The sequence below is a fragment of the Hyperoodon ampullatus genome (genome assembly GCF_949752795.1).
Source record: "Hyperoodon ampullatus genome assembly, chromosome: 6".
Lineage (NCBI taxonomy): Eukaryota > Metazoa > Chordata > Mammalia > Artiodactyla > Ziphiidae > Hyperoodon > Hyperoodon ampullatus.
The window spans coordinates 25,903,223-25,975,311 of record NC_136919.1 but is presented as its reverse complement, the minus strand read 5'-3'; the positions used below and the strand labels follow the sequence as shown (position 1 = coordinate 25,975,311).

The 72,089-nt window shown below is 43.0% G+C and overlaps 2 protein-coding genes across 2 annotated transcripts; one reads left to right on the top strand and one right to left on the bottom strand.

Moving 5' to 3' along the window:
- Window positions 1-38,589: 38,589 nt before the first annotated feature.
- On the bottom strand, window positions 38,590-47,254 carry SEC61B (SEC61 translocon subunit beta). The gene is made up of 4 exons (XM_079706656.1): window positions 47,189-47,254; window positions 46,894-46,991; window positions 41,824-41,925; window positions 38,590-38,873 (listed from the first exon to the last, which is right to left on the bottom strand). Exons 1-4 carry the CDS (start codon window positions 47,189-47,191, stop codon window positions 38,786-38,788), a joined length of 291 nt encoding a protein of 96 aa, XP_079562782.1. The 5' UTR covers window positions 47,192-47,254; the 3' UTR covers window positions 38,590-38,785.
- Window positions 47,255-47,652: 398 nt separating this feature from the next.
- On the top strand, window positions 47,653-51,348 carry ALG2 (ALG2 alpha-1,3/1,6-mannosyltransferase; the record flags this gene model as incomplete). The annotated part of the gene is made up of 2 exons (XM_079707108.1): window positions 47,653-48,000; window positions 50,446-51,348. 2 exons carry the CDS (start codon window positions 47,653-47,655, stop codon window positions 51,346-51,348), a joined length of 1,251 nt encoding a protein of 416 aa, XP_079563234.1.
- Window positions 51,349-72,089: the final 20,741 nt, after the last annotated feature.

Below are 72,089 nucleotides of genomic sequence, written 5' to 3'. Positions count from 1 at the left end.
TTCATTCCCTCTCAACTGCACTGCTCCAAGCTGAGCCCTCCCAACTCCAGGCCTGGGATGTTGTCACTGCTCCTTACCGAGTGCAATGGCTCTACCCCATGCTCCCGCATCCACCTTACACAGTCTACTGCAGTGGTCCTTACACATCCTACCTCAGACCCTTCCAATGTCTCCTCTTTGCCCTCTAGAAACAATTTACATCAATTCAATAAATACTTACTGAACAGGATAAGTATTCTTATCAATCTAGCAGAGATTGGGGTTAGCCAATTAAAACCCCTGGACCAAGTCAGGCCTACCAACTGGTTTTGCAAATAAAATTTTATTGGAACACAGCCCCACTCACTCATTTACATGTTGTCTATGGCAGCTTTTGTGCTAAGAAGGCAGAGTCAAGTAGCTGTAACAGAGGGAGTATGGCCCAAAACACCTCAAATATTCACTACCAGGCCCTTTACAGAAAATGTTTACTGACCCAAGTGCTAGATGCTGAGGATTCCACAGTGGATGAAATACACATGGTCCCCTGCTGCTTATAGATGAGGGTGTTCCACCCCAGGCCCTTGCCTACCACTTCTGCCCTGTCTCCCACCGCCCTCTCTCCAAGTCCTCTGAGAGTACACCAGTTCCTAGATTTTGGAATTCACAGATCAATAAAAAACAATTTTTTTAATCACAGAGGATTGACATAGGATTATCAGATAGGTACATTTTTAAAAACCAACTACTATCTAATATTACCATCATTTTATAAGGAAAAAACATTTTAACATTAAAAAGCAGCAAGGATATCGCTAAAAATAAAGAAGAATTCCACAAGCTACATTAGTTTTACAAAATTCATCCTGTGGACTTTATTTTCCCCATTGCTGTGAATGATGACCCTTCTTCACTAATCATCACAGGTCTGTGGGCAGTCACATGGGACCTTTGATCTAGTCTAGGCAAACTGGTTTACTTTGTATTACCCAGATTTGCTATGGCTCTTCCCATGCAATTTTGCATCGGCAAAGCTCTTCCTCCTATTCTTCTGCTCATTGTTCAAAGCCCAGCTCATTAGCAGCAGAAGCTTAAGCTTCCCTCCAGCAGCAATCTAAAGACCCAGCTGCTCAGAGTTGCACGCAGGCTGTCGGCAGCGCGGATGAGTGATATGGCTGGGGTAGCTCTGTCGGCCACGGAGCAGGCTGACAGGAGGGCCACCTGGAGTGTGGCCCTTCCACTGGCACAAGCAGGTGAAGCCCTTTGACACAAGCATGCTGACAGCTCCACAGTGAAGGCTCGCAAATGCCCGAGAGGTGGACACCAGCTTCCTGACAAGTCTCTCATGAGGGCACCAGGCAGCAGCCAGCTCCCAATCAGCAGGTGGTGGCAGCAGACACTGAGAGAGGTCGCCTTACTGGCAGGCAGCCCCAGGATACTGGGTACTCACTGCTCACGTGAAGCTTCTGGAATCCCCTTATACAATCCTAAGGTCTGTGGAAAAACAAATTATGGCTCTGTGATGAAGATAATCCCAGCAAGGCCTGGTGCCAAGCATACTTTCCTGCCTGACTTTGCTTCAGGGACAAACATTCTCCAGGCTTCCCTGCTGACCCAGCACCTCCTCCCTCCCCTGATGTGTCTGTGTGTGATCACTTTTGCAAACCCTCCACTGTGGGTGAGATATGAACAGTGAGCACTCCATCTCTTTTTACCAGCGGGAGTGGGGCTGCATTTCTCTAACTGCTCTCCACATTAGGGTGAGAGGTCTCCTTGTCCTTCTGAGACGGTTTATAGCCAAGTTGTTTTGCTTCTCAGTCATTTAATCCCTGTTGACTGTCTCAGTCATTTGAGACAGACAGGGAAAAAAAGGTTAAATTTCCAAGGGGAAATTAGAGACCCTGAGGCAAAACTGGAAAGAAGTCTTGGGATCACCTGGCTCAAACACCTCCCACTACAAAGAAGGAAACTGAGGCCCAGACAGGGAAGAGAATTGCTCAAGACCTCACAGGGAGAGCTGGAACTAGAAATAAAACCTCCTTGGTCAGCCCAAACCTCTTCAACTAGACACTGAAATGTCTAGATTGTCATTCCCTATAATCCAGAATTAAGGTAGTATTCCTTCTAGAAAACAGGAGAATATGTACCAGCTCAGATTAGGACGTGGTAAGAAAAGGGGAGTCTGGGTGAAGAGGGAGAATGTCCCAGGCAGCACATAATGACATATCAGACACTCACCCTTCGTAGTAGCATTTCTGCTAAAGGCTGGAGGAACAGGGTCCCCAAATTTTAAGTAAAGACACCACAAAATTTGTTCTCTTAAGACCTTCATATTCAGCCCAGATGAGGAAGCCGAGGTCCGAAGAAGGGGGCAGGAATCAAGTGAAGGTCATGCACCATCAGGTGGAGGGTGGAATTAGGAGCTTGGCCTCCGAGGGTCTGGTCCAGCTCTCTCCTTGGCAGTTGGTCAGACTATCAGCCATCCCTGTCCTGGGGCTACCGGCCAGTCTTGAACTTGGGACTTCGTCTCAGCTTTCCCTACAGAGAGTCAGCTGTTCTTTTGGGCCAGTTGGTGCCAGGCTGATATTGCATTCCTCTCCTTGGCCCCCGAGCCAGGGACACGCTTTCCTGCAGCCCGATGCCATCCCCCATGGCGTGATTTCTGTGTGGTGGCCCAGGGAACAGCTGGTTGGAGGGTGGCAGGCTGAAGCTCTGAGTCAGGCCTGGCTAGTTCTATGAAGATCACCTGCCCACCAGGAGGGCTTGGGTTTTACTGCCTTCTGGCCATGTGTCACAGCAAGACATGCTAAACTCTCCCTGTGACTTGAGGACATGGCTTGGGCTGTCTGGGGCAGGTAGGGCAAGGACACTGAAAGCAATCCAGGCAGCACCCCTTTCCTGGGTCAGCCAATGCAGCAAGGAGGCACTGGTCCTGGCGCCTGCCCTCATGCAAGGGAAGCAGTCTTGACCTCAGAACCCCCATTCCAGACCCGTGTCCAGCATTGCCGGACCAGTCTAGGAAACCAGCAGACCAGCTCGGCAAAGGGGAGAGCAGAGAGAGGTTCCTTTCCCTAAAGAAAGAGTCCAGAGCATCAGAAAGTAGCACCCTGGCCCATGGCCCAGATCCCCCAGCTTCTGTGGGCCAAAGGACCTCAAAGATCTTCTAGCTCAAGTCCTTCATGGAACAGGAAAGAAAACAGAGGCCCAGAGAGGGGAAGGAGTTTTCCCTGGGTCACACAGCAACTTACAGCCAGGACTAAAATCCAGCCCTGCTGTTCATCCAGTTCTCAACCCACAAATGCTTTCAGAGCGTGGAGGTGACAGATGTCACTCTGGCCCCCAAAGGGTCATGAGGGAAACATTGCTAAGAGCCACCAGGTGCCCTCACGGGGTGAGTACTAAGTGTAGTTGCCCTGTACAGAGTTAGGATTGCACAAAGCATATATATGCATTGCCTTTTTTAATATGTTCAGCAATCCTATAAGGTAAGTGTAATTATTATCATCATCTACTTGAAAATTAACCAGGAGGCCTTCACTGGACCCTCTCTAGTCATCCCTTGTCCTTGTTATCCCCTCACTGTCACATCCAGTCAATGGACCAGTAAAACCAGACATCTCTAGAGCACCCTGGGAACAGAAAGGAAGGGAGCTATAAACAGAATTCCAGCTGCCCGAGGTCTCAAGGACCACAATACGGACTCTCTGCTAAACATCATTCCGAACCCTGCTCCGACCACTGAAGCAGAACAGCCTGGGAGCATCCAGCACTCCCCCCCGGGGGGCTCACCCTACAGCCAGCACAGGACCTGGTGGGCTCACCTGAACCAGTCTCCCTGCAAACATGTGCTGGGAAGAAGCTTGGCCCACAGTAACCCCAGCCCCTCTATTTTTGTTCCATCACACACGCCAGGGCTCTCTTTGCCTCTCCTCCCCACACCCCCGCTCTCTGCCTGACAGCCAGCTGCCTGTCTATTTGAGGAAGCTGCAGTTAGAGCCTCTGCAGTCTTTCTCCCTGCCAGCCCAGTGATGCCCTGTTATGGGTGTGCTCTCCGTGTGACTCAGACCCAGCCAATAGACAAACTGGAGGGAGGGAGGTGGCCTGGAGAGGGAGGTCTCTAGAAAAGCAGTGGAGGAACTTGAAGGCACTGGTGCCATACAGCCTGAGGAAAAAGACTCAGGGAAACACATGCACATCCCTGGAAGGGTGTTAGGAGCAGAGAAAGCAGATTCACTCTGAAGGGCTCCAGAGGCCAGAGTGGGAGGGTGGACACACTGGACCTATTTTAGCTCAAAACATGAAAAAGCTTCTTGACTATCCTAAGACTGCCCAGGATACATTAGATCAAATGGCAAGCACATCAAACTTGGAGTCAGGGAAGCCCAGATTGGAGCCTCCACTCCCCGCTGTGCCTCAGCGAGCAAGATACTCAGCATTCACTATCTCTAAAATAATCTCATGAGGTGTATCTCAGAGATGCTCAGAACTCCTCGTAACACATCCAAAGGCAAACTTCAAATTCCCCAAGAGAAAAGAGGCTCAGCCTCCACACACAGAGGCTGTGATCCCATCCAGGGCCGCCACAAAGAGCCAAGCCCAGCAGGGCGGTGGGCACAGAGAAAGGGGTCCTGGTCAGAAGCCAGACTGACCTGGGCTCAAGTCCTAGCTCTGTCTCTTACCATCTTGACCTCTAGCAAGATACTCAGCCTGAGTCTCTGAGTCTCAGTTTTCTTACCTGTAGAGTGGAGCTGTAAACCCCACCCTACCTCCCTTATAGGGTTGGGGTGCGGATCAAATGAGGGAGAAGAACACGCACCTTGGAGGCTATACGTTACTGATACAAAAAGCAATGGTGTGTTGAGAATTTCTGACTACAGTTATTTTTATCCCAGGAAGAACATGGATGACACAACAATTGCATTCGATGACAAATGTCCGTTCAACAAACATTCACTGGGCACCTACTGTGCCAGATTCTGAAGATGCAAACGTAAAGTAGACAAAACTCTATGACCTCCAAGACAAACTAAATGAGACAAGAAACATGTAAATTACTCAGGATAGCAGAATGTGGGACGCAGAGGTGTATCCAAGTTATGGTGAGAGCACAGAGGAGAGTGACCCTGCCCAGGATAGAGGGAGGCAGGGGTGAGGGCACCCGAGGAGGGAGTGTTTGGATAGAGCCTTAAGAATGAGGAAGAATATTTACACACCCAATAACAGACCATCAAGGTGTATGAGGCAAAAACTGACAAAGAATTGAAGGGAGAAATAGACAATTCTACAATAAAAGTTGGAGACTTCAATGCCCCACTCTTGATAGAATGGATAGAATAACCAGACAGAAGACAAGTAAGGAACTAGAGGACTGGGACAACGGAATAAACCAACTAGATCTAACAGACATAACTCAGAACACTCTGCCCAACAACAGTGGCATATACATTCTTCTTGAATACACGTGGGATACTCTCCAGGACAGACCATATGTTAGGCCACAAATTATGTCTCAATAGCCAAAAGATGGAATCAACCCAGTGTCCGTCAACAGATGGATGGATAAACAAAATGTGATGTATACATACAATGGAATACTATTCAGCCTTAAAAAAGAAGGAAATTCTGACACATGCAATAGCATGGATGAATCTTGAAGACATTATGCTAGGTGCAATGTCAGTCACAAAAGGACAAACACTGTATGATTCCACCCCTATGAGTTACCTAAAGTAGTCAAATTCATAGAGATAGAAAGTAGAACAGTGGTTGCCAGGGGCTGGGGGAAGGAATGGGGAATTATTAAGTGATGCAAGAGTTTCAGTTCTGGAGATGGATGGTGGTGATGGTTGCACAACCACGTGAATGTTCTTAATGCCACTGAACCATCACTAACCAAAAAAAATGGTTAAAATGTTAAACTTCATGTTATGTATATTTTACCCAATTTTTAAAGATAAATAATTGTAAAAAATAAAAGAATGAGGAGGGAGTGTTCTAAGCAGTCCAGGTTGGAGAGAGAAGTCTAGACAGAAGAAACATCTTGTACTAAAGCACAGACGTACGAAAGCAACTGGTGTTCTCTGGAAATAGCGAAAGTGCCCCCAACATGTGAGACACACAGAGGTAGCCTCAGTGGGCTGGAGAGGTTCCTGAAGAATGTCCTGCAACATTTGCATGCCACTCCGTGGGCTCCAGGGAAGATAGGGTCGCAGCGTGGCTGAGAGCAGTCAGACTGGGAGGAGGCTGGGAAGGGCAGACAGGACCACCTCTAGAGAGACATTAAAAGAGAAACTGCTTTCCAGACAGCCCCAGCTCCCCAGACCTGTGGTCACCCTCTGTGGTCACCAGCCCAGTGCTGCGGCCAGAGTGACTCAAGACCTTTGCCTCCCGGGGCCACCAGCTGAAGGCAGGAGGGATTCCCCTGAAAAACGCAACGGGGAGGCACTGGTGGGGGCCCTGTGTGGGAAGCTCCTCTCTGCCATGTCATTCTCCCTGCACTGTGCAGTCTGTTTGGGTGGCAGCCTAGTGATGATGGGGAGCTTATCTCCCTGCAGGCTCACCCTGTGGTTTTCACCAGCTCACAGAGAGGCAAGTTCTGTAGCTCAAATGTGCATTTGGGCATGAGGAGTGGGAGGGGGCCTCTGTGAAGTCTGAATCAAGTGAATCTGGGAAATCCCAAGTCTGCAACTTATGAACAGTGACCTTGAGCAGCACTGTGTCTATATGGGTCTCAGCTTGTCCATCTATAAAATAAAGGAGTTAGACCTATAAATCCATTGTTATGCCTTTAACATTAAGAAAGACAGGACATTACTGAACATGTTTTAGTAATTCAGCAATCAAGTATGCACACACACACACACACACACACACACACGGACGGGGCAAAATGTTCTTTCCTTTTCCCCTTGAGTCTCTCTCATCTACGTTAGTCTAGGTTTGACAACACTGAGTGAGTTTCCTCTGTGATTTCCATCTCTCTCTTCCTCTCTCTAGTTCCCTTGGTTTCTTCCTCTAAGTTGTCTTCCTTGTAAGAGTAGGGGGAGCATGAGAGGGGGCTTGGCATCCTGTGAATGGAAGGAAAAGAATGGAGGCAAGTCCTTCCTCATCTAACCACAGGGCAAAAAAATCTATAAAATATCTAAATCTATGAGTAAAATCAGCTCTTAGCTAAAACTGGTGTGTTATTCTACTCAAAACACCACTTGGTCTTTCCAAAGGAAGCAAGTCAAAGTTATTCACATATATATATATATATATACCCTCAAGGAAGAATTTGCTGGAAATTGGATTGTCAAAGGTCAATTTACCAAATGATCAAGTCACTTCATTACTGAAAATGTTCTTAACATAACGTTGTAGTTTCACCAACATGATAGCAAAAATTGTTCATGCCCTAGTTAGGTGGGCTAGTCCCGAGATATTGCAGGCTCTGCCATTGTCACCTACTGTCTCCAGGGGTCTCCATTCCAACCAGCTGGAAGGGGAGAAGCATGTGGATGAACCTGTGTGGGAGATGAACATCACTGGCGCTCACATTCTGTGGCCTGCCTCTAAGCCGCATGTCCACCTACAAAGCGGACTGGGAATGTAGTCCCTAAGCAGGCAGCCTCTCCACAGTGACCTTCCTGGGAGCCCTGCAAAGGAATGTAAGTGTTGCAAACACCAAGTTCTTCTCCAGTGCTCAACATCCTGCGTAGACACACGTGGGCCTTTTCTTATACATGACTGCCTCCTCTATTCTGTGCCTGCCCCTGCCCAGACATGGAGTATGTGAATGAATGGACTTTTCCTTAGACATGGCTCTCATGTGGCCTTGCGTTTGGCCCCAGGTTTGGCATCTTCATCTCTCGGGCCTTGGCCTCTGCCTCCACCTCACCTCTGCATCTGCCCTGGCATCTCCCTCAGTCCTGCCATTTCACAAATGGTGTCCCCTTCAACACAATCTTTTGTTTCTCTATTTTTAAAAACCTGCGCCCTGTCCACCTTGGAATGTAAAGCCTGTAAATCTCTAGGAAACACTGTCTGCGGGCAGAAAGCTTAGCTCTGAGAGACTAAGTAGCTACACAGAGAGGCCGCATTTTGAGTTCTTTGTGGTAACAATGGAAGAGGGAGCCACTGAGCTTTGAAACTGGGATAGCTGTCCTGGCCCCTCTTTGCTCTCACCACAGAAACCTCCCTAAACACACTGTTTAAATGAGGGAACAAAAAAAGAATGTGGGACTTCTGCTTCCAGCCAAGATGGAGTAACAGGGACCAATTTACCTCTTTTATGAAACAATAAAGAAAGAAAGAAAGAAAGAAAAGAAAGAAAGAGAAAAGAAAGCGAGAAAGAGATAAAGGGGGAGGGAGGGAGAGAGAGAGACAGAGAGAGAAAAGAAAGAAAGGAAGGATGGAAGGAAGAAAGAGAGTACATAAAACAGTGATTTTCAAGACATAGAAGTCACAAAACAGAAGACAACCATGCCTGAGAGAGCAAAAGCAAATTGGCCCAATGTACTGCCTATGACAGTTCTCTGGCTGTGGCACTTGAGGGGGAATTGAGGCAGAGCCTGCAGACTCCCTGAGTAGAGGAGATGGAGCTGAGAGTCCAGGGGACCAAAGCAACCAGAGTTCGTAATACAGAGCACCAGAGAGGAGAGAACGCACAGTGAGAGGACCTCAGAAATCTGCATAGAACCCTCCATGCATGCATCAACGACACATCATGTGAAGAAACTACCTGAAGTGGAGGAAAGAACCACCTGAAAGAACTGGAAGAAAAAAGGCCTAGCGCTCACACAGGACTGGGAACAGTGCCTACAGCCACCAGTCAGACTAAAAAAGCTCATAATTCACGGCATATGGGGTGAAGTGCTCAGGAGGGTCTTGCCTCAGCAGTGAGGAATGACTAGTCATAAACTGTGCTGCTCTAGACCCACCTAGCGAATTGTAAAAGTTAGACCTGAAAGAATCACAAAGTTTCCAATACTTAACTATATCCCAGAACAAAACTGGAGATATATAGGGATACAACATATCCAACACCAACAAGGTAAAATTCACAATGTCTGATATCCAATCAGAGATTACCAGACATGCAAAAAATCAGGAAAACATGACCCATAGTGAGGCCATCCAATCAAAACCAACTCAGAAGTAACACAGATGTTAGAATCAGCAGAGAAAGACCTTAGCAGGTATTAGAACTGTACTCCCAACATTCAAAAAGTTAAGTAGACACGGAGAATATTCAAAAGACCCAAATAAGACTTCTAGAGATGAAAACTATGAGATTTTAAAATACACTGATTGGATTAACAGTGGATTAGACAGTGCAGAAAAAAAAGATTAGTGAACTTGAGAAGATAGAACTTTTTTTTTTTTTGCGGTACACAGGCCTCTCACTGTTGTGGCCTCTCCCGTTGCGGAGCACAGGCTTCGGACGCGCAGGCTCAGCGGCCATGGCTCACGGGCCCAGCCGCTCCGCAGCATGTGGGATCTTCCCAGACCGGGGCACGAACCCGCGTCCCCTGCATCGGCAGGCGGACTCTCAACCACTGCGCCACCAGGGAAGCCCAAATAGAACTTTTAAAAATAAAAAGAGCATCAGTGAACTGTGGGACAACTTCAAGTGAAGCTGGACCAGCTTGCCTTGAGCTTTCACTCTTCCAAGCATCCCCTTTCAGAACCTCAAAGCCGGAGGATTACAACCAAGGGTGGTTTTGTCTTCCCACCGGTGCTTCGACTGAAAGGGTTTTTAAGGGGTATGAGAGTGTGTGTGTGTGTGCATGTGTGTTTTACATTTTTTTTTTTTGCGGTACGTGGGCCTCTCACTGGTGTGGCCTCTCCCGTTGCGGAGCACAGGCTCCGGATGCGCAGGCTCAGCAGCCATGGTTCACGGGCCTAGCCGCTCCACAGATGTGGGATCTTCCCGGACCGGGGCACGAACCCGTGTCCCCTGCATCAGCAGGCGGACTCTCAACCACTGTGCCACCAGGGAAGCCCCTGTTTTACATTTTTTAAATGTTTCATTTAAAGTGAAATACACCTATAGATAATTACACATATCATGAGTGTCCAGCTCACTTATTATCAAAAATATTTATAAAAACCTCTTATTTTGGAATAATGTTAGATTTGCAGAAAAGTTCCAGCAATAGTACAATAATGTTAGATTTGCAGAAAAGTTCCAGCAATAGTACAATAATGTTAGATTTCCAGAAAAGTTTCCTGTACTCCCTTCATCCAGTTTCTACTCATGTTAATGTCTTAAGTAACTGCAGTACAATTAACATGGGTACATCGCTATTAACAAAACTACATTCAGATTTTGCCAGGCTTTTTCCATTATTGTCCTTATTCTTTTCCAAGATCCAATCCAAGATACTATGTTGCATCTTGTCCTGAAAGGTTTAAAGTTGAAACCCTGAACCAAAGGGTTGCCTTATGAGGAGTTAGCAATCAGGAGTGATCAATAGTGGCCCTGTGGTTACACTATCCACTACCCACACTTTATATTCACAGGGACAGATGGAGACTAGAACTCTCTGTTGGAAATCCCCCAATATACATTACCAGAGTAGCATGAGCTCACTGGGAAAAAAAAATAAGACATCTGAAAAGAAAGACTACAAAACAAAATTACAATAAAAATGGCAAATGGAACACTGTGGACTATATGAAACAGAAGAATAGACCAAGAATTTAAAATAAACATAATAAATATTTGGATAATGAGACAAGGACAACAAATTATTTTAAAACCAAGTGGAAATATTCACATTAGATCAGATAAATGCAGATAAATGATAGGACAGGTTTAGCTGAAGAATATATTAGTGAACTGAAAGATCAAAATGAGGAATTCTTCCAGATGTCAACAGAAAAAAAAATTTTTTTAAAGAAACACAAAAGAAAAAAATCTAAGAAATAAAGAGATAGATGTAAAATTTTCAACATCCAAATAATAGGAGTTCTAACGAGCAAGGAAAACAAAAACAGAAAGGTGAAAATATTTGAACAAATAAATGGACATTAATTTTCTAGAATCAAGGAAAGATGAAAGACGTCACATTGAAAGTAGACAGAGAATGAAAACCCTTACTTAGATTGTAGTAATATTTTTTAATTGTCCCAAAGATAAAATTTGAAAAGATGTCCAAGGGTAGAGAATACCTACCTAGACAAAGCAGAGAAATACCTAGAGAAAGAGTAGACTATCTACAGAGAAGCATTAGTCTTTGCAGAAGTGTTGGATAAAGAAGATGAAAGTAATTTTTTTTAATTGAAAGAAAATAATCTGGAAGGTAGAACTTTATATCCAAAAATTGGCATTAACATATGAGGGGTAGTAAAAAACATTCTCAGGCATACAAGGTACCAAAAGGGTTACCACACACTGAAAATAATTTTGGAAAAAGTACTCAAAATTTTAGACACATAAATCTAGGAAGGTAATAAAAAAAATCTAGCATGATTGAAAAAGAAAAAAAAATCATTTTCATATAATGATGGCATAGGAAGGGGGTGGGGAAGAAACTGAAGGATATGAGAGCAGACTAGAGTATTTGTCTTTTTAGGGGAAAGATAAATACTGACAAGTTTAACAGATTAATAGGGGAAATTTTTAAAATATATATTAGTCTTAAGTTTAAAGCAATCATCAGATGCACAAAATAGAGTATAACTTTTAAACCAGCAGAAAAAAATTCAATACATCCAGTGATAAGTCAGAATAAAAAGAAATAAAAGAAGACATATAAATGGAAAATATGAAAAAAGATGGCAACTAAGTTTAAATATATAAAATAAATATAAATGGGCTAACTGTCCCAATTAAAAGAGAAAAAGAGTCAGACTGGGCTTTAAAAAAATAAAATCCAACAATATGTTATCTACAAAAGACAATGGTACAAAAAGTTGAAAATAGAAGAATGAAACCCTCCACAGTAATAAATTTGAAAACCTACATGAAACTGATAAATTGTAAAATATAGAAAATGCAATATTGATACAAAAAGAACTTGAATAGACCAAAGAATGTTACAGAAATGGAAATGGTAGCCAAAGACTTTCTCTCTACTTTTCTCCCAAATACACCAGGCATATTGTATATGTACTGTCTTATTTGTCTATTGTCTGAGTCTCCATCTTTGAATGTAAGCCTCATGAGGGCATGGAATTGTTTGTTCATTGCTATATCCCCAGTGCTTTAGAATAATGTTGAGAATGTAGACACCCAGTAAATAGTCACTGAATGGAAGGATGGATGGATGAGTAAATGGTTGGATGAAGTGAGTTGAAAATTCAATTCTTAAACTCTTCATCTATACTGAGAATAGAAAAGCTCTGAGATTCAAGGAGATAGAGGATAGGTACTGGGGATTGATTAGGGGAGCACAGCCTAATCAGCCATAGACAATATATAAATGAATTGCATGGCTGTATTCCAATAAAACTTTATTTACGGGGGGCCGGAGGAAGATGGCGGAAGAGTAAGACGCGGAGATCACCTTCCTCCCCACAGATACATCAGAAATTCATCTACACGTGGAACAACTCCAACAGAACACCTACTGAACGCTGACAGAAGACCTCAGACCCCCCCAAAAGGCAAGAAACTCCCCACATACCTGGGTAGGTCAAAAGAAAAAAAGAATAAACAGAGACAATAGGATATGGACGGGACCTGCACCAGCGGGAGGGAGCCGTGAAGGAGGGAAGGTTTCTACACACTACAAGCCCCTTCGAGGGCGGAGACTGCAGGTGGCGGAGGGGGAAAGCTTCGGAGTAGCGGAGGAGAGCACAGCAACAGGGGTGTGGAGGGCAAAGCAGAGAGATTTTGGCACAGAGGATCGGTGCCCTCAGGCACACACCAGCCCGAGAGACTTGTCTGCTCGGCCGCCAGGGAGGGCGGGGCTGGGAGCTGAGGCTCGGGTATCGGCTTTCAGTCGGAGCGCAGGGAGAGGTCTGGGGCTGGCGGCAGGAAGAGACCCTGAAGGGGTTAGTGCTAGCCCGGAGGGAGTCCGGGGAAAGGGTCTGGAGCTACCGGAGAGGCAAGAGACTTTTTTCCCTTTTGTTGCCTGGTGCGCGAGGAGAGGGCATTCCCCTCCCTCCCCTCTGCCTGAGTGAGCCAGAGCCCCCGAATCAGCGGCTCCTTTAAACCCGTCCTGTCTGAGCGAAGAACGGATGCCCTCCGGCGACCTACGCGCAGAGGCGGGGCCAGGTCCAAGGCTGAGACCCGGGAGCTGTGAGAGCAGAGACAGGGAAATCTCTCTGTGCAGCCTCCGAGGCAGCGGACTAAAGCTCCACAGTCCATTTGATGTGCCCTGCGTCTGTGGAGTGCATGAATGGACAGCGAATCATCCCAAATTGAGGAAGTGGACCTTGAGGACAAGATTTAAGACTTTCCCCCCTTTTTTTCCCCTCTTTTTACAACGAATTATCTCAAATTAAGGAGGTGGACTTAGCAAGATTTCAGACTTTTCGCCCTTTTCCTCTTTTTTACAACGAATTATCCCAAATCGAGGAGGTGGACTTGGAGAGCAAGATTTTTGATTTTTCCCCCTGCTCTCTTTTTGTGAATGTGTATGTGTAATCTTCTGCGTAAGATTCTCTCTGTATAGCTTTGCTTCCACCATATGTCCCAGGGTTCTTTCGGTCCGTGTTTTTTTTTTCAATAATTACTCTTTAATTTTAATAACGCTACTATATTTCATACTTTATTCTATTTTACTTTACCTGCTCTTTCTTTTTTTCCTCCCTTCCCTTCCTCCTTCCCTCCCTCTGCTCCTCCTTTCCTTCTTTCTTTTTCTTTCCTCCATCCCTCCCTCCCTCCCACCCTTCTTCTTTCCACTTTCTTTTTCTTTCCTTCCTCCCTCCCTCCCTCCCTCCTGTCTTTCTTTCTTTCTTTCTTTCCTTCCTCCCTCCCTCCCTCCCTCCTGTCTTTCTTTCTTTCTTTCTTTCCTTCCTCCCTCCCTCCCTCTCTTCTTCCATTCACTCTTCCTTTTGCTTTCATTCCTCCCTCCCTCCCTCCTTTCTTTCCTTTCTTTCCATCCTTCCTCCCTCCCTCCTTTCTTTCTTTCTTCCTTCCTTCCTTCCTTACTTCCCTTCTTCCTTTCTTTCAATCTCTCTTTCTTTCTTCTACTAATTATTTCTTTCTACTTTTTCTCACTGTTATTCTGAGCCGGGTGGATGAAAGGCTCTTGGTGCTGCAGCCAGGAGTTAGTGCTGTGCCTCTGAAGTGGGAGAGCCAACTTCAGGACACGGGTCCACAAGAGACCTCCCAGCTCCACATAATATCAAGCAGCGAAAATCTCCCAGGGATCTCCAACTCAACACCAGCACCCAGCTTCAGTCAACGACCAGCAAGCTACAGTGCTGGTCACCCTATGCCAAGCAAATAGCAAGGCAGGAACACAACCCCACCCATTAGCAGAGAGGATACCTAAAAACATAATAAGGCCACAGGCACCCCAAAACACACCACCAGACGTGGACCTGTCCACCAGAAAGACAAGATCGAGCTTCAACCACCAGAACACAGGCATTAGTCCCCCCCACCAGGAAGCCTACACAACCTACTGAAACAACCTTAGCCACGGGGGACAGACACCAAAAACAACGGGAACTACGAATCTGCAGCCTGCAAAAAGGAGACCCCAAACACAGTAACATAAGCAAAATGAGAAAGCAGAAAAACACACAGCAGGTGAAGGAGCAAGATAAAAACCTACCAGACCTAACAAATGAAGAGGTAATAGGCAGTCTACCTGAAAAAGAATTCAGAATAATGATAGTAAAGCTGATCCAAGATTCTATTTCCCAGATCCAAAATCTTGGAAATAGAATAGACAATATGCAAGAAACAGTTAACAAGGACCTAGAAGAACTAAAGATGAATCAAGCATCAATTAAAAACACAATAAATGAAATGAAAAATACTCTAGATGGGATCAATAGCAGAATAACTGAGGCAGAAGAACGGATAAGTGAGGTGGAAGATAAAATAGTGGAAATAAGTGATGCAGAGCAAAATAAAGAAAAAAGAATGAAAAGAACAGAGGACAGTCTCAGAGACCTCTGGGACAACATTAAACGCACCAACATTCGAATTATAGGGGTTCCAGAAGAAGAAGAGAAAAAGAAAGGGACTGAGAAAATATTTGAAGAGATTATAGTTGAAAACTTCCCTAATATGGGAAAGGAAATAGTTAATCAAGTCCAGGAGGCACAGAGAGTCCCATACAGAATAAATCCAAGAAGAAATACGCCAAGACACATATTAATCAAACTGTCAAAAATTAAACACAAAGAAATCATATTAAAAGCAGCAAGGGAAAAACAACAAATAACACACAAGGGAATCCCCATCAGGTTAACAGCTGATCTCTCAGCAGAAACTCTACAAGCCAGAAGGGAGTGGCAGGACATAATTAAAGTGATGAAGGAGAGAAACCTGCAACCAAGATTACTCTACCCAGCAAGGATCTCATTCAGATTTGATGGAGAAATTAAAACGTTTACAGACAAGCAAAAGCTGAGAGAGTTCAGCACCACCAAACCAGCTTTACAACAAATGCTAAAGGAACTTCTCTAGGCAAGAAACACAACAGAAGGACTATACCTACAATAACGAACCCAAAGCCATTAAGGAAATGGGAATAGGAACATACATATCAATAATTACCTTAAATGTAAATGGACTAAATGCTCCCACCAAAAGACACAGAGTGGCTGAATGGATACAAAAACAAGACCCATATATATGCTGTCTACAAGAGACCCACTTCAGACCTAGAGATACATACAGATTGAAAGTAAGGGGATGGAAAAAGATATTCCATGCAAATGGAAATCAAAAGAAAGCTGGAGTAGCAATTCTTATATCAGACAAAATAGACTTTAAAATAAAGACTATTAGAAGAGACAAAGAAGGACACTACATAACGATAAAGGGATCGATCCAAGAAGAAGATATAACAATTGTAAATATTTATGCACCCAACATAGGAGCACCTCAATACATAAGGCAAATACTAACAGCCATAAAAGGGGAAATCGACAGTAACACAATCATAGTAGGGGACTTTAACACCCCACTTTCACCAATGGACAGATCATCCAAAATGAAAATAAATAAGGAAACACAAGCTTTAAATGATACATTAAACAAGATGGACTTAATTGATATTTATAGGACATTCCACCCAAAAACAACAGAATACACATTTTTCTCAAGTGCTCATGGAACATTCTCCAGGATAGATCATATCTTGGGTCACAAATCAAGCCTTGGTAAATTTAAGAAAATTGAAATTGTATCAAGTATCTTTTCCGACCACAATGCTATGAGACTAGACATCAATTACAGGAAAAGATCTGTAAAAAATACAAACACATGGAGGCTAAACAATACACTACTCAATAACGAAGTGATCACTGAAGAAATCAAAGAGGAAATTAAGAAATACTTAGAAACAAATGACAATGGAGACACGACGACCCAAAACCTATGGGACGCAGCAAAAGCAGTTCTAAGGGGGAAGTTTATAGCAATACAATCCCACCTTAAGAAACAGGAAACATTTCGAGTAAACAACCTGACCCTGCACCTAAAGCAATTAGAGAAAGAAGAACAAAAAACCCCCAAAGTTAGCAGAAGGAAAGAAATCATAAAGATCAGATCAGAAATAAATGAAAAAGAAATGAAGGAAACGATAGCAAAGATCAACCAAACTAAAAGCTGGTTCTTTGAGAAGATAAACAAAATTGACAAACCATTAGCCAGACTCATCAAGAAAAGAAGGGAGAAGACTCAAATCAGTAGAATTAGAAATGAAAAAGGAGAAGTAACAACTGACACTGCAGAAATACAAAAGATCATGAGAGATTACTATAAGCAACTCTATGCCAATAAAATGGACAACCTGGAAGAAATGGACAAATTCTTAGAAATGCACAACCTACCAAGACTGACTCAGGAAGAAATAGAAAATATGAATAGACCAATCACAAGCACTGAAATTGAAACTGTGATTAAAAATCTTCCATCAAACAAAAGCCCAGGACCAGATGGCTTCACAGGCGAATTCTATCAAACATTTAGAGAAGAGCTAACACCCATCCTTCTCAAACTCTTCCAAACAATATCAGAGGAAGGAACACTCCCAAACTCATTCTACGAGGCCACCATCACCTTGATACCAAAACCAGGCAAGGATGTCACAAAGAAAGAAAACTACAGGCCAATATCACTGATGAACATAGATGCAAAAATCCTCAACAAAATACTAGCAAACAGAATCCAACAGCACATTAAAAGGATCATACACCATGATCAAGTGGGGTTTATTCCAGGAATGCAAGGATTCTTCAATATACGCAAATCAATCAATGTGATACACCATATTAACAAGTTGAAGGAGAAAAACCATATGATCATCTCAATAGATGCAGAGAAAGCTTTCGACAAAATTCAACACCCATTTATGATAAAAACCCTGCAGAAAGTAGGCATAGAGGGAACTTTCCTCAACATAATAAAGGCCATATATGACAAACCCACAGCCAACATTGTCCTCAATGGTGAAAAACTGAAACCATTTCCACTAAGATCAGGAACAAGACAAGGCTGCCCACTCTCACCACTCTTATTCAACATAGTTTTGGAAGTTTTAGCCACAGCAATCAGAGAAGAAAAGGAAATAAAAGGAATCCAAATTGGAAAAGAAGAAGTAAAGCTGTCACTGTTTGCAGATGACATGATACTATACATAGAGAATCCTAAAGATGCTACCGAAAAACTACTAGAGCTAATCAATGAATTTGGTAAAGTAGCAGGATACAAAATTAATGCACAGAAATCTCTGGCATTCCTGTACACTAATGATGAAAAATCTGAAAATGAAATCAAGAAAACACTCCCATTTACCATTGCAACAAAAAGAATAAAATATCTAGGAATAAACCTACCTAAGGAGACAAAAGACCTGTATGCAGAAAATTATAAGACACTGATGAAAGAAATTAAAGATGATACAAATAGATGGAGAGATATACCATGCTCCTGGATTGGAAGAATCAATATTGTGAAAATGACTCTACTACCCAAAGCAATCTACAGATTCAATGCAATCCCTATCAAACTACCACTGGCATTTTTCACAGAAGTAGAACAAAAAATTTCAAAATTTGTTTGGAAAAACAAAAGACCCCGAATAGCCAAAGCAATCTTGAGAACGAAAAACGGAGCTGGAGGAATCAGGCTCCCTGACTTCAGACTATACTACAAAGCTACAGTAATTAAGACAGTGTGGTACTGGCATAAAAACAGAAAGATAGATCAGTGGATCAGGATAGAAAGCCCAGAGATAAACCCACGCACATATGGCCAACTTATCTTTGATAAAGGAGGCAGGAATGTACAGTGGAGAAAGGACAGCCTCTTCAATAAGTGGTGCTGGGAAAACTGGACAGGGACATGTAAAAGTATCAGATTAGATCATTCCCTAACACCATACACAAAAATAAGCTCAAAATGGATTAAAGACCTAAATGTAAGGCCAGAAACTATCAAGCTCTTAGAGGAAAACATAGGTAGAACACTCTATGACATAAATCACAGCAAGATCCTTTTGGACCCACCTCCTAGAGAAATGGAACTAAAAACAAAGATAAACAAATGGGACCTAATGAAACTTCAAAGCTTTTGCACAGCAAAGGAAACCATAAACAAGACCAAAAGACAACCCTCAGAATGGGAGAAAATATTTGCAAATGAAGCAACTGACAAAGGATTAATCTCCAAAATTTATAAACAGCTCATGCAGCTCAATAGCAAAAAAACAAACAACCCAATCCAAAAATGGGCAGAAGACTTAAATAGGCATTTCTCCAAAGAAGATATACAGACTGCCAACAAACACATGAAAGAATGCTCAACATCATTAATCATTAGAGAAATGCAAATCAAAACTACAATGAGATATCATCTCACACCAGTCAGAATGGCCATCATCAAGAAATCTAGAAACAATAAATGCTGGAGAGGGTGTGGAGAAAAGGGAACACTCTTGCACTGCTGGTGGGAATGTGAATTGGTACAGCCACTATGGAGAACAGTATGGAGGTTCCTTAAAAAACTAAAAATAGAACTACCATATGACCCAGCAATCCCACTACTAGGCATATACCCTGAGAAAACCATAATTCAAAAAGAGACATGTACCAAAATGTTCATTGCAGCTCTATTCACAATAGCCCGGAGCTGGAAACAACCTAAGTGTCCATCATCGGATGAATGGATAAAGAAGATGTGGCACATATATACAATGGAATATTACTCAGCCATAAAAAGAAACGAAACTGAGCTATTTGTAATGAGGTGGATAGACCTAGAGTCTGTCATACAGAGTGAAGTAAGTCAGAAAGAGAAAGACAAATACCGTATGCTAACACATATATATGGAATTTAAAAAAAAAAAAATGTCAGGAAGAACCTAGGGGTAAAACGGGAATAAAGACACAGACCTACTTGAGAATGGATTTGAGGATATGGGGAAGGGGAAGGGTAAGCTGTGACAAAGGGAAAGAGAGGCATGGACATATATATATACACTACCAAATGTAAGGTAGATAGATAGTGGGAAGCAGCCGCAGAGCACAGGGAGATCAGCTCGGTGCTTTGTGACCGCCTGGAGGGGTGGGATGGGGAGGGTGGGAGGGAGGGAGATGCATGAGGGAGGGGATGTGGGAACAGATGTATATGTATGACTGATTCACTTTGTTATAAAGCAGAAACTAATAAAAAAAAAAAAAAAAAACTTTATTTACAAAAACAAAAAGCTGCTGCATTTGGCTCACAGGCCATAGTTTGTCTGCCCCAATGTAAAGTACCATATTTGCCATTACTAACTTGAGAAGAAATGGAAAACCCAATTGTTTTTATAACAAAATAAGAACTTGAATTAATAGATTTTCAATTTTCCCACAAAGAAATTATAGGTTACAGATGGCTCTCCAGGTGGATCCTCTAAACTTTCATAGAACAGACAATTCCAATTATATATAAATTCTTCCAGATAGTAAATAAAGATAAAACTCCTCAACTTATTTTATGAAGCCAATATAGTCTAGATAACAAACCAGACAGGGGGGAAATATGTACAGGCCCCCCACTTCAAACATGTACCCAAATACAAGAATTTTTTAAATACATACATAGATAGCAGACAGACAGCTGGATAGCAAACTTAATTGAGCAATGTATAAAAAGAAATACATCGTGATCAAATAGAGGATGGTCCTCTATCTTATCTTTTCCTTAAAAATATAGAATACTTTAACATTAGGAAATCTACTGATGTAATTTACTAAATTGGGAAATTAGAAGGAGAAAATTATATAATCATGTCAATAGGTTCAGAAAAAGAAACATAATGAAGTCAGTAATGAATGGACTTTGGGAAAAAACACCTTGGGCAAAATAGTACTAGGAGCGGGCTTCCCTGGTGGCGCAGTGGTTGAGAGTCCGCTTGCCGATGCAGGGAACACGGGTTCGTGCCCCCATCCGGGAAGATCCCACATGCCACGGAGCGGCTGGGCCCATGAGCCATGGCCGCTGAGCCTGCGTGTCCGGAGCCTGTGCTCCACAACGGGAGAGGCCACAACAGTGAAAGGCCCGCGTACAGCAAAAAAAAAAAAAAAATAGTACTAGGAGGTAGGTTCCTTAACCTGGTAAAAAGGTAACTACCAAAAACCTACCACAAGCATCATACCTAAAAATGCAAATCGTAAAATCTCTTTTAAATCAGAAAAAGAACAAGAAAATAATCCCCACTTGAACTCCTAGCCAACATTATACTAAAAATAGAAATAAGATTTAGGGATAGAAAGTAAGAAACAAAACGGTCATTATTCCAGGTGAGTTTATTATCTTCAAAGAAAATCCAATACACAAAGCATTAGGAATATTAAGAGTAACATCATATATCATTATAGAAATGTCATACAACAAAATACTGTCTTAACAGATAAAATGAATGAACTAGATCTACATTATTAATATCAATAAATCTCGCTGTTAGGCGAAAATCAAAAGCCAGTTGAAAACGGATATAAGCAGTATGGTAATGTTACTGAATTAGTCGTGAGACCCCGCACTCTTGGTGCCCTAGCTGAACCTAAGCTCTCCCTTCCCCCACTCCCCTATCAGACAGGGAGTTCTTTCCCACTCAGTTTCGAGCTCCCAATAATGAAATTGAGTTTGGTGCAAGCAAAACAGGCTTTTACCCAAAGGCCAGAGAATGGAGAAGGGAAGCTCAAGCTTTAAAAGCACCTTCTGGGCCTCCCTGGTGGTGCAGTGGTTGAGAGTCCGCCTGCCGATGCAGGGGATACGGGTTCGTGCCCCGGTCCGGGAGGATCCCATATGCCGCGGAGTGGCTGGGCCCGTGAGCCATGGCCGCTGAGCCTGTGCATCCGGAGCCTGTGCTCCGCAACGGGAGAGGCCACAACAGTGAGAGGCCCGCATACCGCAAAAAAAAAAAAAAAAAAAGCACCTTCTCCCCAAAGAGAGGGGAGTAAGGGAATTTTAGGGTTAAGAGGGAGAGGGTCATCAGGGCTCTAGGAAACGGGCGGAGATTTCCAGGGGCAGCCAGGTCATGCGCAGTTTTCCACGCTCCTTTGCACGTGGAACAAATTGTGCCTAGCGGAGCGCAAATCCCCGCTTTGGGCGGAGATGTTAGCAAGGTAATGAAGCGAAGGTAATGCTGGGACAGCCCGTTCGTTTCGTCTGCGCAGGCGTGTTCCCGTGGTCGTCAGAGCTGGTTTGGGATGGTTGACCACTGTGTATCTCTCAAAGTACAGCCCGCGAAGCATCTCTGCCAAACACCAGGTACTTTTGAAACAAACACAGAGATAAGTATCTTTCAGCTTTCAGGGGTTGGTATGGAAACACAGAGATAAATCAAGGCAAGGAAAGCAGTGACCTTTAGCCTACTTTGCCCGCCATCTTGGACCTAGCTGGTTCAGTCTGGTTTTGTCTCTGGCCTTCGTGGCTTCCTGTTGATAAAAAAACAACTAACCTGTATGATTGAAAAAAAACAAACAAACAGTTTCCGCGCCTGGAGCCTTGGCTGCATAGCGTGGGTAACAATACTGCTTGTGAAATGTTTTAAGTACACAAGGCAATACTATATATTGGTGTTTACCCACGTGAAAACAAAGTAATAGTGAGCACCGAGAAGCTGCGTACTAACTTGAGAGTTACCTCTGGAGAGAGAGGGAGAGCAATTGGGTTTCAACTTTATCTGTAGTTTTACTTTCTTTCTAAAAGGATTTAAGGCTAATGTTAACATTTCCTCCGTCTGGTGATGGGTACACTGGTGCTTATGACATTTTTATCTGTAACTTTCTGTAAGCTTAAAGTCTTTCCTAATTGAAATTATTTTTAATGGAAAGGAAAACGAGCCATGATCAAACCTGTCTTATCTCCGTACCTGTGAGTGTAGAAAGGACACCCCACCCACCCCCGTGTCCCCAGGACAGAGGCTTATCTTTCACCATCTGGGAGTTCAGAGTGACACGGTCCTCTGTACCCTGAGGCTTCCTGCTCGCTGCCGGCTCTGCAGGCTCCTTGGGAGGACAGGCTTGTGTGGGTCGGGGTCACCGTTAGTAAGGGCGGCAGTCCGTTCCATATTGATCTCCCGTTACCCCATCCCACAGATTTGAATTCCCGTTTCCCACCTAGTGTCGTCTGAGGCTCAGTTTGAAATTCTCTTCCATGAAATGGAAATCATGAGAAACTTAAGACAGTAGATTTGTTTATCCTTGGGATGAATTACAAGCACATGGGGGCAATCCTCTTAATCCTTTCATCTGAAGGTCAAGAAGGGTCATAATTTGAGGAGAAATCACTGTCTCCTCTGGCTCCTACAGTGGTTCAAGACTTAAATTTTTAACACTGGGTGGTATCCACCAGTTCTCAAAATACAGTGAGTTTAAGGCTGGGGCAGTGAAAATATGAGAAAAATGTGGAACACCTTTTTGTGCCAAGTAAGGATAGGCTCATGGACTTATGGGAACATGTCAAGAGGACCCAGGAGCCAGAATGAAGGGGTTCCCACTGAACAAGCACAGTCTGGTCATCGAAACCCGTGGAATAAAACAAAAACTCATTGAATAAAATAAGAATCCATGAGACTATAGTGATATAAATTAATAAATGAGTACACAAATAGATGGAGAAGAGAGGAAAGTCTTTGTAGTAGAACAACAACTACTAAATACAGATGGAATGAAAAAAAATGCTTGTGGGTAAGCTTTAAAAGCATGAAAAGCAAAGGGTAAGAAGGATCTAGTGAGCATGCCGATTGAAAAACAAAACGTACACCCTGCTATCAGAAGAAAGAAGATGACTGCTTCCCCATCTCTGCCTCACCGAGAAAGTCCATTTTCTTATTGACTGCCCTGAGTCATCATAGTGTTTTCAGCTGTTCCCCCTCCCAGTGACTGGCACCACTGCACCCCAATTGAAACAAAAAGTGGTGGATGGACCGCCACTTTGGGGAGAGAAGGCAACATGGAACTGTAGAATTCATATTACCTAGACTGAGAAATGGAAGCTGGCTTTGTGCCTTCCTTGCTGTGTGACCTTGAAAATCCCACATTCTTTATGCTCCAGTTATCTCATCTGTACAACAGGGATTCAAATGATTTCTGTACTTCACTGGGTGGTGATTAGGACCTAATTATTCACCACGTGAGAAGGTGCTTGTAAACCACCATGCCAGCAGACACTTTAGGGTATCACAGACTAAAGGGAACTTCTTAAGAAAGGGCAGGGGACGGGCAGCGTTGTCCATCTGCTGGAGACAGGCTAAGGTCCAAATTATTATTTTTTTCAACTTGAATGATGCACTGAACCCTTTTTAGAAAAGTCTCAGACTGCAAGCACCGACTTCAGTGACTCTTACTATTTCTTATACACAAAGAAACGTAAAACTAGGTTTTGATGTCTTATGTTTCCTATGGAATTTATAGTTGAGAGCATCATTTAGGAGCAGTGAGCTAGGACGTTGTGGATTGAAGGCCTGAGGAAAAGAGTAAAAGGGGAAGAGCAGGCTGTAGAAGGAGAGTGTCTGACCTCATCCTTGTTTTTCTTTCTCCCACGAAGAATATAACTAGCTGTATTAAGATCAGTGCAACTGCTATGGGCTGTATTAAGATCAATGCAACTGCTATGGGCTGAAATTCATGTTTTGAAGTCCTAACCCCTAGTACCTCAGACCATGAGCATATTTGGAAACAGGGCCTTGAAACAGGTGATTAAGGTAATCTGTGGCCATTGGGATGGGTTCTAATCTAATCTGACTGGGGTCTTTAAAGAGAAGATTAGGAAACAGAGAAGGAAAGAGGGAATACAGTGAGAAGGCAGAGGAGACGGAAACATGAGGAAACAGGGAGAAGGCAGCCCTTTGTAAGCCAGAGAGAGGCTTCAGTGGAAACCAAACCTACTGACTCCTTGATCCTGGACTTCCAACCTCCAGATCTATGAGAAAAAATACATTTCTGTTGTTTAAGCCACCCAGTCTGTGGTACTTTTTTATTAGCCTGGGCTGACTAATGAAATTACATAAAGTTCATGGTTTTTTTTTTTTAGAAGCTGCTTTGTGCTTTGCTTCTTCAGAAAGAATACTATGTCAGGACAGAAGATATTGTTGTAAATATTTATGATTTGCATATGTGACTATTAATAGGTTAACTTTCTCTGGACACAGGGTGGGGGTCAGGGGACTGGCAGCAGGAGTTGGGGTGTTTCAGTTGTTTCTATCCTATGACAACTGTCTGACGGGTATAAGGCTTGGGTGCCAACACAGGCCAAACAGTGATGATCACATCTGAAAGGTTTCTTTCTAGTGTGGGCTATGCCACGCTGCAGTATATTCATAAAATCGAATATTCTACAGCCATTAAAATGAACAAACCACAGCCACGTGACACAACATGGCTAATGTCCCAAACATAACGGTAAAAAAAATACAAGTCACAGGGCTTCCCTGGTGGCGTAGTTGTTGAGAGTCTGCCTGCCGATGCAGGGGACACGGGTTTGTGCCCCGGTCCGGGAAGATCCCACATGCCGCGGAGTGGCTGGGCCCGTGAGCCATGGCCACTGAGCCTGCGCTTCCGGTGCCTGTGCTCCGCAACGGGAGAGGCCACCACAGTGAGAGGCCCGCGTACCGCAAAAAAAAAAAAAAAACAAGTCACAGAAGACAAACAATATGATTTCATTCATATAAAATTCACAAAGAGGTGGCTCGACTCTACCATACTGGGACGGATACCTAGGTCATAAAACCAGAAAAGCAAGCAAGAAAGTGAGTCTCCCAAAAGTGGGGATAGTGATGACCTGGAATTGGGGGGGAAGACATAGGTGTCAGGGAGGGGACACGAAGATAACAAGGTGCTTACAGCATTCACTTGTTGCCCACAGGGGTTTGCTTTGTAATTATTCATTGAATTATGCAAATTTTTACAATTTTTTTCTTGTATAAATCACATTAAAAAAACGAGGAGAGCTGATGCGAATATGGCTAATTGTTCTCAATCCTGGTGGATCTGTGTTATGTCATTAATTATACTTCTCTGTAAGTTGTGAGGTTTGTTGGTGTTTTTGTTTTGTTTTGTTTTCATATTATTATTCCAAGTGAATGAAGCTAAACAAAAAAGAGTACATACATTGTACATGTTTTTATGGAATTTTATATTCCATTTGTATAAAATTCAAGAAAATGCAAAGGAATCTAGAGTGGCAGAAAGCAGCTGAGTTGATTCCTGGCAGGAAGGGGGTTGGCCAGGAAGGGGCAGGAGGGAGGGAGCACGAGGAAACTTCTGGGGTGACGGATGTGTTCGTTATGTTGAGGGTAGTGATGGATTCATGGGTGTACACTTATGTCAAAATATATAAAATTACACACTTGAAATGTGCACAGTTTATGATATGTCAGTTATATATCAGTGAAGCAGGCTTTTAAGAAAAACTTCCTTGTGCCTTTTCATATGGTTCAAATAGTCTTCAATATACATATATTGCTTAAAAATGAGGGAGATATTTTTTACATAATCAGAGAGCCCTGAGCAAAGAACTTTGATGCTGTCTCCCAGGTAGTTGTATATGTGTTTGGGTCAGACATAGGATTCAATTATGTCAATATATTTTTGTTTTGCCTTTGATAGAAAAGGGGCGTCCACTCTTCTCTCTCCCCATTTCCCTTCTCCCTTCACCCCTCCCCCTCACTCTTTCTCTCCTTTTCTCTTTGGCTCTCACTCTTGCTCTCTCTCAGAAAATCCTTTTCTTCAGCTGAGCACATGGCTTTAGAAGACGTGACAACACTCATAATAACGAACGATAAACGATCATTTCTGTTGCTGAATAGTGTTTTATAGTTTATAACATGCTGTCTCATATCTGCCTTTTGATTCTCACAACAATCCTTGGGTGTAGCAATAGGAAAATAAAAGGCAACTGTAACCGCTTCTGCCTTCTAAGGAGGGTGGTAAATTTCGTATCAGTGGGCAAATAAATCTCTTTGTTGCCTTCCACTTTCAGAGACTGTCAGTGAAGACAGCAGATGAAAGATTCAGCCATTTCTTTTACTCCAGCTCCCTCCCTTCAGCCCTGTGATGGCCTCAGGTTTAATAGAATAATGAGTCATTGGGATGCAAAGATAGGTCCAGACCTGAGTTGGGGGTTGTGGCAGACATTCTGTTTGCCTACCCAAAATTTATTCTTCTCTTCTTACTTACACAGGGCCCTGATTTTGTTGGAGGTAGCAATGTACCAACTGAAAAATTAGATTTCCCAGGCTCCCCTCCAGAGAAGAGTGCCCATGAGAGTAACTTCTGGCCAATTGAATGAAAGAATAGCTATAGTATGAGGCTTCTGGGAATGCTCCCTGAAAAGGGCACTGACTCTGTTGGCAGGCCCCTTATTGGCCTTCCCTCTTCCTCTACCTGAAACATGGATGTAATGACTTGTGCTGCAGCAGTCATTTTGCAGTCCTGAGGTGATCTTTTTGAGGACTGTAGGCTTGTGCTAAGGATGGCAAAATGGAAAGATGAGTGGAGGTTAGGACATTGATGAGATTGTGGCACTACCTTACCAGCCCTAGAATGCCTACCTCCAGACTTACATGAGAGAAAAATTGTAAACCTTATTTAAGGCATTGTTTTACAGGTCTCTGTTGCAGCAAACACAGTCCTGAGTGAAAGGGAATTGATGAGCTATGTTATTCTGTGTTTTGAAGTGGGGGAATTTCTGGGATGAATCCTACAGAAGCGTGCTCTAAAAAGAAGGGGAAACGAGCAACAACATGGTTACACAAACCTCTGTTTCCTCAAGTTTCATATAAAGCCTGCTGTACATATGTAGATGCTATGCGTGCAGCATGTGAGGGGAGGTCAGGGAGAGGGGGTTGTGGTGCCTCTTCAATGTGGCATGAGAGGGACAGCAGCCGTGAGCAGGCAAGTTGATCCTTCCACCAAGCTAATTCCAAATAAACAGGATCTCGGAGCTAGAGGATGAGGAAACATTAACACTTCCCTTTTATGCCAGAGAGACTGCTAAAGAAGCTTATCTCACAGCACGTGGGGTGAGTTTTGAACCAATACCATCTGAATTTTTAAAATCTAGACTTGAATCCCAGCCCTACACTTACTACTACCTGTGTGATTTGGGGAAAAACCTTTAACCTCTCTGGGCCTCAATTTTTTCATCTGTAACAGGAGGGATTGGTCAGATTAAGTTCTAAGGTCCAATCCAAACCTTCTAGGAGTCCATTTAAAATATATTATTGGGGCTTCCCTGGTGGCGTAGTGGTTAAGAATCCGCCTGCCAATGCAGGGGACACGGGTTTGAGCCCTGGTCCGGGAAGATCCCACGTGCCATGGAGCAACTAAGCCCATGCACCACAACTACTGAGCCTGTACCCTAGAGCCTGCGAGCCACAACTACTGAAGCCCGCACGCCTAGAGCCCGTACTCCTCAACGAGAAGCCACCACAACAAGAGAAGCCACCGCAATGAGAAGCCCACGCACCGCAACGAAGAGTAGCCCCCGCTCACCCCAACTAGAGAAAGCCCGCACACAGCAACGAAGACCCAACGCAGCCAAAAATAAATAAATTTATACCAAAAAAGAAATGAAATATATATCATTAAGGTAAAATTAAATCTATTAAGCACTAAATGAAAATTAATTCAGGTTTATACAAATATGTACTTCCTAACAATGAGAATCCACCGTCTCACAAGCCACAGTTCACAGTAGAACAGGACCTCCAGCTAGATGAGCCATGAATGCCTCATACAGTTCCTATACTGTAACCCTTCCCTTACTTCTGGCTCCTCACACCTAGCTGCATAGGTGCATTTACATTAGAAAATCTGCTTTAAACCTTGAAATTCATTTCCTTTAAATAAAAATGAAATAGACACAATGGGATATTTAAATACATTCTGGCACCATCCCAATAGCACAAGCATGTGCAACATGAAGCTGGTAACATCAGTAGGACTGTGGGAGGACTTTATTAAGCAAATCGGGTAGTTTGTTAAACACCCCAGGGCCTTCTCATCATAAATGCGGCTAAGCGGCCCTGGAGTAATGGGGATGGAGCCCCTCCTGAGCTCTAAGCTCTTTATTCTGATGTTTAATGAGCATGAATAACCAGGGATGGATAGTATTGTTTATGAGTCCTCGTGAACCCAGGAAAAGGGTGACTTCAAAGGTTCCTTTGGACCATTGTAAAGCAATTATACTCCAATAAAGATGTAAAAAAAAAAAGAAAGTTCCTTTGGGATTTTTGAGGCCTGGTCTATAAAACGTGTCGGAATTAACTGGGTTCTACCTCATTCTCAGGACCTTATCTTCAGCTGGACTGGACCCCCCCAGGAACTGGGTAAGCAGAGAGTCTAGAGCCTGAATCCTTCACCTGTGAGTATGTCATTGAGTTTTTTGCTGAATTATCCTCCAAATGATCGTTTGTGTCCTGTTCTCTGGCAGCCTACATTATTGTAGTTGAATAGGGGACAGCTTCCTGTTCCCTGCAACTGGAAAGCAGTTTAAATACATCATACCTGTAAACAGAGCTAATTGACATCTATAGAGTAACCCAAAGAAGGCAGGGATTCACCAAGAGCAGTGCTCCCCATCCCAGGAGGTATCCAAGCAGAGTCAGAGACCAAATAGAAATTTCATAATCAAATGGGTGGGGAGATGAGAGGGCTTAAAGGACTTCAGTTTTCTTTTCAGTCCTAAAAGTTGGGGATTCTGTGACATATAGGAGCAAATGCTACTCAGTGTGAGTAATACTACTTGTTTAAGGCTAATTACACACCAAGCATGTGCTGAATTCTTTACTTCAGTTGTTTCATTTAATCCTGACATACAGTAAAAGGCAGCCCTGTACCCCTTTCACATGGTACTATATCCAAATATCTGCAGACGAGGGAACTGAGGTTCGGGGCATTGGAGAAACAAGATCCCACAGCCTGTACGTGCCAGGCTGGGTCTGAGGGCCCCAGAGCCTGTGCTTTGTACCTCTGCGGGGTGCTTCACCCACACAGGGGCAGAGGGTGCAGCAACTAGCTCCTACAGGAAGCTTACTGGGTCCCACCCGGAACCATGCATCCTCCTCTAGCCACCGTTTTTCAGGGGTCTGTGCACAAAGACAGAGGAGAGTCTGGGGTGACAGAGCTGGGAAAACAGGAGTTTGAGGCTGAAAGGTCGAAAGGCTGCTGTACTGAGACCGTGAGAAAGGGGATCAGAGGGTGGAGCACTGGAGCTCTGGTTTCCTAAGAGGGGCGTTCGAGGGGGGAAGGTCTAGCCGGAAGTGCTTCCGTTCCTCTGAGACACCTTGGCTGGGTGCGATGCTTGAGGCCAGAGCCAGCCCCTCTTCCCCTCCGCACCATCCCAAACCCCTCCTGGCAGGGAGCCATCATCTCTGAAAACTGAGCTGTGCCCCTGGTGCCCCTCCCCACCCCCCCACCCCCCGCCAGGCTGTTCGAGAGTGCGCCTGAGTCACCTGGGGCTCTCTGACTACTTACAGACCCTGAGATTAGACTCAGTAGAAGGTGGGAGAAAAATTCAAGAGACTTGGCATCCCCCCCCCCGCCCCGCCCCCGCCGCCGGCCCCACCTTCCCTCCCTCTCTCCCTCCCTCCCTCTCTCTCTCCCTCCCTCTCTGCCTCTCTCTCTCTCTCCCTCCCTCTCTCTCTCTCTCCCTCCCTCTCTCCCTCCCTCCCTCCCTCCCTCCCTCTCTCCCTCCCTCTCTCTCTCTCTCTCTCTCTCTCTCTCTCTCTCTCTCTCTCTCTCTCTCTCAAGGCAGCCCCCAGCGGTGTTTGTTCTCAGAGAGGCCCTGGGAAGAAGGATGGTCACTTTCCTTTTTCCCACAGATAATTGAAGGGAAGTAAGAAAGTACCTGTGTTTGAAGGCAAAATGACGACAATTAATCTCTAAGCACAGGGCCTCACTGTTAAATTTGTTGGAAAAACAACTTCAGGAGTTTAAGGACAATCAAGAGAATGAAATTTAATTAAGAGAAATAGTAATTAAATCGGGAAAGAAGTTTTTGCAAAGGGGATGGTGCAGGAAATTAAAACCAGTAATGCTGAAAAATGTGGTGGACAGAGATGGGGGGTGCACTTGGTGGAGAAAAGGAAAGAGCAGACCGAGCGCGGCGGCTTGGGAGGGGCGGAGTGTTTGGCACTAAGGCAAGGTCTTTGGAAATTGGTCTCCTTGAGAGACCAGGTGTCTGGCTCTTCCAATTTGGGTCTAAATAGGCCACGTCCTAATGGGGACAAGCTCTCCCTCAGGAAAATAGAAGTATCTAGTTGGATAAAGTATAAAAAAAGCTGTGGGCTTGAAGTAGGGTGACCAGGTGTCCTGATTTTGCCCAGGACCGTCGCAGTTTTAGTACTCAGAGTGCCATGCTCTAGGAAACCCTCAGTCGAAGGCAAACTGGGACTGCTGGTCACACTAACATAGAGGCAGATAGCCCTGGTTCCCAGCTCTGCTGTGCAGTCAGGAGCTCCATGATGCTGGGTGAGTCACTCCATCTCTGTGGGCCTCAGCTTTCTCACCTATAAAATGAGCTGTCCTGGGCACCCCAAAACATTAAAGAAGTTGCTATATGTCAATGTCTAGAACAATGTGCATGAAGAAAAGCTTGATAAATGGTAGTTGAACTGAACAATATCAATAAAGAAAACATAAAATATTAGCAAACACAACCCAACAACACGTTAAAAAGTAAAACACCGTGACTCTTTCAGGGATTCCCCAAGACCACCCACATGTTCGTTGATTTTCTAGAATGACTCACAGGACTCAGCACATAGTTGTACTCACAGCATGGCTAAGGTTTATTACAGTGAAAGGATACAAAATAGGATCATGGAAGGAAAAGGACACAGGTGAGTTCTGGAGAAATCCATGCAGGCTTCCTATACTCTTTCCTTCCTGTGAGGGACACATCAAGCATGATCCTTTCTCTAGCAGTGAAGAATGCAACCATGTGTGCGATGTTTCTGCCCAGAAAGTCCATTAAAGACTCAGTGCCCAAAGATTTTATTGGCAGTGGTTGCCTAGGCACAACTACCAAAATTCCAGACTCTCAGAAGGAAAGCTCGTGTACAGGAGAAATCTCATCATCAATCAGCCTTAAATGCCAAGTCTGCAGACCACCAGCCAGGGGCCAACCTTAAAAACTGACCTCTCTAAAAATAGCAGTGTTCAGCCTGCTATGTTAACTCTTTTTATTACAGTGACAGAGTGGAGCTCATTCTAGGAATGCAAGGATAATCCACATAAGTGAAAACTTGAATCTGGACACCCAAGCTGCTGTATATACCCTCAAATCCTGGCTGGGTGTGCCAGGCCTTCACTGGTCCAGGCTTATGGTTACTGTATGAATGCCATCCACTCTGCTAAACAAGCTCTGGTCAGTACCAAATTCCCTGCCAAGAATTTACCACCAACCAAGGTCTTCTTGGTCTTGAGTCAGAACACTGGGGTTTTTTCAGTTCACCATGACATGAACAAGTCTCTGGACTAAACAATCCAAATAGAAATCGTGCTCACCTTGTGCATGAAATAGGCCATATTTACATTTACATTAAGGCTATCCACTTCCAGTGACCCAAAATGCTTGTGTTTCCAATTTGGGGCACCACCTTTCTCAAGGTTAAGTTACCAGAGCAATGAATCAAAGTTTGCTGATTTCTTGCTCCGCAGGAGAGGTGTTAGAAAAATAGAAGTCATTCAAGCTAGTGGTGGGGAAGGGTTTCTGGAGTTTAGAGATCAAGAGGTTCCACAGCTGCTGCAGATGTGAGAGAACTAGGAAGACAGGAGGGAGGGTGGTGGTTAAAAACATCGCTGAGAATTACGGACTGGCTTCCCCTTTAGTATGTATTGGTTTGCTAGGGCTGCCATAACAAATACCACAAACGGGGCGGCTTAAATGATAGAAACATATTGTCTCACAGTTCTGGAGGCTAGAAGTCCAAAGTCAAGGTGCTGACAGGTTTGGTTCCGTCCGAAGGCTGTGAGGGAAAGAGCCTGTTCCAGGCCTCTCTCCTTGGCTTGTAGATGGATGTCTTCAAGTTCACAAGGTGTTCTCCCTGTATGGCTGCCTGTGTCCAGACTTCTCCTTCTTAGAAGGATGCAGTTCATATCAGATTAGGGACCATGCTCATGTCTCAGTTTAACTTAATTACCTCTGTAAAGACCTCATCTCCAAATAAGGTCACATCCTGAGGTATTAGGGGTTAGGACTTCAATATATAAATTTTGGAGCACACAATTCAACCCATAGTAACTTGGGAAAATGTAAGTGAAAATCAGGATTACTTTTAAATAACTTTCATTGGAGGATTGTGTTTCTTTGCACAGTTTATTGTATTTGTACAAACAATAGCCCAGGAATATTCGAGCTGTGTAGAACAGAAGAGAGTAATGGGAGGGTAGCAGGGAGGGGGAGGGTCAAGAGAAGAGGGGAAAGAAGAAAACGAAAAGAAAAGGAGGAGGAGGGGAATGGGAAGGAGGAAAAGAGGAAGAGCAGTGAGCAAGGTCAGACCATCAAGCCTGCACCAGGTTGAGATCGGTGAGAATGACAGCTCACCACTCACCTAAATTTGCTTTAATTTCGGTTTACTAAACGCACCAACAAGAAGTGCAAAGGATATGCACACATCACTACAAATGTTTGCTGGCCCCTCCCACCATCACTTGTGTCTCATAGAAGTGTTCGCAAGTCTGGTGGACCCGACAGCTCTCCCACGGTGGGACGTGTGCCGGCTAGAGCCTTTTACACCATCCGGACGGACAGACGTGGGGGAGTGCCAAGCCAGTATCTAATGGCCCACCCAGTAAGGGAATCCCTGCCAGCACAGTCGTGAAAGACTTGCAGCACCTTTCATGTTTTTATTGCCTCCTGGAGCTGACTGAAGATTTCAGTGCAGCAAGGCTACCACAAAAGGAAGTCTGACAAGAGTTTGTTTTGCTCATTCAGGCAGCACATGCTCTCTGAAAAGAGGCACTGCCTTGAGTCAAAGAGAACTGAAGGGAGAACCAGGACTCTGCAGGCTCTCAGGGCCTTCCACTCCACTGCCAGCTGACCGTGTGTACCACCAGGTCACAAATACACAAAATGCAAAGCCACCCAAGGCAGGTGGATTTCCCCAGATGCAGTGCAGAGACTGCAGAACAAATAGCACCATAGTTAAAGCTTCAAAGAGAAAGGGGGACAACATTAACACACTTGTACCTGACATGGGCCTGGAATAAACCCCACCGTGTGACTCGTGTTTTAGAGAGCTGGGACGCCCAGTCTGGGGCTAGCCAGATCTGCCATGGAGCAGAAGCAGATTATCCCGAGGTGATTCCAGTGCATGCTAAACTTTGAGAACCCCTGTTTAAATTCTACAGCCCAAACCAGTTTAGATAGGGCCCTGGGAGAATGATCTTCCGTTTTCTTCCCAGCAACTACTGTCTATTAGAACAGCTTGAGACCATAGGGACAGGCAAGAACAGGATTGACCACCTGCATCACCTATGACCAGCGTTGATAGGGAGGAAAACAAGTACTTCGCAGGGCTAATTTAACCCTCTTGTGTGTAATTCAAGTTCTTCTCGTGTCTTCATTTGCTTTGTGAGGTACAAACTTCCAGCCCTTTACCCAAATGGAGTGATCTAGACTGTGTATGACTACACCTTTGATTTCTATTCAGTTAATTTGCATGTTTTATTTTATCTTTAGCATGGGAAGGAGACCTAGTTGCCAGAGCGGCCAGGAATAGTATTTAAAAGTTTAGCCTTTACTTTAACCCTGGTTGGTCAATCTCGCTGTGTTCTTGGCTCACCTAACATTTGTGGTCACAAGAATGCAAAACAGTGCAGTTCTGCTGGCTGCTTCTCCCTATTTTGTCTCTCCGTCAAGTCTTAGGAACTTGTTGACTTTCTCCTAAATTTACTAACATTATTCATTTTATTTTTAGTAGCTAACCTTGCTGCTTTTACTCCTCTCCCTTTCATTAACACTGACCCCTGAGCAAAGCCCATCACTTGGTTTACCTCGTTCCAGAGTCTAGCCTCCAGAGAGGTCTGCTGGCTTATGCAGAGGCCCTAAATAGGGCTCACAGTGCAGTTCGGAGGTGGGGCCCTGGCCTGGAAACAGGAAGCCTGGTTCTGGCCTTTGCTCTACTACAGACTTGCTGCACAATCTTGGGCAAGCCCCTCCTCTCTGGGGCCCCAGAACTCTGTTGTACAATGGGGAGAACACAGTGAACTCTCAGCCCTTCCAGCTAGAGTATCGCAGGGTTCCCCGGTCTTCCTCTGTTATACAAGTGGCCATACAGTATAGATTTCCTGGAAGGTAGTTCCAGTTTTGCAATCCCTGGCACCATTGCCCACACACCATGAGCATACTGGTTCTTAAACTGTGGTCCCAACTACTGATTTCACCAATAGTTGAGGGGCCCTTGAGGGGGGTCCCTGCCTGGTTTCTCCATAATCACAGTTATGTAGGACTTGTAGCCCCAGTAGCCCCAAGTGGGACTAGGATCCTAACATCCAAATGCCTAGCCTTTTGAAGCAATGAGTCACCTCACCAGGTCATTTCTAAAACCCCAGTAGAAAGGCATATCACACAGTAATCAGTGTTTGTTGAATGAATAAACAACTACACTTTCTCTACAAACACAAGCATTCCATAGACTGAACAAAGCTCAGGACTGAAATAGAGAAACCAATTCCTTCTGCAGAACCAAAACCTCAAACTGAAGCTATGTAATGTCTGGAGTACACCAAATGATGGCGCTTTTCTTGCAGTTGTGTCATTTTTAAAGCTCTGTGTGCAAGCTCTATTGTTATGACACCCTTCCCTAGCCCTCAACTCAAATACTTAATAATCCTATCTATGTGACTCCAGTGGGTAAGTGAGAGATCTGGAGTTAAATCCCAGACCTTCCACTTACAAGCTGAGTGGTTTAAACTTCAGTTTCCTCTTGTGTAAAATGGGACAAATAGTAAATTCCTCATTAGGCTGTTGATTTAATAAGAAACCTACATCTCCAAAATGACTGAGAATAAGCACGTGTTAACTGTTAGCTAATTAACAAAGCAACTCGGATCTTTCCTCTCATTTTAGTCTTCCTATTTGGTGGGAATTATCATATCTATAGTAATTTACAGCTGAGGAAAATGAGACCCAAAAAACAGAGGTGAGACACCCATGATCTCACAACTGGTAAATGGCAGGGCCAGCAGTTGAACCCAGGTCAGAAACCCTTCCAAGCCTGGAAGATGGGGTAGTAAGCGCAGTAAGTTTAGACCTCCTAGTAGAGTCAAACAAGCTTGGTCCTGGCCGGAACTCTCCTCCTGCAGCACTCGAGGGGCGGGGCAGTGCAGCTCTGGAGTTCCTGTGCGTAGGAACACCACATACTGTACAGTATTTCCTGTTGAATGAAGCCAGCTTTGTCGACATTTTCATCCATTTTTAACTTGATGCCAACATTTGCATTTCAGAAGGTTTTTTTCAATTCTTCCTATGAGGACATTAGCGCCTGGGAAAAAAAGTGGAGTCTAGACTAGGACAGGTGTGAAAACAGAAGGTATATAACGTGTTTCGCCTCTCCCAGGAATAGATCTTTTCTCGTCTACTCTTTTACTGGAATGTGTTCAAGGCACTGTTGGGCCCAGAGATCTTAGTCTTTCCATCCCTCACTAGCCTCAGGGACTCTTGGGCGCTTTCCCTAATATGGTTGTTCCCCGGTGACTTAAAAGGCTCAGCTCAAATTGCAGTTATAATGTAATTCACTTTCCCAGTTTTAATCACTTAGAGCTTCTGTTCAGCATGTGTTGGCTGTGTCCATTCAGTAATGGCTAGATTTTAGCCCATAGTCAAGGGAGCTTGAGGATTCTTTGGGCCAAGGTAGCCTCAATGAAGGTCAAGGTCTAATTTGTTAAGTTTTTGAATTTACTATAAATGGCTCATGATCCCCTAGGACTCAAGAAACAACAGTCTAGGAATCCCTATTTAAAAAGAAAGGAACATAAAATGTGATATATACATAAGTGGAATATTATTCAGCCTTAAAAAGGAAGGAAATTCTGACATATGCTAAAACATAGATTAATCTTGAGGACATTATGCTAAGTGGAATGAGTCAGTCACAAAAGGAAAAAATATTATATGATTCCACTCATATGAGGTACTTAGAAAGTCAAATTCATAGACAGAAAGTAGAATGGTGGTTGCCAGGGGCTGAGGGGAAGGGGGAGGGGGAGTAGAGTTATTATTTACTGAGCTTAGAGTTTCAGTTTTGCAAGATTAAAGAGTTCTGGAGGTGGATAGTGGTGATGGCTGCACAAAAATCTGAATGTATTCAATACCACTGACTTGCACAGTTTAAAAACTGCCAACATGGTACTTTTTATGTTATGTGTATTTTACCACAATTTTTAAAAATTGGAAAAAAAGAAAAAGAGAGAAAAAGGAACAGCTTGAACACTAAGACTCTCAGCTATGGTATTAGCATTGTCTCATCAGAGCCAAAAACAGCTACATAATAAATGTTGTACATTTTTATGCCCAACCCCCAATTTTCCTTCTGCTGAATGAAGCATCTTGCTCTGCCACTGAAAACTAGCATTTTCTTATAAACCACTAGCTCAGAAAAGTCAGTGACTTTCAACAATCAGTCCACTAGAGACCACTGCTAAGCAGAGGAGGCTAACAGCAGCACTGTGCAGTGAAGAGAGTGCTCCCCTTACAACCAAATAGCTCCCCCAAGTGGCTTCAGCTTCTCCCCCAAAGAAAAACAGACCCCTCCCGCAGAGGAGCAGATTTCTTTTCCAAATTAAATGTGTAACTTTTAACTGTTATTAGTATTGTCAACATGAATATCAGAAAAAAAAATTCCATTATAGATACTATCATCTTTAATTTCTTCCAAATGAAATTGACACTTTTTCCTCTGACTTTTCAAAATGAAGATACTTATTTCATGCAATAATCAATTCCCAAGATCAAAGGGAACCAGTTTTTCATCATTTTTTTCCCCAATAATTTGCCATCTGTACAAGAGCACACTCACCCATATATTGCCCTAGGAAATCATTTTTAAAGATACATACTTTCACCACTTAAATTTGGCACTTTGGACCTAAAATTACTTTTCAGCCAGGATTTAAGAAAAACACTTATGAAACTGTTCTAGAAATTTTTTTTAATAGGCTTAGAGAAAGATGTTTTCCAAATTATCGATTTTTTAAACTAATACACCTCTTCATCATTTTGTGATTCTGCTGGACAACTAGGGTGTTTTAAATGGATCTCAATCTTTAGAAATTGTGGCTTAGAGTCCTAGACTCTTGGAGTGTGCACCTTTGAGCTATTCTTGGTATTTCCTGTGGTCTACCAGAAAGTGCATGCTCATACCCAGAAGGCAGCATAAGCTAAGTGAAACTTCAAAAATTTTTATTTTTGGTTGGAATTGTATCAACTCAGTTTAGAAATGGTATCTCACACTGATTATTAAGGTCTTTAATTTCCAAAATGAAAACAAAATTTTATATAAGAAATCCAATTTATCAAATGAGTTCTTTCAAAAGGGGTTTAGCAACAAGTGATAAATAGATTGAAACCCCTCATCTACACCCACAGAATTAAGAACTGACAGAAAGAAGAGGCAAAAGTATTATGTATGGTTTGAAAGACAAAGAACAGAATGAGCAAACATTTCATCCAAGATTTCTGGATGATTTCTATGACGATTCCGCTGGGTACCAGCTGCCTTTGAACACAGATCTGCCTGATGGAGTCATAGGCACACTCCTTGAAAACCACAGAACACCCAAAATAACAATGACCAAGACAGAGATCCCTAGAAGAAAACAAGCCAGGGCCACTGACAGTATCGTGCGTTTGAATGACTACATGGTCATGTAAGAAACTGTCAATCCAACGAAAAAAAACAATCTCCACAAAACGCTTTCTACATATTTACTTGTAAACCTAAAGGCAGAGAGAGACTAACGGCCCTAGCAGCCAGGCATAAGCAATGAGACTTGGTATATGAATTTAAAAGTTTATTAGCCACAGAAAAAAAAATGATTCCTTAAAATCAATTTTCATTAAGTTCCCTGTAAAACAGTAAGCTTACAGAAAATTTCTTTCTCATGAACAGAAAATCACTATGCTTTTGGTCCAAGATATGTTGGGTTTTTTTCCTTTCTTCTTCAGATGACAGACAGATGGATGTAGCCGAATCTATGAACGAGTGTACTTGCCCCAAATGTGCAACATAAATACAGAAGCGATGAACAGAAGACTCATAACCAATACTGGAACAGGGCCACTGGAAATAAGAAAAGGCAGGCTTAGTTTCAGTAATAATACATTATTATATTTGTAATATTAAAGACTGCCTAGGGGAAAAGGGAAGGGAAAGCACCTAAGATCCATAGAAGAATATTATTTACATCATTTAAAAATATTCCAAAAATTATTACTGTGGATATTTTGAGGGTGACAGCATTGCGGTTATTTAGAAAGGTGGAATGCTTATCTTTTAATGAAACATACTAAAATATATACAAAAAAAGGATCTAACGTCTTAGAGACACTAGTCTCTTTAATTTTGTGCATTTGATATTCTCCATAATAAAAAGTAATTTTAAAAATTTCCCAAACTCTTTAAGTGCAAATGATCCAATTACCAAACTATTATTTCAAATTAATATTTAAAGACCACCTTCATCGTCTAACTACAATAAACTAGGCATAACAAAGATGAATATCCCATTATAAGTTATGAAGCATTTTCAAATATATGATCCCATATGATTAACAAGCTCAAGACACAGGCGAAACAAATATTAATCTTATGAAATGAGAACACAGAGCCTAAGAACACAGAGCCAGAATGGAAAGGAGGGATCTGAACTCAGGTTTTCTGATTCCACACATAGTGCTCATTTTACTGCTTTACGGTTCCCATATTTAGGGGAGCAAACATTCTAGGCAACATTAATTAAGTTTGATTTATATTTAGTTTACTGTAGAAAGGAAGTATATTTTACTCATCAGCCCTTCCCTAAATCAAATGCTTTCCAGGTTGAGAATTAGTACATGGGTTTCTTACAGTTAGAACTCCTTGATTTTACACAACCTGTCAAAAAATACATTTATCAAATGAATTCTTTCAAAAGGGTAAGTTTAGCAACAAGTGATAAATAGATTGAAACCCCTCATGCTGTCAATGCTGATGTCAGTCAAAGGCCTCGTCTTTTTGACTCCTCTTGCCAACAACAGTTTTGGAGAATTCAAGATGTCACTTCACCTCCCAGGTACACCTGGGGGTGGACACAGGAAAAGACCCCAGGAATCTTTATAATTAGGGCAGTAGAGTAACCCAGCGGAGCAGGCGGTAACAAGAGTCCATTAGTGGACAATAATCAATGCACAGAGATCCAAGTGCTTGCTACACTATTTTGTTCTTCCAAAATTTGTACAATTATGGGAGTAAACAAACTTAAAAGTACCTAGGAAGAGTTCGTCATCACGATGCACTGGATCATACTGCCTTACTTTAAAGCGCCGTTAGGTAACATCAGCCGTAAAGCATAAAGCTGAGAGTGCAGTGCTTAGAGTCCAAGCACTGGAGTCTGGAAACCAACTCTGCCCCTCACAAGCTGTGACTGTGGCCCTGTGACTCACCTTCTCCAAACATCATTTTCCTTGTCTGTAAAGTGGGGATAATTACAGCACCTCTCTCATAGGGCTGCTGAGGTATTAAATATATTAACACACACACTGTATAGGCTTCTAGTAAGCTCTCAGGAAATGCTACTATTATCAACCTGAAAAAAAATTCTAACTCCCAGGAAGAGCCAACAGCAAGCTCCAAGATGGTACCTGACTGCTCCAAGATGTGCATTTGAGGATACAATTTCCCAACTATGTCCTTTCACCAAAAACCTCTCTCTCTGGTATGATGAGACTGTGGTTTATGACACTGCAAAGGAATAGCTTCTATCGATTCCTAGGACTCACAACAGCAGCAAGAGAGCCTGGCTGCACAACAGCCCAAAGCAAGAACAAGCCAGATTCACCCACAAGAGAACAGTTGTTTCACCACCTCGATAAGGGTTTAAAATGTTGTCCCCTGGATACCCTGAAGAGCAAGGGGCTTCAAAATTTGTCTCTGAAATACTCAGAAAAATTACCTCTAACAAGGACCAAAATGCTGCCAACTCACACATCCCCAACCCCAAGAATTATTTCCTGAAATACATTCTCACCTTGTAAGTCTTCGTCATAACAGGGGGGAAAAAAAAATCAATAAATAAAACAAAACCTCAAGAATTCTAGGGAAGTCTTTCTAAATTAAATTTGTGATCTAAGTCAAGCTACTGGGCAACTTAATTAAACTAATCCAGATAAATCTGATTTTGTCTCTGTTACCAAACAGGCAGAATGGAAAGAGCGTGGAATTTAACAGTCCCAGAATATCTGGTTCCAGCTCTTGCTGGCTGTTTGTCTTTGACAAGTAGCTTTGCCTCTCTGAATCTGAGCTTCTGAACCTGAGGTGCTATACGAATGAGAGCTGCTGTCATTATTCCAATTCCTCATCCACTGGATTCAGTCAGGAAACAGCTGTAAGCAGTGGTGTCCTGGAGCCCACCTGGTCAGAAACCTGTGGGATTAGGTTTCACAGTACCAGAAAGTGAGGTGAGGCGTGGGGACAGGGGTTCCCCCAGATGCCCATATCCCATCACCTAATGAGCATTTGCAGGCCTAGAACTGGGGAAGTGATGGGGTCCAGTCACCACCCACCAACAGCAAGGAGGCCAGAGAACTTTTGGTAACACAGCCTAATGCAGAAACTCCCATTAGACTGCAATAATATCAGCTTATGCCTCCAGGAGAGCTTTGAAAAATCACCTAGCTCCTGTTCAAATGGTTACTCCTCTATTTCTCAGTGTGGGACAAGAACACCAAATGAAGAGCAATTTCACCTAATTAAACCGTTTTCCCTCCAGTTCTCTCTATTCCCATCATTTATTCTGACAGAGCTACATGAAGATGTTCCCTTGCTTTCACTCAAACCATGAACAGATGTCATACCAGGCCCTAAACTAATTGGCTGCTATATGGACAAACCAAACCCCGCCCACCCGGCACAAAGGAAGCTGCAGTGTATTATAGATCTCATCAAAGCAAACACCACTGGTGGCGGAAAGAGAGTGCTGCCAAAGGGCTCTGTGATTCTGGACAGAAACACAAGGTCTGCTCCCAGGACTTACACTTTGAGCCCCGGTGAATCTTCTGTGTAGAATCGCCACATCCCCCCAGTGCCTGCTGAGGTCGTGCGGCCTGTGCTCCTCGTTCCGCAGCTGGCATTTTTCCTGTGAGAGAAAAAATGTTACAAATGGCCTTTTTTTGGAAACCCTTATCAGAGCATTATAACATATGCTACCATTACACTGGTAAAGAACCAAAAAATTAACTTTTTCTTTACTAATACCTCCTTGCTTTTGCTTGCTTTTACTCCACTGACCATAACCAATAAGAACTGAGTACCCACCATACACTGATGCATACAATAACCCAGAAAAGTAGTTACCATCTCCATTTTATAAATGAGGAAAATGAGGCTCATAAAAGGTTAGGCAAAGTGCCGAAGACCACATAGCCAGCAGGCAGCCATGCTCGGCTGTGGACCCAGTTCTGACTTGAGCCCACCCACTTGCTCACACATATGGGCACCTCATTTGGACAGTGCACTTCAGTTTCACTTCACATGTATTTTTGTGAAGTCAAGTAAAAAAACTCCTGCTTAAAAATACCCTGAATCCATATTACCTGATTTTTAAATGACTACTTTAAAATGTTTTAAAATTACTGTACTTTCTACAAAAAACATAAGTTCTAATTGTAATCCAAGTCTCAAAACAGAGTATATATTTTATGAAAAATTATTTTGAAATCTGTTTTCACTATTTTGATATACTGACTGTAGATCTTGGACAGAAGTAGGACGTGAAAAAATGCAGGAAACACCCAACCAGAACTTGTCCCTCACAAGGGGATCAAGGCTTATGAAGTGAGCTGTGTGGTGCAGGCAGTCCTGGCACACAGAAGCAGCGAACAGCACTAATGCCACTGACCAGGAAGGAAGCCAGGGAATCCTTTCCCTCCTCTCCTGGGTCACTAGGAAACCCTGCCCAACAGCTGTTCTCCCACACAGCGCTCCTCCAATCCCACTTCTCATTTCCCCTCAGTGCGAAACTGGTACCACGTAAAAATAAGTAGTAAGTGTGAGACAGGTCAGAAGAAACCTTCTTCAGCCCATTTATCACCAACTCAGAAATTCTAGGGAAGGGGCAAGGAAGAGAGAGAGAAAGCCCTGTCCCATCACCACCCCTCGCCATTAACCAAATCCCAACACACCCTCCCTCAAAATCCCATTCCAGTTATCCGTGGACTGCTGGTTCTGGATTTTTGAAAAAAAGATGGCCATACAGGGAGAAACCAAAATACCCTATCCCCACCGTCTCTTCTTGCCTCCCAACTCTGGTTCCTAATCCCCACCTCACCCTACCACAGACTTTATTCCACACTCTGAATGCAAGAAGCACTGGTCTAGGGCTCAGGGAGCTTGCCCTGCTGCATGGAGTGGGAGAGTGGAGTCCCGGTTCCAGTGTGGGCTCCAGCAAAAAGAGCTGTGTTCATGCTAGAAATCTAAAAACAATTAGTGTCAAATGGTGATTTTGATGTACTGTACTAAAAAGATTACATTTCAGACACATTAATTATGGGCTACATGGTCACCTGGGAACTTGTAACTCCACCTGTATGACTGTTTCTATGGGAAAACTGATTGTAAACTGTACAGGGATTTACAGAGTAATTCATACACTTACAAGAGCTTTCACACACACACACAGATACACATCATCTAATTGGTGGAGTAGGTATGTGAAATTTTCCTCATTCATAAAAAGGAGCTTGAGCTAGATGATAAACCCAGTGTGGACATAATAAGTCATCGGCTGAGCCAAGACTAGGACCCAGGTACTTTCTACTATTCCCACACCCACCCAACTCCAGTTCCTGTCTTCAAAATCTCCAGGAGCCCCCAAGGAATCAGTCTGTGCTCTTTGAAGATTTCTTACATCTGCTGGCACACGGACACAGCAGAGGATTCAGGCCACCTAGAAATACCAAAAATGTACTCAAAATACCTCCCATCCCCCCTACTGGGAAGCTAGGTAGAAGTTAACAGAGCCCATTTTAATCTCCTAAATTTCTTTTTGGGGTCTATTTTACCCTTTCTTTCTAGCCACTGTGTAACTGCCTCCCTCCTCCTATACCCCAACGCAATGGTTTTTCGTAACCAACCTTTAACATACTTTGTTCTAACATGGTGGTCTTCTGGCTGTTCCTCAAAGAAGCCAAGCTCATTCCCACCTCAGAGTCTTTACACTTAACTATTCCTCTTGTCTAGGAAGCCTATTCCTCCCCGGACCGTTGCATAATTTGCTCCCTTGTCTCTTCTAGGTCTCTACTCACCTGTCACCTACTTTGAACACCCTATCCTCACCCACCCTCTAGTCTCCACACAACTTTATTTTTCTTCTTGGCCTTACTGCCTGAAATATTATCTGTTTATTTGCCTTGTCTATGGTCTCTTACAATGGAATATAAGGTTCATGAGGTCAGACCCTGACTAGCTTGTCCACAGATACAGCCTCATGACTGGAACAGTACCTGGCATGTACCCTCAATAACTATTTGATGACTTCCTTAATACCCCAGCTAGTCCATCACCTTACTATGCCTGATTCCCATTAATCCTGAACACTAGAGACTGTCATACAGAGTGAAGTCAGAAAGAGAAAAACAAGTATCGTATATTAATGCATATATGTGGAACCTAGAAAAATGGTGCAGATGAGCCGGTCTGCAAGGCAGAAATAGAGACAGAGATGTAGAGAACAAACGTACGGACACCAGGCGGGGAGAGCGTGTGTGGGGGGTGCTGTAATGAATTGGGAGATTGGGATTGACATGTATACACTAATACGTATAAAACAGGTAACTAATAAGAACCTGCTGTATAAAAAGAAATTCAAAAAAAAAATCCTGAACACTGCAGCATTTTAAGGCTTTACAGTTTACAATGTGTTATTGCTCCTTTTCATCCTAGCAACTTCCTTTTATACAGTAGTAACAGAGCAAGGACTCCAACCCTGGCCTGACCTTAAATCCCATACAGTTACTTCTCAAGGTTCTACTTCTATTACCTCATTGAACATGGAGACAGAATGCAAATCTGTGGACTACATAATCCACAGCACTATTATTAACTGTTAGCTTCAACTTTTTCTTACAGACTCGCAAAGAGGGAATATATTCTTGAACAGTCAATACCTATTACATTACACTCATGAAGTAACACTTAGAAGAGTACCAAGATTCTAGAAGGGAACTCTGTAGGGTCTCTCAGTACATAGAACCGTGGTCTGTTGAGTTACATTGGCCCCAGTGGTAGTGAATTCTAAAAGACGACATCAACACCCCCAACGTGATAAGCTGCATCTGTCCTCAAATGTTTGTTTCTCCATTTCACTTGTGCAGCAGTTATTTCAATTTTATTTATTAAGTAATTAGTTATTTCATTTATTTGATAAACATACGATTTCTCTTTTTTTTAAAGAGTTTTCAGATGATCAGACTTCTCTGCCACAGTGTTACCAATTCTCCTTAACTAGACCCACTCCCCAAGGAACTGTACCAACAGGACAGGTTTTCCATTCCAGCACAAAGAATCTTTGAAATCCAGGGTGGGAACAAGACAGCACCCCAAGCCCAAATAACCTACACCACAGCCTGACACACTTTCCAGCTGGTCCATCCCAGCCTTACCTTGAACACCTTGATGACAGGGAACTCACAATCATTCAGGGTCATCTTAGCATTTCTCACAGTTCTACTGGAATTTTTTTTGCTCAGACGAAATCTGTCTCATGTAAGTTCAAATCATCAGTTTTAGATTTACCTACTGTACCAACAAGAGAAGTCTCATCCCTCTTCACATCCTTGAGAATAGTTTTCGTGTATCTCTTCAAGGTCTTTTCCTCTCTAGATAAAACCCCCACTGGTTCCTTCAAAACAATCCCAAGATTACAGGGTGGCTTGATTCCTTCCCTCACTCATCATTTATTGTGTCAGCCTTATGGTAGGATAGAGCTGATGGGCAGTTTTTGTCAAAGTCTATCGTGTCAGCCTTATGGTAGGATAGAGCTGATGGGCAGTTTTTGTCAAAGTCTATCGTGTCAGCCTTATGGTAGGATAGAGCTGATGGGCAGTTTTTGTCAAAGTCTAATGAAGGAGATAAACATGAAAACATAAATGCTATTAGAAGGGTATGAACAAAACGCTTAGGAGTAAAAGAGAAGACTAGTAGCTGCTGTTGCCTTTGGAGTCAGGGAAGGCCTCAAGAGGAAATAACCCCTGAGCCTAGTCTTGGAGAATATACACAGATGACCAGAGGGGTGGGGGTTGGGGGGGGTGTCTAGTGAGTTCAGAAAACAGTAATAAGCTCACTGTTGCTGGATCACAGGAGAGAGAGAGAAGAGAAGCGATTAGGCTGGGGGGAAAAAACCCCCACCACCAAGAGCTTTGGTAACCCTCTCCCCCTCCCCACCGTGTTTAAGTTCAGCAACAAGAAACTAACCAGCAGTGTGCCAGAATCAGAGCAGAAATTTTGCTAGATGTGAGAAACTGAGGGCTAAACTGAGGCAGTAGAAATGGAGAAGGAAAGAACGGATCAGAAGTTCTTCATGTACAATATAAACGTACTGGATAAAGACAGCATTAAAAGAATCCAAGATGACGCTTAAGTCTGGCTTTGGGTGAACGAGTTTACAGCAGTGCTTTATGGACGTAGGGAGATATAATTGGGGGCGGGAGCTGAGGTGTGAAAAGAAAGACAGAACTGCGCATTAGACGAGTCATGTTAGACCGAGTGTGTATGGGACTTCCAGATAGAAATGTGAGTGGAGAGCTCAGGTCTAAAGACACCAGTTCAATGACGTCGGTTTTCTCAATGCTGTCTATGACCTTACTCCAGTTTAACTTTCCTTTTTCAAGAGTGGTACTCAAAGCTGAGCAATGCGAAGAAAATATTGCCTCCCTCTCGAGACGCAAAAGACCAAGAAGTCTTTAACTACCCCTACGGCCACATCACAGGCAGCTAGCTCGTTTTGCCCTTACGAATCTTAACATCCTGGGATCTCCTTCTCAGGACCAACGAATTCTTGGGCCCTGTCCCTCGGAGCCCACAGCCGAGAGGGTCGCAAGATCCTTACCTCTGCCGGACTGTGGATCCCGCCGCCCGAGCGGCCACTGCTTTGCTGGGAGAGCGCCCTGAGGAGCCCACGTTAGTGCCACTGGGGGTCGGACCAGGCTGTAGAGGGAGACAAGGAGAGAGACTGGTGAGCGCCGCCGGCCGGCCCCCAGACCCCAGGCTCTGACGGCCGAGACCGGGACATGCACGGGGGGCTAGGGAAAACAAGGGAGCCGCGGAAGCAGGACAAAGCGTAAGGCAGGAATCTCGGCGCCTGGGAGAAGCCGGGACAAGGAGGGACGGCTGGGGCCACAAACCATGCTGGAGACAGGAGGGTTGCAGGAAGCTGAGGTGGACAGCGGAGAAGCGGTGGAGCCCGTTGGCCGGAGGGACTGACTCAGGTCCCGCCCCCAGACCTGCTGGCAGGGTCCTCGCTGACTCCAGGGACGCTTGGGCTGTCCTAAGATATGCCTGTAGGAATTTTGCAAGAGGAGACCCTGTGAGCTGCTGTATGGGAATTACAGACCTCATGTATTTTTCCTTTGGATCACAGCGTCCTTCCTAGAGTCCAGTATCAACCAATAGGAGGATCTAGCCATGATGAGACGAGAAATTTCCTCCGGCAGTTACTAGGCACCCACAGATTCGCGCTGACGTGACCTAACGGACGCACGCGCCGCGGGGCGTGGTCGGTCCGCGTTTAGGGCCAGTTGGGAAGCTGGAGGAAGGAGCATGCGCGGAAGCCCTTAAGCGTGCTAGGTGAAGGTGCGGCTCCCGGGCTATGGCGGAGGAGCAGGGCCAAGATGAGGACCTGGGTCCTAAACCGTCCGTGTTGTTTCTGCACCCGGACCTGGGTGTAGGCGGCGCCGAGCGGCTGGTTGTGGACGCAGCACTGGCGCTGCGGGCGCGCAGATGTAGCGTGAAGATCTGGACGGCGCACTACGACCCCGGCCACTGCTTCGCGGAGAGCCGCGAGCTGCCGGTGCGCTGCGCCGGGGACTGGCTGCCTCGCAGCCTGGGTTGGGGCGGCCGCGGCGCCGCGATCTGCGCCTACGTGCGCATGATCTTCCTGGCTCTGTACGTGCTGTTCCTTGGCGACGAGGAGTTCGACGTGGTAGTGTGCGACCAGGTGAGGTGGCCACGGCCGGCCCTCGCCGCCCCTCTTTTTCTCACTACGGAGGGCGCGCCGCATGACCTCTGCTGACCTCTCCCTGTCTGTGGTTCGGAAAGATCGGAACTGATCTGGAGAGATCAAAGTGGGAGTGAGATTGTGGTTCTCAAACTTTAGTGTGGACCCGTTAAAGTGGCAGATTGCTTGCCCCCACCCTCAGGTGTTTTTATCCTGGGACCCTGAGGTGGGGCCCCGAAATATGCATCTTCACTGGATTATCGGGAGATTCTGAAGCATATGGGCCTTGGTGCTCTCTCTAAGAAACGCAGGCATTAGAAGTCAGCCTTCAGTCATGTTTTGTATGGCTTCCCTGTTTTGCATTATTCCTCTTGACACTAGTTCCAAGCCACATGCATCCCACTGTAGCATTTGCTGTCAGGCCACTCCGCTCCTCAACAGTGGCGTGTGTTTAATAAAACCCTAAGCTAAACATGTCATGTCCCTATCAAAACTTTAACATGGCTCCCCATTAGTCTTTGGAGAAAAGTCCAGGCTCTTTACCTTGGTAAATAATGTCCACCTGGATATGGGCTCTAGCTAGTCTAGACTCTTTCTGTGTTCTGTCTTTTTTTTTTCCCCAAAAATATTTATTTTAAAAAGTAACACCTACTCAGGACTAAAAATTCAAATAATAAGAAAGACTAGAATGTAAAAGCCCCATTCCAATTCTACTCCCTAAAGATAGCCACTGTTAACCGTTTCTTCTGTATGCTTTCAGAACTTGTCTGTGGCTATACCAGCATATGATGTCTGTTCATAGATACATCTTATTTATAATAATTAGGATTATGACACACCTACTATTGGACAGCTTGCTCTTTTTCACCAAAAATTTTTACTTGGGACATCCTTACATATCAATATTAGAGATTCACTTCATTCTTCATAGTGGCTGGAAAATTTGCTTTTGTTTGACTGTACCATCATTTATACATTCTTCTGCTAAAGGACAATATCAGTGTGACCAGTTTTTTGCGAATAGATCAGTGTTGTAATGAACATCTTTATGCCTTTTTTTTTGTACTTCTGCAAGCATGGTCTTTGAAATTCATAGAAATAAAATTGGTAGGTCAAATTGGTAGGTCAAAGAGCTGTACATCTTAAATGTCAATAGCTTTTGCCAACTTTGCCTTCCAAAGAGGTTCTGTCATTCTACTCTCCCACAGTGATAGAGCCTGTTACTCCATGCTTTTGTGCACATTGGATGTTATCAGCATTTTAATCTTTGCCAAGCTAATAGGTGGAAATGGCATCACGTTTGTATTTGTATTTCTTTAATTATTACTCCTGAGTTACTTTTGATCATGCTTGCTTGTGTACAAGCTATTTCTTTTTGAGAAACGTGGGCATTTGCCCAATATCCTGCATGTGTAAAATTAGTCAGTAAGCATTAGGCAGCTGAGACTGTAGTGGATAGAGAAAAAAACGAGCTTGGAAGTGGGAGACCTGGATTCAAGTTCCATATCAGCTATTTTCTAAGTAGCTTTGGATAAATCCTTCAATATCCCTAAAGCTCACCTTTTTCAGGTGTTAAGTGAGTCGGAGATTGACTTGTAAAGATTACCCAACAGGAAAGTCTTAGTAATGATTATGGTTAACATTTCAATAAATACTGAGCACATAGTGTGTGCTAAATTCTTACACGTTTTACATGCACCAGTGGATTTAATAATGACAAAAATTATATGGGTTTTTTTTTTAAACTGGAATTGTCACCAATTTACAGAAGAAACTGAGGCCCAGAGAGAGAGGTATATTACTTGGTCATGGTCACACAGCTACTACTAGAGCTGAAATTCAAACCCTGTCGATCTTGATTCCAGAGCCTACACTCTAAACTACTATAGTTCATTCATTCACTTCCTTAGGTCGAGGAAGATACTGGAGTGGCTCTGTCCAGTGTGGTAGCCACTAGCCATAGGTGGCTATTGAGCACTTGAAATGTGGCTAGTCTGAACTGAGATGTGCTGTAAGTGTAAAATACACATCTGATTTTAAAGATTTAATGTGAAAAAGAAAGAATAGAAGATGTCATCAACTTTTTAAGTATTAATTACATTTTGAAGTGATAGTATTTTAGATAAAATACATTAAAATTAATTTAACCTTTAAGAAGCTGTTAGTGTAGTTACTAGATTTTTATTTCCATTGGACAGTGCTGTTCTAGAGGAAACCACTGGACTTGCAGCTTTAAATATTTAGCACATATCCAGAAACTGTCTACCAGCCTTCTGTAAACCAGGCATTTTACCAGGTGAGAGTCTGGGGGCATACAACGCAGAACTAGACATTGCCCATGAAGGGCCCACAGACTAGCAGGCAAGGTAGGTATCTGTTTCTTTGATTTGGTTGAAGTTTAGTTGACCAGTCACTTCATCTGCTGTTGATTTTTGCTTTGGCTAGGTGTCTGCCTGTATCCCAGTGTTCAAGCTGGCCAGACGGCGTAAGAAAATCCTGTTTTACTGTCACTTCCCAGATCTGCTTCTCACCAGGAGAGATTCTTTTATTAAACGCCTATACAGGGCCCCAATTGACTGGGTAGAGGAATACACCACAGGCATGGCAGACTGCATCTTGGTCAACAGCCGGTTCACAGCTGCCATTTTTAAGGAAACGTTCAAGTCCCTGTCTCACATAGACCCCGATGTCCTCTACCCATCTCTGAATATCACCAGCTTTGATTCAGCTGTTCTTGAAAAGCTTGATGACATAGTCCCCAAGGGGAAAAAATTCATACTCCTCTCCATCAACAGATATGAAAGGAAGAAAAATGTGACTTTGGCACTAGAAGCCTTAGTAAAGCTGCGTGGAAGATTGTCATCCCAAGATTGGGACAAAGTTCATCTGATCATTGCAGGTGGTTATGATGAGAGAGTCCTGGAAAATGTACAACACTACCAGGAATTGAAGAAAATGGTCCAGGAGTCTGACCTAGGCCAGTACGTGACTTTCCTTCGGTCTTGCTCAGACAAACAGAAAATCTCACTCCTCCACGGCTGCACGTGTGTGCTTTACACACCAAGCAATGAGCACTTTGGCATCGTTCCCTTGGAGGCCATGTACATGCAGTGCCCAGTCATTGCTGTTAATTCAGGTGGGCCCTTGGAGTCCATTGTCCACAGCGTCACAGGGTTTCTGTGTGAGCCTGACCCAGTTGACTTCTCAGAAGCAATAGAAAGGTTCATCCATGAACCTTCCTTAAAGGCCGCAATGGGACTGGCCGGAAGAGCCAGGGTGAAAGAGAAGTTTTCCCCTGAAGCATTTACAGAACAGCTTTACCAATATGTCACCAAACTGCTGGTATAATCAGACTTTTTTCAGGTCTTTTTGCTGTATTCATTAACATCACATTTGTAGATTGTTGACCCAGTTTTGAAACCAAAGAAAAAAAGCCTAGTATCTAGGGCAGAAGAGATTTTTTTTTTTTAACATACTTGAATCTTGAATCTGAATCACCTTCCTGTACCCCATATCTCCCAGTCTGCTTTTTTAGGAAAAAATAGTATCTTTTAGGCTGTAATAATTCTGAGTCTTACCAGTGTTGATTAAGATGTAAATATGGTACAATTTCACATTCAGCAGAATATTTTGATTACATGTTCTCTAGATTGTTGCTCTACGTATAAATTTTGAGTTATTTTGTGCCTTATTTGGTTTTAACACTTTAAGTGTATCATCATCAAAGTTGATTAATTTGGCTTCATGGTGTAATGAGAAGACACTTATTGTAGTTTCCAGAATCAGTCCACCTCAGTGTTCAGTGACCTCTGTTAGGAAATTTTTGTTAGTCATACCTTTGCCTGGATCCATAGCAAGAATGCCTTGTATTTTTTTTTTTTAACAAAGATGATTTGTTGTGTTTTTGCACACAGACATGACAATAAATGATGTTTATCATAGGAAGAGACAAAATACTAGATTTTGGCCTCTGTGATCTATTATGGTGGTGTTAGGACTGTAGACAGCCAAGCCTGAATCAGAAACTAGAGTTAACTGGATATTGGAATGAATGGCTGTTGTCACGTGTGCAGTGTGCATCTTGGTTAGGGTTTGTTTCCTAGTGTTATCTGAGTCATCGGCTTCATTAATATTTGTGTTTTATTAAGTAAGCGCCTGCTAAGTATAAGACACAAGTGCTTTTTATCCTTCAAGGCCTGCCTCATGCCACTGCTGTGAAGCTTTCCTTGACCCTCTACCCAGCTCCCGAACTGGAAGTGACCTTCCCCTTCCACTTTCTCTGACCTTCTGGTGGCACTGACCAGTCTTAGAGTTCATTATTTACCTATTGGTCTAAGTACAAATAAACGTAAAGCACTTTCCCACATATCCTTAAAGCTAAATTCATTTTCAGAAATAGCAAAGATCACTAGCCAAAGGTTCCACATTAATCAACTCTAAGAGCACAGACTTGAGAGCCTAACAGCCTGTGTGACTTTGCGCAAATTGCTTAATCTCTGGGCCTCAGCTTCTTCATCTGTAAAGTGGAGTAACTACTCTTGTACTTTCCTCATAGGGTGGTTGTGATGGATTACCATAATATATGTAAAGTACTTAAAATAGTGGTTGGCACATAGTATGGGCTATATAAATACTAGCTATTTTGCAATTTAGGGTTATCAAAAATTACTATCGAAGTTCCGTGTGGTTTCATGCTGCACTACTGTATTGTCCTTTGGGGTTCTTTAGAGCATGAAGTTTCAGGTTGTGATTTATCACATCAATCTATACCACAGGAGTATTTTATTTTGTTTTATTAATGTTTAAATCACTACCAAATTTAATGTTGTCAGACTTAGTATTCATTAACATTTCATTACATTTGGAAAGATTGGTTTATCGCAGGAGCATTTTAGTGAAATGAAATGACTGTACCAGTAAGGAGTTCGCTAAAATGAGAGTGTCAGGTTTATTGAGTCTTTTATGGAATGAAAAGTTCAGTTGAGTTCTCTTTCCTTTGGCGTTGTGAAAGCTTGCCATCCAGTAAAGTAGCTCATCCCATCTTTTGTGGCTTGGTGCATGTATTTCTCAGGGAACTGCAGCCTTTCCAGAAAGGCCTGATGGCTCTGACCACTGGGTTTAGGACAGACAGACTCAGTCATGCACTGAGCCATAACTGATGCTTACCCATTCCAAGCACTAAAACTTTTGCCTATTTGACCATTTTTATGCAGATCCTTCCAAAATGGGCTACCTGGGTTCATGGGCCTTAAGTTTAACTTCCCTTCATTGTCTGAAGTCCCAGCAGGTGACAGTAAGACCACAGATCTGGAAAGGATGCAAAGCCCTGCCTGAGCTTCCAGCCTCTGGTGCATCTTGGACCTAGGATGGAGCTTTGCCCATAGGAGGTATTCACAGCTTCCAGAACTAAGGTGAAGTTAGGGGAAATAGAAGCATGGAAGACTGAAGTGAACTGTCCAGGACCTTAACAGAGGTAATTCTTCTGGCACTTAACTGTGGGCCATGAGACACATATCAGACAACTCATTTCATCCTAACAGTTCTATGAGGTGTCGGTACTCTTCCCGTTCGAGATGAGTATGGTTAAGCAGTTGCCTGTGTCACACAGCCTGGAGGGATGGGCAGCGTCTCAAGGCTTTGATTCCAAAGTCCAACCACATTACCGTTCTTCAGCCTGCCTCCGCCCTGACCAAGCTCCTTGTGTGTGTATTCAGTCAAAAGTCCTCTACCCCACGGCAGGCACACCTGTTCAGGTCCTCAGGTTTAGACAGACTTTGTTATTCATTTTCCCTTTTCATCTTCAGAGCAGTCTTGTGAGGTGGGTATGATTGTCTCTCATTTTATACACAAAGAAGCTCAGAGAGATGAAAGACTTGCTCAAGGGCACAATTGAAAAGTGAGTGAACCAGGATTCAACCCATGGTTACCTGATCCATCCAGGATGGCACATACCAGAATTTCTCAGCCAGCTCCCCTTGACAACCATAAATATCACACGTCCTTCAATACTTTATGAAATTCAACATAAATATAGCATTCTTTGAGTCAAATCAAAGCTGGGGTACAGGACACTTTTCTGTCTTCAAATTAGTGCTCTGACCCTAAAAGAGGTCCTGATGTCCCACACCCACCCCATTGCCCTATCCCAACCCCGTGAGAATTGCAGCTTGGAGGCCATGCCACCTCCCCTCACTGTTGCAGACATTGGGTCATTCAAAGTCCTAGTGGAGTTATCAGGGTCATTTTCTTGCACAAAGCAGAAATGCAAGCTGATGTAACTCAAAAGGTTTTAAGAGTTGGGTGTTTGAAAAAATCCACACCAGAAAATACTTTCACATCCCCACCCCCATCCAAGGATGGGTGAGCTGGAGACGGAAGCTTCTTTCCCATGCACTTTCTTTCAAAGAGGTCACTGTTTTCCTCTGTCGGCTCGCTCACCTGTGCACATGGATGCAACCCCTGGCCCTTCACTGCCTTCCATGGATCACCAGTTAGCTCAGATTTTACACACACACACACACACACACACACACACACACACACACACACACACACACACACACACACACACACACACACACACACACACACACACACACACACACACACACACACACACACACACACACACACACACACACACACACGATGGAGGTGGGGCTGGAAGCATGTACTTAGAAAAGACATCCATTCACTCAGCTGATGGGGAGCAGTAATGCTGACTAATGATACTGAAGCCCTATTTGGACAGCCTTTAGAGTTGGCAAAGCCCTTTCCAGGTTGTATCATTTGCCCTTCACAGCGTCATTCCAGGCAATTATTGTAGCTCTGCTTACTGTTGAAAAGCTGAGGCTTACAGCCAGGAAGCCCTGGACCAAATCAACAGTTCTTTCAGTTGTACTACAGATGCCTCATCAGTAAATGCCTCACCACCTTCTAACGGGCCTAGTATGCCAGTTTCTCTTTTACTGTCTTCTCCTTCCATAAAGAAAATGAGGCACCTGGACACTCCACTGCCCTACTCTCTGCTCATCCCCCATCCCTGTTCATGACCATCAGCCCTTCTCTGTCCACCTCTGCCAACATCACTAACTCCTGTGACCTCCTTTCTTTGCATTTCCAACTCCCAGAATCAAGTAGACTCAGAGCTGACTAGGACCCCAGAGATCACACAACCTAATTTACTATTACACAGATGGGAAAACAGGCCCAAAAAGAGAAAGGGACCTGCCTGAGGTCACACAGAGGGACAATTGCAGCCCTCCTCTAACTTCATTCTGAAGCCCCTCATGCCACCTCTACTTTGTCCAAAACCCCTTATATCCTGCGACTTCCTTTGAACTTCTTACTGCTTCATTCCTAACCTCAGTCCCCTGCAGCTCTGTCCCCAACAGCCTGTGAGGGTGCCACCACCCAGACACCAGTGCTCTCCTGCCTGCTAGCTGAGGGGTGGGGAGCTTTCTCAGTGACAACTGTCCTCTGATTAAACAGCAACCCTTGGCAGTGGAGGAGATAGGGAGAGATTTTACCACGCTGCCTCCGAGCCAAGGGGCTGCTAGAGCCAGCACTGTGTCCTTGTCCAGCGGACTGGGGATTGTGTGGAGCTCACAGTAAGGGTTAACTGGCCTTGTGACCCAGAAACAGGACCACAAGCAAATGCTGAACTGTCTTGTAGGAAGCACTATCACTAGGCTAGCCACTGATGTCATTTGAGACAAATATAGTCTAGAAGTCTCTCAGGGGTTGTGTGTATGTATGTGTATGTATATGTATGTGTGGGTGTCTGTGTGTGTTGGGGTTTTTGGGGGGAGGGCACAGGTGTAGCACAGGTGTGACTTACCTTTGTGACCTGCCACTCACCCAAGAAATTTACAGGCAGAATTAGAGCAGACTGCTAAGTTGATGAAGTCAAATCGGCCTTTGCTTTTCTGTGTTACTTAAACTAGTATTTCAGGGTTCCATAACTATTGAGAAGGTGTCCTGATGGTGACAATTCTAAAGTCTAGGTTTCCTTATCTATAAAATGGGTATAATCAGGTTCTAAGTAGCCCACCCCATAGGGAGGTTGTGAAGAGAGTGAGTGAGAGGACTGAATCAGTATATGAGTGAGACAGAGGATGTGAAGCTGATGTATAAACTGTAGAGTGCCATGAGCTTCTTAGGGATGAAGGCCATCTTTCACAGGTCAGGATGAATTGCCCCTGCCTGTTGGGATCCCAGTAAGAGTAGCATTGGAAGTCTGCCTTCACCATAGAAAGTCACACCATGGGGAGATGGACAGAATGTTTAAGCAACCCCAACAAGTAGTATTTCCCTCTCAGTTTGTGGAGTAACTCAATATCAGGTTTCCCAGCAGTCAGGACAGTGTGGTACTGAAGTAAGGATGCACAAATAGATCAATCCAACAGAATAGAGTTCTAAAATAAATCTGCACATATGTGGGCAGTTGATTCTTGCCAAAGGTGCCGAGGTAATTGAATGGGGAAAAGATAGTCTTTTCAAGAAATGGCGCTAGAACAGTTGGGTATCTGTATGGAAAAAAAAAAAAAAGAACCTCAACCTTTACGTCACACTATATACAGAAATGAACTTGAAGTGTATCATAGGCCTAAACGTAAAAGCTAGACTGCAGAAGTTAGAAAAGAAAATAGAAGAAAATCTCCATAATCTCAGGGGTAGGCAAAGATTTCTTTGATAGGACACAAAAAGCACAAAGCATAAAGGGGAAAATTGATAGGTTGATTTCATCAAAATTAAAAACTGCTCTTCAAAGGACAGTGATCTTTTTTAAAAAAAATTAAAGAACAAGTAAGTCAGCCTGGGAGAAAATATTTAATATATCTGGTAAAGATCTGCATCCAGGATATGTAAAGAAGTCTTACAACTCAATAGTAAGAGAACAAACAACCCACATTTTTTAATGGGCAGAGATTTGAATGGCCATTTCACAGAAGCTATACAAGTGGCCAATAAGCCCATGATAAGATGTTCAACGTCACTGGTCATTAAAGATATGCAAATTAAAACCACAATGAGATATCAGTGCACACCCATAAAATGAAAGACTCAGTAAAAATGTTGGTGAGACTGTGGAACACCTGGAATTCTCACACGTTGCTGATAGGAATGGAAAATGGAGTAAACTCTTTGAAAAACAGTTTGATAGTTTCTTACAAAATTAAATGTGACACTTACCACACGACCCAGCAATTCCACTTCTAGATATTTTGCCTAAAATAAGTGGAAACATATATCTAAACAAAGACTAACTCAAATATTCATACCAGCTTTTTCCATTAATAGTCAAAAACTGAAAATCTAAGTATCCATCAACAGGTGAATGGATAAACAAATTGTGGTACATTCATACGATGGGATACTTCTCAGCAATAAAAAGAAATGAAATGCTGATAAGCACAATGATGTGGATGAATCTCAAAAACATGCTGAGTGAAAGAAGTCAGACACAAAAGAGTTCATACTGTGTGATTCCATGGATGTGAAACCTTAAGGAAAGAAAAAGCAAAGCTAATCTATAGTGACAGAAAGCTGATCACTGTTTGCCTGTGGCCCAGGGAGAGAGAGAGATTGCCTAGGAAAGGGCACAAAGGAACTTTTTGACATGATGGAAATGTCCTATATCTTTATTATGGTGGTGGTTATAATGGTGTATAAATATGTCAGAACTAATCAAATGTATGCTTAAAATGAATGCATGTTATTGCATGTAAATTATACCTCATTAAGTTTTTTTTAAAAAAGCACAAGTGATGTAGTCCCATTTTTATAGAAAAGGTTTTCTAAATGAATAAATGTGAGAATATTTAAATATATATATAATTGTCCCCAGGTGGGTGTGATTAATCTGTAGGCATTAAATTTTTCTTTTGTTTGCTTGTATTTTCTGATACGCCATAAGCTGATTTTTCTCATAAGATAAAAAAATTCAAACATAAAAGCATAAAATAATCTTATTGGTCACTTACATTCTTACAGTGTATTTTTAGACATTTGTGTTACCAACTATTGCCCTATCTGGGAAGTATCGTCTGTTCTAATTAATCCCTTATTATTATATATTATGATTGCTCCAACTGTTTGCTACTACAAGCAACCTAGCAGAAAAATAATTGACTTTAAATTCTAAAAGTAAATATTTAAAATTTTAAAAAGCAAAAACAAGGAAAAAATCTGGGCTTCCCTGGTGGCGCAGTGGTTGAGAGACCGCCTGCCGATGCAGGGGACACGGGTTCGTGCCCTGGTCCGGGAAGATCCCACATGCCGCGGAGCAGCTAGGCCCGTGAGCCATGACCGCTGAGCCTGCGCGTCCGGAGCCTGTGCTCCGCAACGGAAGAGGCCACAACAGTGAGAGGCCCGCATACCGCAAAAAAAAAAAAAAAAAACAAGGAAAAAATCAGAAAAAAGTAGACATATGAAAAGGTTGCAAAACTGCCTAGCAATACACCAAAAAAAATAGTAATTTTCAAAAAAAAATCACTAACTGATGACGTTTATTTTCAAACCAAATTACCATGTTGTCCAGCTTGCTTTCAGCTTAATTATATGCTCCCTTTCATTGTGGGACCTGGAAACCTAACTTAACACTTCAATTCAGTAGACTAATACAATATCATATGTCAGGACATACCACTATTTTAAAACTTTAACAAGGTAACTGTATTAGCCAGAACTCTTTTGCTTGCAAGTGACAGAAACCCAATTGTAGCTAATGCAGAAAAGGGAAATTTTTAGAAAGCTACAGGGATAGATGATTCAAAGAAAAGTTACATAACTGAAACAGGGGAAGTGCAGGTATATAGCTAGGCCTGAGGTTCAAATGGAACCAGGAATTCACATGCCACTAGGAAACTATTTTTTAAAATATATAACGTCACTGTCTTTCATTATAGACTAGTTTCTTTCTCATGGTAGGAAACATGAGCACCAATAGCAGCCGAGAACCTCCATCTTACTTTTCCATCATCAAAGAGGAACCAGCCTTCTTTTTCAGTGTTAAAAAAGACATCATTGAAGATATCACCTTCTTGGTTCAGGTGCCTTCCCTGAAAGTAAGGAAGCAAGTCAGGAGGCAAGGTACTGTGGTTTGCCGGGCTCAGGTTGGCTCCCATCAACTGTGGGTAGGATCCAGGATCACACAGCAGCAGGAATCATATAGCTGGGAGAAAGGAGTCCAGGGTGTACAGAGGAAGGAGGAGGAAGCAGATCCCAGAAAGTGAGTTGGGAAGATAAAACAGGTGTCCTCTCTAGTTAAAAAATGATCTTACACTCAAGGGGCCCTGCCACACAAGCCATCCCTTCCCGTGTACATTTTGCCCATTACTTCCACTTCCACAATACTTCTTTTTTTTTTTTTTTTGTGGTACGTGGGCCTCTCACTGTTGTGGCCTCTCCCGTTGCCGAGCACAGGCTCCGGACGCGCAGGCCCAGCGGCCATGGCTCACGGGCTCAGCTGCTCCGCGGCATGTGGGATCTTCCCGGACTGGGGCACGAACCTGTGTCCCCTGCATCGGCAGGCAGATCTCAACCACTGCGCCACCAGGAAAGCCCCCACAATACTTCTTGCTAATATCTATTTACAACCTTCCTTTTCCAAGGGCCTGGAGATAAAGGAATGCAGTTAACAGTTTCATACTCTTTGACTTGTATAGCTCTGCATTGCTTGATATTAATGTTGGCAGACCTGACCTTATGTTCACATTTGAATAATTATATTTTACTCATATTTTAATTTCTGAATATTTCATTTTATTTTTGTTTGTCTAATAAGCAGAGAAACCTTGGATTTAAGGGTTTTTTTCCTCATATCTAAGAGTATTGGCCTTTAATGATTTATTAGATTTTTTTTTAAGTCTTTGTTAAAGATGACTGTGGTGGTTCTTTTTTTTTTTTTTTTTTAGTGACTTTAAACTTATTTTAATACTTAGGTATTTGCACTTTGGGCAGGGATTATCTGGTGTTGCTTGCCTTTGCTCCAGGAGGTTTTTTTTGTTTTTGTTTTTATTAGTTTCTGCTTTATAACAAAGTAAATCAGTCATACATATACATCTGTTCCCACATCCCTTCCCTCTTGCGTCTCCCTCCCTCCCACCCTCCCCATCCCACCCCTCCAGGCGGTTGTTCTTATTATACCTTTATTAAACAGAAGTGTATCCTTTCTACCTTCCTTTTCTTTTTCTTAAAAAGACACTTGCTTTTCCTTTCCCCTTTTTCATTCTTTTGATCTGCATTGATGTATGCCAATAGCCCATTATTTCAGTATAATAATTTCTTTCAAATGTTTTAATCTTTTGATGTCAGTTTTGACAAGATACTTGCTGCAGTTGTTTAGACTTATTTCAATACAACCAACTGGTCTCACTGCTTCCTACAAGTTGTTGCCTACTGTTCTTGAGTTCCTCCTTCAGAGCCATCATCCTCTTCCTATGGACACACATTGAGTACCATTTTCTCAGAAAGAATACATATATTTGCATAATTAATTCCCATTGCCTTCACATATGAATAGCTTGATCATATATAAAATTCCTGAATCACGTTCTTCTTTCAAACCTTTGCAACTGTCGTGTTATCATCTTCTAGGTAGATTTTCCTATACTATGTTCTAGGCAAAATAAGGTGTGAAAGATGCTCCAGAGAAAAGGCTTTCATGGTCAAATAAGTGTGGGAAATGTTCCATACAATTGTAAATGTACTAGGCAGAGTAGCATGGTAAAGGCCAGGAGACATCCTGAGATAACAAAGGTGGTTTAATTTTATTTCCAGTGTATCCAACCTATTGGACCACAGTAATCTCAAGAGAAAGCAAGTGACCAATAATATGTTTATAGTTAATATTTGTTGAACACTTACTATGAGCCAGGCAATGTTCTAGGACTTATTCTATGGATATCAATTCACTGGGTCCTCATGGCAGCTCTATATGGCTGATAGAATTTTTCAACCCATTTTAACAGATGAGAAAACTGAGGCAAAATGAACTTAAGAAAATACGCTCAAAAATGGCCAATTCAAACCCAGGCAGTCAGTTCCACATTACTCACAGCCCTAACAGTTGGCAAGTAAGGACACAATAAAGGCAACTTCTATAACTGTCCCAAGTCTGAAAAGCATAACAAAAACATCTAATTGCACCAAAAAGGAAAAAAGAACTTTCCACCAAATAGCCTCTGTAACAGAATTTGCCGCTGAATTACTGCAAAGGCACTTTGGGGGGTAATCTGATTATCTTCAGTGCAAGTGCTCAAACTCTGCTGTTGGCCAACGTCCAGGACCCATCATTGAATACTCATCACCTCATCAATTCAGCCTGCTAGACTGACGGGCAAAACAACATCCAAATATTCATTGCACATCTGTGCCGGGCAGATTATACATTAGCAATTCAAATCTGGCCAGTGTACCGGCCATTCCTGCAAACGCGTCTGTTTGGGTGAGATGCCTTGTTGTCTGGGACAGATAATAAGGCAACTCGGTCTAATCTTGAAGAACAATCAACCCATCTTGTGAAGGTGACTGGCTGTGTGTGTTCTTGCCCTGGCAGCATTGGAACAATGGCCCCATGATGCACTCGACTCAGCTGGCAGTGAAGTCCCATCCTGATTAGTAGCCGTGGCTGGTGTCAATCACCACGGGATGCACCATTGTCCTCTGGTCCCCTACACAGTTTATTTACAGGAAAACAAAAGCTTTGGGGGGCTATGGCTGCTTCCCAGAGATTGCAAAATAGATTGAGCTGTCAAGCACACAAAGTAGATGAAGATTAATGAGTTGTGCAGACAATAAATATGAAGAGATGACCATGAATATGCTAATGGGCATTACCATATACACCATAATTGCTACCAAAATTAAAAGGTGGCATGAAGAAGATGGGTCACAAGGTGACAGGGAGATAATCTTAGTTGCTTGAGACGCTCACCCCAGATAAGACCCTCTACAGGTTTCCTTTCCCCGATTAAACCATCCTGAAGCAGCATTGTTCACAAGCTGTCTGAATAGGCTTCTTTTATACGGGGATGTAAGGAGTGGGGTGAGGGGGGAAGCTGGAAGAGTTACTTTGGGGAAACGTGTAATTAGAATAAGAAAGGTGTTTATCAAAGGCAAGAGTTGTCAGGCTCTCTTCTCATCCCCAGGGACAGAACTGATAAGGATGTCACTTCATACTTTAGCCTCCCACATCTCCCCACCACCACTACCTCAGAGCCACAAGGACTATTATAAATAACTATGAGAATGTTAGATCACCTTTTAAGGAGGAGTGAGTGATTTTTCAGAGTATTCCAATACTCTGATGACTTACAAAACGTAAACCTAATAGAGACATTTGAAGTACAAAATGTTTAAAGGTGAATGTTTCCATGAATGATTTGATTTTGGAAATCTGTATCATGTAGAACTGTGGCATGGCTCTGGCATAGCTGATTCCCACCTAGCCTTGCAGCCTCTCCTCACAGTCCTCCATGTGGCAGGATGGTGTCCTCTGACCCTGTTTGCCCCCTGTCTTCCTTTCCATCTTCCTGTCTGTGGATGGCAGTTAAGTTAGCATAAGAGCATACTGAAGTAATGCGATCGGAGTGTGTATGAACATTAGAGAAAGTTCTTGTTTTCTAGTTTCTCTCCTCTGGAGGACCTGGGACAATGGATCTCATTCTCCAGAGGTCTATGGAGCATCACCACCAATTGTAAGAACACACCTTTGTTCCTTCAAGATAGAAACCAAATGTTTACTTCTTGGCCCACACCAGGTGAAGGGGAGCAGGATGAAACCAGGGTCCAAGAAGAGGGCAGAAGGGTGGAAGAGGAAGGGAAGTCAGTAGAAAGGGTCCCAGAGACTGTCTGAGGCTGACTCTACATGGACTGAAATCTGCCTACCAGGGAGAAAAGGGAATTTTGTACAAATGTATGAAACAACCTCACTGAAAGGGGTGGGAGAAAAAGGTGCCACCCTAGGTAACTCTGGAAATCAGTAGAGTCTACAAAACTAAAGGCACACAAGCACTTCACTCTAGTTGACAAAGTTGTTACCATGGGTGGGCGGGTTAACAATTCTGAAACCACTGGAACTGAACAAGTGAGTATGGATGGTAGATGGTGGAGCCAGGTGTCTCCTTGTTGGAGTGGGAGTTTTCACATAAGCAAAGGGAGATGGCTTAGAATGATCAATGTGGTGATGTGGTTGGAGATATCAGTATGAATTCATGTTTAACTTAATATAGACACAGATGGTTAACACAAAGAAATATTTATAGATTTGTGTATATACATAGGTTAGTGTACACACATCTATTTCCTTGTCTTCTCCCCTGAAAGAGGCTACAAAATGGCAACAATGACTCAGTAGCAAAAAGCAAACCTAGCACCAACTCTTGGTTTCTAATACCATACTCCAGTAAAAGAAAGCGTTCACAGGGAAATGGCTGAGCCTAGAATGGTGCAGGAAATATACAAGGTGAGCCTAGAGCTTCTTGTAATGCCCAAAAGTAAGAAATTGCTAAAAAAAAAAACCCACATCGATGGGGGGTATGTCAATGGGACATAGGAGCAACAAAATAAAGTAGTATTGGATCATAACCCAAAATACAAAACAAATACCCATGAGTCCATACTGATATAAATAAATGATTGAATAAATAAATAAATGGGAGAAAATAGAATAGACAAATTATTCATGTAGAAGAATTCCAAATAATTTATGTAGGTACCCCACCCTCAAGAGATGGAGTGTAACTCCCTCCTTGGTAATTTTGGGGCCTCGCATAGTTACTTCCTTCCAAAGGATACAGTATGAAAAAGGAGAAAAAGAGTAACTTGACAGTAGACAAATCTGAGAAACACTACCTCAACCGACTGATCAAGGTCAACATCAACAGTGATAAGTCATGTTGCTAGTATGTACCCTTGATATGATGTGATGAGATTGGCAATTCGCTTCTACGGCCTTCCTCCCCAAAACCCATAACCTCAGTCTAATCAAGAAAAAATATATCAGACAAATTTCAACAGAAAGACATTCTACAAAATACCTGACTAGTACTCCTCAAAACTGATCATCAAAAACAAGGACACTATAATGTAATATGTCAATTACATCTCATTTTTTTAAACTACAAATTAAACAAAAACAAGGAAAGTCTGAGAAACTGACACAGCCAAGAGGAGCCTAAGGAGACATGGTGACCAAATATAATGTATCCTGGATGGGATCCTGGAACAGAAAATGGACCCTGGTTTAAATAGGTAAAAACTAAGGAAATCTAAATAATTAAGATTATTAATGGACTTAACTTAATGGACTTAAGTTAATAATAATGTATCAATAATGGTTTATTGGGCTTCCCTGGTGGCGCAGTGGTTGAGAGTCCGCCTGCCGATGCAGGGGACGCAGGTTTGTGCCCCGGTCCGGGAGGATCCCACATGGCGGAGCCGCTGGGCCCGTGAGCCATGGCCACTGAGCCTGCGCGTCCGGAGCCTGTGCTCCGCAACAGGAGAGGCCACAACAGTGAGAGGCCTGCGTACCGCAAAAAAAAAAAAAAAAAAAAAAGTTTATTAACTGTGACAACTGTACCATGCTAATATAAGATGTTAATAATAGAGGAAACTGGGTATGAGATATACAAGAAGTCTCTTTGCTATCTTTGCAGTTTTTTTGTATGTCTAAAATCATTCTAAAATAAGAAGTTTATTTTTTAAAAAAGGAATTTAGCAGCATCTTTTGTGCTTAGTAGGAAGCTAGTAGTAAGACTACTCCTTCCGATGTCAGGCAGGCATCAGCCAGACTTCTTAGTTGCAAGTGACAGAAATTTACTCTAATTTACACAGACAAGGAATTTGTTATAGGACACTGGAAAGCACAGAGAGTTTATGAGAGGGCCCAAACCCCACCAGGGAGGCCATGCAATTGCAGAACTGGCCTGGTGGAGACTCCACTGCTGGTGTCATGGACCCACACTCCACAGTTTACATGGTTAGCCTTCTGATGTTAGATTCAGATTTAGCCACCAGATCGGCCAGTCCCTTGCCAGAATGGCTTCTGTGGGGTCCCCCCTTCTCTGCTTCACTAGCTTGCAGTTCAAAGTGATGAGTCAGCCTGGCTGAGCCAGGGTCATGGTCCAGCTTGGTGCAAAGGATATGGGGCAGTGAGTATCTGGTATTTTCAGCTTCTACAGTAGGAGGATTCAAGGAGGGGACTTCAGGAAGAAACTGAGGACTGATCTGGGTTTTTTTCTCCAAGCTGTGATAAGTTGGCACTTCCTTTCACTGGGTCTGCAGACATAGCCAAGTGGAAACTCAATTAAGGGGAGAAGAAATGGTCAGCATTGAAGAAAATAAGTAGGATGTGGATGATCCAAATGGCTGTCTACTCTGTGCTGAGTCAATTTAGATGGGACCAAAACTTTTGTTTTTCAGTAAAAACACTGAACAGGTCTTATGGACAGAATTGTGTTCTCCCAAAATCCATCTGCTGAAGCCTAAGCCCCACTGTGACTGTACTTGGAAGTAGGGTCTTTAAGGAGGTAATTAAGGTTATATGAGGCCATAACAGTGGGGACCCAATCCAATAGGATTGGTGTCCTTATAAAAAGAGGAAGAGACACTAGAGAGCTCTCCCTCTCTCTCTCTCTCTTTCCTCCCTTCTTTCCTCCCTCCCTCCCTCCCTTCCTCCCCCCCCACCGCCTTGAGTGTGCACACAGTAAAGACCATGTGAGGACACAGTGATAGGGCGGCTGTCTGCAAGCCAGGAAGAGAGGCCTCACCATAAACCAGCCCTGCTGGCACCTTGATCATGGACTTCCAGCCTCCAGAACTGTGAGGAAAAACTGTCTGTTGTTTAAGCCACGCAGTCTGTGGTACTTTGTTATGGCAGCCAGAGTTGACCAATACAGTAGGTTTTCAGGGGCAATTATTCTGGAGATACTTTTACTTTCTTTCAGTGCTTTTGTTTTCTTTAAGCTCTCCTCATGGTTTTTGTGGAATGCTACGAGAAGAATCACCACCATTGAGAAACCACCTGCACTGACCTGGGGACCATTTCTTGCTTAAGTGTCAGAGTTACTCACTGCACGGCTGAAGTCGCAGGGGGAGGGAGGCAGAGTTCTGGCGTGGTAATTAGTCGGCTTAGGCTTTGAGTCTCTGCTCTGCCACCTTCTAACTGGTGATGCCAGTCAGGGTACACTTCTGAGCCTTAGCTGTTCATGCTTCTGTTCATCTGCTCTCTGGAGCACTTACCACTCTGTACTGGAATCATCTGTTAATGAACTCACTGGCCTGTGTCGTCCTCATTCATCTCTGGCCGCCTGGTGTTCAGCCCAGGGTTGGCACACAGTAAGAACTCAGAGATTTTGAATAGAAGTATTCAGGGGGATGGTGACAGAGTTATGTGCCTTGTAGAGTACCCTCTGTCAATAAGAATTGCTTTCTGAGAAACTTTTGTGAACTTGAATCAAAGAAATGTGGGTTCAAATCCTTGGTCACTTATTAGCAGTGGGACCTTTAGTCAAGTACTGTGCCCAGTTTTTCTTTTGTAAAAGTGAGGCCAGTAATGAGTCAGATGCTGTTAAATGGCCGCCCAAAGGCCATTCCTCACTCCTTTCTCTCTTCTCACCACTGCAGAGGCTAAAAATGCTAACCACTCAGTTTCCTTGTGGTAGGAGTGGCCATATAACTCGCTTTAGGGCAGTGAGTTGAGAGGGGCAAGTTTTCAGGTGAGCTCCTGGGAAAGCCATTGTCTCGCGAAACAAAAGCACAAGAAAATAAAAGGCTCTCACAACTATGGCCTCTGCTCTGCTTCCTACCTTTGAACATGGAAGTGAGACCCAATAGCCATCTTGAGATCATGAAGGAATAAGCCCAAGGAAGGATGGCAGAGCAGGCTGGAGTCCTGATGCCGTCATCTGAACTAAGATGACATCCTCCTACAGACACCCTGTTAAGGAGAGGATAAATGTCCTCATGGTTCATGCCACTGTTGGTTGAATTTCTTTTTACTTACAGCCTAAGGCATCATAACCAATAAACTTGCTTCACAGGGTTAGGTGAGGGCTAATTAGAAGCATCTGTGTGCCTGGTATGCAGTGAGCATTCAATAAATGGGAATTTACTGTCATGACTATGGACCATGGCCCCATCCCCAGGAGCTCAGTGTGGTTGAGAAGACAGACGGGAAGGAAAAGGAGGAGGAAGGGATGAGGGAGGGCAGAGCAGGGGAGAGGAGGGCAGTAGGGGTGAGGTGGGGAGGTGGAGGAAGGCAGAGCCGGGGGAAAAAGAGGGGAGGAAGAGAGAACGGTTGGAGAGAGGGAAGGAGGAAAGAGGGCAGCGAAGGAAGACCCCAGTGATAACTGAAGCAGAAAGGTAAAATAATCATGGTAAAAGAACTCCAAGAGTCCAAAGTTGATTTAAAGGAAATAAAGAATAATAATATTTCTTGTACACCTGGGTTTCTGAGCTGAGACTCGTAACCACTATACTGCTCTGCAGAGTTTCTATGAACATTTAACAGTGTAATACATGTGAAAGGGCCAGTGCATGGTAGACACTTAATAAATGTTTGCCAAATTGAATGGTATCAGTATGAAACTGGCAACTGCAAAGTCAAAGAACCTACTTTGCTGCAACCCATTCATCCTCCCTGAGTGGATATTCCATGGTCCAGGAGATACAAGCCTAAGGTCTTCCTAGATACAGTTGGAAAGAGGAATTGGAAAGGGGCCTGCTCTCCTCATAAGCCTCAGTAATTGACGTTACTTAATAAGAGCATGCAGGGCAAGCCCTGCAAAGTCTGGTGACTTCCTTTCACAAAGGACCCTGCAGTGCAAGCAAATGCTGTGTGATGAACAGAAATGCCAATTACTACACTAATCAAATGTTGGTTTTACTCCAGGTAATTCCAAAAAACCACCACCACCACAACAGAGTAGATTAAAACCAAACAGCTATAAAACCCATTTTAGAGACATTTGAATGTAGACTTGATGTTAGATGATATTAGAGGATTATTATTAATTTTCTTAGTAATAATGGTATATGGTGATATAGGAGTATGTTATTCTTAGGAGAGTTGTGCTACAATACATAGGGATGAAGAGTTATGATGCCTGGAATTACTTTCTAATAGTTTTGAAAAAAAAATTTAAGAAGTAGATAAAGCAAATATGGGAAAACATTAGATAATAAGCTCATTGAAATTGGTGACCTCGATTTATTCATTTTTGTGTTTCTCTTCATCCATTCACCACTCCGTGCCCAAATCCATTCTCTAGCCTGCCTGGCACCTGGTGGACACTCAGTATATTTGGTGAATTCATACTAAAGATAAAATTCTCTTTACCTGCAAACATCTGCATAACTGAGTAAAGACACGGTTTCAAGCCATTTGCAAAGAAATATCCACAGCTAATTACTTTCTTAAGTAAACACAATCTGTTTAAAATCACAATTGAACACTGATTTTTCCTCCCAGTCTAGCATCAAGCAAAAACCTACCTGCCCTCTGTCCCAAGAGGCCCCCACCTTCCCCCGCCGTTCCCCAGAAGGCAGCTCCACACCCCCAGCACACCCCCACTAAGTGCTGCGCACCTGCTGCCCTCACTCGGAGCTGGGTTCAGATTTGCTCCACGTGATTCCATAGTCTCCTTGGAACAGCAGCTGCCAAAGACACATTCTTCATGTGGAAAGTCAAAGAAGGACTAGAGAATATAAAAAAGACATTGCCTCTTAAGGCCTTGGCTCTTCCATTCACATGTCACTGGTCTAAACGAGTCCCTTGGCCAAGTCCAAAACCAGTGAGGCAGGGAAATATATTCTATCATTCTGTGTACCAGGAGGTCACCAGACAGAGGGAGAGGGCAGTGTTCAGGGTTTACTAGAAAGTTGGAAGAGGAGAAACTATCCTTGAGAAGGCTTCAGGGACAAGATGACCTTCATGGTGTTTTTAAAAATCAGCAGTTGTTTACCAAATGGCTCAAAAGGATAGACATCTGGGCAGACACTGCAGGTTGAGGGACCAAGAAGTGGAGAGCATGCACTGAGTTCACAAAGCCTAGTGTGATGGGAAATGAGCCTGGAGAGAGGGGCAGTGTCAAATCACAGAGGTTTTATAAGCCTGGCTAAGGGTTCTGAGGGTTGGACTTTGTTCTAGAAGCCATGGAGAGTCTGTGATAGGTTTTTTTTAATCAATTTTTTTTAATTGAAGTATAGTTGATTTACAATGTTGTGTTAATTTCTGCTGTACAGCAAAGTGATTCAGTTATACATATATACATTTCTTATATTCTTTTCCATTATTATTTATCATAAGATACTGAATATGGTTCTCTGTGCTATACAGTAGGACCTTGTTGTTTATCCATTCCGTATATAATAGCTTACGTCTGCTAACCCCAACATCCCACTCCATCCCTCCCCCAACCCCCTCCCTCTTGGCAACCACCAGTCTGTTCTCTATGTCCATAAGTCTGTTTCTGTTTCATAAATACGTTCATTTGTGTCATATTTTAGATTCCACATATAAGTGATACCATATGATATTTGTTTTTCTCTTTCCGACTTAATTCACTAAGTATGATCATCTCTAGTTGCATCCATGTTGCTGCAAATGGCATTATTTCATTCTTTTTTATGGCTGAGTAGTATTCCATTGTGTCAGTATATATATATATGTACCACATTTTCTTTATCCATTCATCTGTCAATGGACATTTAGGTTGTTTCCATGTCATGGCTACTGTGAATAGTGCTGCTATGAACATAGGGATGCATGTGTTTTTTTCAATTATAGTTTTGTCTGGATATATGCCCAGGAGTGGGATTGCTGGACCATATGGTAATTCTATTTTTAGTTTTCTGAGGAGCCTCCATACTGTTTTCCACAGTGGCTACACCAACTTACATTCCCACCAACAGTGTAGGAGAGTTCCCTTTTCTCCACACCTTCTCCAGCATTTGTTATTTGTAGACCTCTTAGTGATGGCCATTCTGACCAGTGTGAGGTGGTACTTCATTTTAGCTTTGATTTGCTTTTCTCTAATAATTAGTGATGTTGAGCATCTTTTCATGTGCCTATTGGCCGTCTGTATTTCTTCTTTGGAGAAATCTCTGTTTAGGTCTTCTACCCATTTTTTGATTGGTTTGTTTGTTTTTTTGTTGTTGAGTTGTATGAGCTGTTTGTATATTTTGGAAATTAAGCCCTTGTCAGTTGCATCATTTGCAAATATTTTCTCCAAGCCCATAGGTTGTCTTTTCATTTTGTTTATGGTGTCCTTTGCTGTGCAAAAGCTTGTAAGTTTGATTAGGTCCCATTTGTTTATTTTTCTTATTTCTACTGCCTGGGGAGACTGACCTAAGAAAATATTGATACGACTTATGTTAGAGAATGTTTTGCCTATGATCTCTTCTAGGAGTTTTATGGTGTTATGTCTTATATTTTAGTCTTTAGGCCATTTTGAGTTTATTTTTGTGCATGGTGTGAGGGTGTGTTCTAACTTCACTGATTTACATGAGGCTGTCCAACTTTCCCAGTACCACTTGCTGAAGAGGACTGTCTTGCTTCCTTTGTCAAAGATTAATTGACCATGGGTGTGTGTTTATTTCTGTGCTCTCTATTCTGTTCCATTGATCCATGTGTCTGTTTTTGTGCCAGTACCATTGCTGTTTTGATTACTGTAGCTTTGTAGTATTGTCTGAAGTCTGGGAGGTTTATGCCTCCTGCTTTGTTCTTTTTCTTCAGGATTGCTTTGTCAATTCTGGGTCTTTTATGGTTCCATATGAACTTTAGGATTATTTATTCTAGTTCTGTGAAAAATGTCATGAGTAATTTGATAGGGATCGCATTAATTCTGTAGATTGCTTTGGGTAGTATGGCCATTTTAACAATAATAATTCTTCCAATCCAAGAGCATGGATATCTTTCCATTTCTTTGAATCATCTTCAGTTTCCTTTATTAATGTTTTATAGTTCTCAGTGTATAAGTCTTTCACTTCCTTGGTCAGGCTTATTCCTAAGTATTTTATTTTGGGGGGTTTGATTTTAAAAGGTATTTTTTTTTAACATTCCCTTTCTGATATTTCATTGTTGGTGTAAAGAAATGCAACCAATTTCTGTATGTTAATCTTGTATCCTGCTGCCTTGCTGAATTCGTTTATCAGTTCTAGTAGTTTTTGTGTGGAGTCTTTAGGGTTTTCTATGTATAGTATCGTATGTGATGGGTTTTAAACAAGGAAGAGGCCTGACCAAGGCTAACAAGTGGGAAGCAAACATGGGTCTTCTCACTCCCAAGCAGTGCCCCCCATGAGGACCCCCCACCCTCCTTCCAGTCACGCAGACCCCCAAATGCCCATATGTCTTCCTCTGCCCCTCTCGTGTGGAGTATCACTGATAGCTCCTCACCTGAACAGTGGAAGAAGCGTGAGGGGGCCTCTTTTGACGATCCTAGAAAAAAGAACTGCATCATTTCATATGACCTACTTACAAACCTGGGTGGCTGTAGACCATCGATATAAATTCCTAGTTTCTATCATATTTAGTTTAGTTGGTGACTATGAATGTTTGAACAGCATACAAATTTATGGTCAGAAAATATTAGCTCCTAAACACTGCAAGCCTGCCCCCCAGTCACCTCTTTAAATTCACATTGTTTCCCCATTCCATCATTTGCGATCAGAGTTTTCATCACGGGCAGATTTGTATAGGTCGGCCCTAGACCTGGGATTTATTTGTGCCCATAAACAAAACCCCAATATTAGTCACAAACTATTTCTGATTCTCAGTTAACGTTCTTAAATATCTTGTATCCCAGGGGACTCTTTGCCCTGTCATATGAAGATGATGTTTCAAGATTTATATTTCCCCAAAGAAGCAAGTAGATCATAAAACCTAATGTATTCCGTGGTTTTGAATGATGATTTCACAAAGAGGTGAAGGAATATTTCACTGTGGATCATTACAACATCAATGTAAGTTGTTAATATACTACTTACTACTTCCCTTTAAATATTCATCCAGCTCCTGTTTATGGAACGGCTTCTATGTCCCCCAGTATGGGCTGTGGGTCGGTCATGTAAAGGGGATGGGGGCA

Excerpts from the sequence above, each read along its gene's own strand:
- SEC61B (XM_079706656.1), bottom strand. Across the intron at positions 41,926-46,893 it reads GGATCCACAGTCCGGCAGAG|GAAAAATGCCAGCTGCGGAA; the intron begins GTAAGGATCTTG and ends TTTCTCTCACAG. Across the intron at positions 38,874-41,823 it reads GATTCACCGGGGCTCAAAGT|TGGCCCTGTTCCAGTATTGG; the intron begins GTAAGTCCTGGG and ends TCTTATTTCCAG.